This window comes from Telmatherina bonti (genome assembly GCF_933228915.1).
Source record: "Telmatherina bonti genome assembly, chromosome: 16".
Taxonomy (NCBI): domain Eukaryota; kingdom Metazoa; phylum Chordata; class Actinopteri; order Atheriniformes; family Telmatherinidae; genus Telmatherina; species Telmatherina bonti.
In genome coordinates, this window is record NC_136614.1 from 7965606 (window position 1) to 8037694 (window position 72089).

The window sequence follows — 72089 nt, forward strand, 5'->3', positions numbered from 1 at the left end:
ACCAACAAAAAGTGACAAGTTTCTCCTTCGAGATTTTCACGTCAACCACTCCAACCTCTAATATCTGGCCAATCACACAATATTTCTCAGAACCCCGCGAGAATAAAGTTGTACTGATGCATCAAGACACAAGATGTCCCCAACCACGTCCACATTGACAAACTGACGCCATTTTGTTCCATAACAGGAAAGAAGTTCTCGCTTCTGGCAGAGTATGGAACAGACTTTAGGTTGATCATTTTTCTGTCAGAACTTTTACAGAATTCTTCCACATCTGACACTCTTCGTCCCACAGGCAGCATGTTTTTGGTTGTGTTTACCCACGATGCTGTACGCTGAACCAACAACGCACTTTGTTCTGTCGACCGCTTCCGGTATCTGGTCCGCTTGAAACAGACTGAGGCCGGTGAATCATTCACTAATACCCTAACGAAGTGGACTTTAGCTCGGAAAGTCCGCTTCATTAGGGTATTTCAAGCGGACCAATCACAGGAACCTAGCTGAAACAGAAACTGGTCCAGCTTGGTTCTTTTTGACTCCCGTTTGGACGTGTTGCGGCTTTGTTCCAGGGTGGGATGTGCTGCTCTGGCAAAGTGACTGGTTTACTTTCATTTCTACACAGTACTCTGTTTATTGCTGAAGTACTTCACTGCCCAGAGAAGTGCTGATTCTTCCATTTAGCTGTTTTCTGTCCTGAAAGGCCGGAAGGGACTTCTGTTTTTTTCTTCACCTTCTCTTGCAGAAAAAAGGAAACTGAGAAACCTTGAGGTGAGACCTCAAAGCATCACCTCTTCTAGTCTGTAAATGTAATCTTCATTTTTTTCAATGTCTGGTCTTGTTACTACTGTACTACAAACCAGAGAAGAAGAGGAACAGGATGAAGAATAACCTATTTCCACTGGGTCCATGTTCACTGTGGTTGCATTCAGACCTTCGGCCCGTTCACACCTGAGTGTTCCCGACTCAGAGCCTGCAGTGCATCTGCTAGATCACGAAACCACACATGCTTTTACTAGGCAAAACCTGGTTGTTTACAGATGGCTCATCTGACTGAAAATGTCGTAGCATTAAAATAACGAGTTAGTAAGTACGTTAAACTTGCCATCAACTCCCAAAACTGCTGATAGCTCGAGCCAAACTGCAACCCTGCTGTTGAGAAAAGGATCTGTAGTAAAAAAAAAAAAAAAAAAAATGATAAAATAAAATCTTGTAGTTTGCCACCTTCATGATAAACGTCTTGTCATGCAAGATGAACAGTTAGACTCGCTGACTGACCTTTAGCCTGGTGTCACCGGACATTTCAGCCGTCGCACATGCACCGCTGTAGAGATGGCGGGAACTTTTTTTTTCTTTTACACCTCTAACTAGTGTCCAAAACTGATTAAAGAACGTTAAAGTGAACTCTGAACTCAGCGAGGTTCAGTAATGGATGAACCGACTTTATCACCATGGCAACTTTTAAAGATGCATGGTGGTATGAGGCCGGCGACGTGCCACATCCTCATTTGCGTATGTAGGGTAGCAGAACTGGGACTTTAGTCTGGTTGATGCCATCAGCAACAGCTAGTTTTTCTTCTTCTGTTGTCTCCAGGACTTTTTAAGTGACTCGTTTTCCATCTAGTGGTGGAAAGTGGTATTACAGTAAAACGTTTTGAGTTGTACAATTGTTGAGTTGTGTAACATCATTGCAAAATGTTCTAATAATGTCAATATGTTTCATTTTAATGCCTTAAACAGTTTTTTCTACAAAGCCAAGCTTAAAGATTTAACAGACTTTTTCTTTCCGACTCTAAGCGACGTGACACACCTCCTGTTTTCACCTCTTTCTTTTGTGATCAGATCACTTTTTGCATTTACATTTCAGGACACTGTGTTCATTTAAGAGTTTCATAAGGTCTGCTGGAGCCCTTTTGGGGAAACCCAAGCTAAAGGTTGTTGGTGGGAACGTGTGCACCGCAGTATCTGCCTCCCAGATGTTTGGATTGTCCTCGTTAATCTCCTTGTGATGGTTAACCGCAAAGGCCTCTCCCTGGTTAGACTGACAGAGTCAGTGAGACAGCTTCCCTGGGAAAAAAAAAGGTAAAAACAGGCAGAAACATGGAGCCACCTTTTGTGGTTCTGTCATATTCCTGTTGTACTTCGTTCCAAATGACCTCAGAAGAAACTGAAGGCAACTCCTCAGCACAACAGTCCAACACAAACATGCAGATATATTATCTGCCAGAGTCGGAGGGAAGCTGAAAACGGAGCGCTTGGGGCTGGAATGATGAATGGAGGACAGCAGCTTCAGGAACTTGCACTTCGCTTCAGCATCCTCTTTCTGCCGTTACAGTTGAATGAGCGAGCACATATTTCAAACATTTACACCTGGATGCACCTGGGGAAGAGTCCCAGGTTGACATTTGGTGAAAGTCCTGACCCTCGTTGCGTCAGCATCAGCTCATCCTTTTGCTACAGCACAACCACAACTTTCTGCCAACTTCCAGACTCTCTAGTGTCAGTGAGCACGTAGAAAGCCTCCTCTCTGTAAAAGCAACCTGGCAGCCTGGTTTGACATTGGCAAAGCTGCATGTGAACAAACAAGACTTCTGGAACAATGCTGGACAGACCAAAGTGGAGACGTTTGGTTAAAAAATCACCACAAACACCTCCATAGAAGCTGTCTGCAGACGGTGGAGGGACGATGATCTGGGCTACAGGACCTGGACACCTTGCAGAAATACTGACTCTGGAATCCTTCTGGATGCCAAAGTACTCCTATGCAGGGTTCTTACTCTTCGTTGTCCAAATCTGTCAGTACAAACTGGCCCCGGGGCCCATTCAAACATTCATACTGTATAGATTTAATTAGTCTCACTTGAGTTTTACAGTGTATTGATTTATACAAGACATTCATGTATCTTGTGCATGTTCAACTGAACACAGAAAAACAACAAATAGACAGTTCATGTATTCAACTGAGGCCACTAAAAGAAGACATTTAAAATAAGACTTATTAACTCAAAAACTAATTATTAATCTAATTATTATTTACATTATACGACAGCAAAAAGAAAGAACTTAAAAACCTGTTTACATCAATAAAAGGATGTTGTTGGACATTACAGATGTTTTCTGCATCTGCAGAGACGCTGTTGGGGGATCGGACATTTAATTGTTGCAGGTATCGGTGCTGGATCGTGCTAGCTAACATGTCAGCCTAAACCATAGACTGTATGTAGAGATGGGCGGAGCCTCTGTGAAGTCACCAATAGGTTTCTGAGGAGGTGAATTGAAGCTTGGTGGGCGGTTCCTACCATCACCAGGGTCGTGTGTCGTCTCTACTGATACATAAATATAAATACCAATATGGGCAAAGAGGTGGAGCTGAGAGGGGGGCTGTGAGCGTCATGGTGGATGATTGACATCGAGCGAAATCTGACCTGCCTGTAGCTAAGAGCTAACCGAGCTAACCCGGAGATAACAGGAGATAACCAGCTAACGGAGGTAAGCGGGCTAAAGCTTAAGTAAGAAGTACATTCTTCATACTTGAAGCGGGAGATCGGGTACCTGTCAATCAAAAGGACACGCCCCTAAATATGCCGAACTTCGAGATTAAATTACTTTTAAACGGGTGAGTTAGAAAAAAATTCACTCTCCCCCACAGTTGTCATGAACGTAAAACTAAACCTATTAAACTTAAAATGGATTTTTGAACATGTTTATTTCTGCTGTGAAGTTGGTCTTTTTAACATGGGAGTCTATGGGGGTTTGCTCTGTTTTGCAGCCCCAAGTGGAGGAGACGGGAACTGCAGGTTTTGGCTTCACTTTTAACTGGCGGAGGTTGCTACTTGGCCTGAACTCTCCGCTCTGCCTCATTATCTTTGTTCAGAAAACCCTACACAACAAATTTTGTCTTATTTAGCGGTTAGAAACACTTTCATCTTAAATTTTCCATTTGAAATGGCGTCGGCTACACGTTAGCTTTTTCTTCTGCCAGGAGTTTGTTTAACTGACTGACGCGTCACTGCCTCCTAGTGGTGGGAAGCCATATTGCAAATTAATAAGTCATTTTTCTCATGTGTTTAACTTATAAATGATGTGTTGCCGTGCGCCTCGCAGCCGACCTCTAGGTGGCATTTGAGGCCCTATAATTAGGAATCAGGGGTGTCCAAAGTGGGTCTGTGAAGGCTGAAGTCCTGTCGGATTTTAATGTAGCCCTGCTTTGAGCCAGGCGTGTTGTGGCAGGGATGTGTGGAAGACCTGCAGGATTGTAGCTCTCGAGGACCAAAACTGGACAAGCCTCCTATAGACAAATGCGTCCGTCTGTCCAGCAGCTAATGCTTGCCTATGCAACAGGAACGTGTCCCTGAACACAGCATCAGAATGACCGAGTCATCATCCGGTCAGCGTCCAGACCTCAAGCGGACTGAAATGCAGCAGGGGACCTTCAGAAAGCTGCAAACCTTTGCTGGACCTGAACACGGAACTATATAGAAGCTGTTCCTTTTCTTCCCCTTCTTCATTTTCTCTTTGTTTACTTTATTACACATTAAAAGTACTTGGTAGCAGTTTGGGAAACATCATGTTCAGATGCAAAACTCCACAGAAAAATCCTTTTTATTTCCGGAAGGGTCTGTATTCCCGTGGTGAAGCCTCTCGCTGCTGCCGTGCTGCCCTCCACGCCGCTTAGAAAACTTTAAAAAAAGGTGTAAATGCCGGATTATTCTGTCTGAAGCAGGACGCAGCTGATGTCAAGGAGACGCTAACCTTCCATGTGTCGCCTTCCATCGGCGTGTTTATGTCAGGCTGAGTGTTCTGGACTGCAGCAGCAGGATAATCATATCCATACATCCAGCTCCAGTGTGTGCATTGAAAACAAACACATGCATGGAGCTGTCAGTGGGGGGGGGGGGGGGGCGTCAGGCTCCAGGTTACACAAACAACCCAGCAAACAAAGAGCAGACCACAGTGGGAGAGGCAGCAGGCGGGAGAGAAGGGTGCAGGTGGAGGAGGCTGCCGTTGGAACTGTGAAGGTGTGTCAGCCAGAGCCTCCTCCTCCTCCTCCTCCTCCTCCTCCTCCTCCTCCTCCTCCTCCTCCTCCTCCTCTGCAGTTTGACTCTCCAGCTGTTATGACAGAGCTGAGAGCAGCTGTGCTCCAGCCAGTCATTATCCCGCCTGCATCTGGAGAGAGCAGAAGCCCCTCAGGATACAGCTCAGCAGCCTGAACCGCCGCTGCTCACCTGTCGGACCGACTGGACATATTCGCCCCAGCTCAGGTGTTGGGGGGACACTTTTACCCCCCAGAAGCCTCGTCTCTGCAGCTTCATCTGGACAGAAGAGGAGTTTTTCTTTCCCTTCACACCTGAAGGCTGAGCATGGACTACACTTACGTTTGGCTGCTCGCCACCACGCTGATGCTGGTCCAGCAGCACCAAGGTAACAGCGCCATGTGTAGCTGGGAGATGGAAGGAGGAGGGTGGGGGGGAGGTTCTGATTCTGGCTCTGTTTGCAGTTTGCATCACTGCATGAATGGTTCCTGAGAAGGTTGTTTAGTCCGGTGAAATGACGTGTGGGTCATGTGGGACGTAGCAGGAGAACGTGCTTTCATGGAGCTCCACCACAGCAGGAATGTGAGGCCCTGAACCTGATAAGGACTCACAGTTAATCACTTCAGACACAAGAATCTGAGCATGTCTGGCTCAGGAAAGATTCAAACGGACCTAAAACAAAGTAAAAGTCACAATAAAGTTGGTCTGTTTGCGACATTCCAGCCAAATATCCGGATGAGGTGGAGGTCAGGCTTTAGTTCCTTCTGCAAACATGTCCGCTCCGGTGTGGCTGGTCCACCACACCCTGCTGCCAACCTCTGGCTTCATTTCTCCTCCACGGCTTCTGCGTTTGGCAGGAAGTGTTCAGAGTGTCTGTGTGTCGTCACCGTGGCAACAGCTTCATCCCTCCACGTCTTTCTGTCTGTCCACAAGTTGGAACCTGAAACCTGCGCTGGTTTCAGGCCTTCCCAGTGAAACCTTCAGGCTAGGAGATGTTTCTGAGGAGGCTCTCTTACAGCTCTGCTCAGGAATGCATCATGGGAGCGTTGCAGGGAAATGTGGAATGCATTTGACCCGCTGCCATGGCTTTTACCTGCAGATTCCTGCCGCCAACCTGCGGGATGAAAAGCAGGAATTCCAGGATTACAGGGAGATCCTCAGATCAAAGCTGCAGAGGGGAAATGTTTTCTTTCCCCACAAAGTGGACTTCTTCCGTGCCTTCACACCTTCCTTCAGGTCAGACGGCACCAACGTGCTGAGCAGGAAGGTTGAGGCTCCTCATTTCAGACGGATCCAGCTGCCCAACTGGCCGACGGGTTATGAAACGCTGGTTGGAATGAAAGCTGGGGAATCTGGACCTCATGGCTTCTGGCTGCCACTCCCTGGTTTAGGTGTTCCTCAGACTGGAACCGCGGGCAATCTGCAGCTTTTAGGGGATCCAGGATCAAATATTCATGAGCTGTGATGGCTCAGTGTTTGCAGAGGAGAGCCTGATTTTATCCCAAAGCTTCTCCCGGTTTTCCAGCTTCTCCCATTCGACCCCTCTGAGTGTCTGAAAGGGATTTAATGCTGAAAAACTTGACGTTAAATCTCCTTTTAGAACAAGAAGTCTGGTTCTGAAATGAAAGTTGTCTTTTTATTTTCCACATTCCTTCCAAAGCCGAAGCTGTCATTCATTACACGCCTGTTAGGAGCCGAGACACCGCCGGATTAACGCCTAATGAGGCCTGGGGGCTAAAGAAAGCACCCCCCCACCCCCCGATGGATCACCGTTTTATTTGCTTTAAAGTGGAACCTGATCTGTGCATGCTTCAGTGATTCATATGCAATAGACTCATAACAAAAAAACCTTCAAAAATTACAAAAAATGCGGAATTTAGAGCTCCTGGTGACTTTTTATCTGAGCCATGAAAAACTGGTCCGAAAAGTCCAGTTTTCTAAGTATTTTAGAGCGCAAATTTACTGAGAAATTAAATGTTATAAAGAGATAAAATAAACAAGAATGATTATCATTAATAATAAAATAATAGTAATAAAATAATAATAATAATAAAATGACAATATAACAATAATAGTATTAATATTAATAATATAATGATAATAAATAAAATAATAATAACAACAGCATTAATAATAATATAATAATAAAAACAATAACAACAACAATAATCATAATAACAATAATAATATTAATAGTAATAATAATATACCTCTCCCTGAGCCGTCACCTTATCGTGGTGGAGGGGTTTGTGCGTCCCGAAGATCCTAGCAGCTATGTTGTCGGGGGCTTTATGCCCCTGGTAGGGTCACCCATGGCAAACAGGTGTCTAGGGGAGGGACCAGACCAAGCACGGCTCATAGACCCCTATGACGACGACAAACCTGGGCATAAATGTTCCCTTGCCCGGACGCGGGTTACCGGGACCCCCCTCTGGAGCCAGGCCTGGAGGTGGGGTACGTGAGCGAGCGTCTGGTGGCCGGGCCTTCGCCCATGGGGCCCGGTCGGGCTCAGCCCGAAAGGGTTACATGGGCCCCACCTCCCGTGGGCTCACCATCTGCGGGAGGAGCCGTAGGGGTCGGGTGCAATGTGAGCTGGGCGGCAGCAAGGGGCGGGGACCCTGGCGGTCCGACCCCCGGCTGCAGAAGCTGGCTCTAGGGACGTGGAACGTCACCTCTCTGGTGGGGAAGGAGCCTGAGCTTGTGCGCGAGGTTGAGCGGTTCCGACTAGATATAGTTGGACTCACCTCGACGCATGGCTTGGGCTCTGGAACCAGTACCCTCGAGAGGGGCTGGACCTTCTTCCACTCTGGAGTTGCTCATGGTGAGAGGCGCCGAGCAGGTGTGGGCATTCTCATCAGCCCCCAGCTTGGTGCCTGCACGTTGGGGTTTACCCCGGTGGATGAAAGGGTAGTTTCCCTCCGCCTCCGGGTGGGGGGACGGGTCCTGACTGTTGTCTGTGCTTATGCGCCGAACAGCAGTTCAGAGTACCCACCCTTTCTGGGGTCCTTGGAGGGAGTGCTGGAGGGTGCTCCTTCTGGGGACTCCATTATTCTGCTGGGGGACTTCAATGCTCACGTGGGCAATGACAGTGAGACCTGGAGGGGAGTGATTGGGAGGCATGGTCCCCCCCCTCTGAACCCAAATGGTGTTTTGTTATTGGACTTCTGTGCTCGTCATGGATTGTCTATAACGAACACCATGTTCCAGCATAAGAGTGTCCATATGTACACCTGGCATCAGGATTCCCTGGGCCGCAGTTCAATGATCGACTTTGTAGTCGTATCGTCGGACCTGCGGCCACATGCCTTGGACACTCGGGTGAAGAGGGGGGCGGAGCTGTCAACTGATCACCACCTGGTGGTGAGTTGGCTCAGATGGTGGGGGAGGAAGCCGGTCAGAGCTGGCAGGCCCAAACGTGTTGTGAGGGTCTGCTGGGAACGTCTGGCTGAGTCCCCTGTCAGAGCGAGCTTCAACTCCCACCTTCAGCAGAGCTTCGAACATGTCCCGGGTGAGGCGGGGGACATTGAGTCCGAATGGGCTGTGTTCCGTGCCTCTATTGCTGAGGCGGCCAGCCGGAGCTGTGGCTGCAAGGTCGTTGGTGCCTGTCGTGGCGGTAATCCCAGGACTCGTTGGTGGACACCAGCAGTGAGGGATGCTGTCAAGCTGAAGAAGGAGTCCTATCGGGCCTTTTTGGCCTGTGGGACTCTGGAGGCAGCTGATGGGTACCGACGGGCTAAGCGGCATGCGGCTTCGGCCGTTGCCGAGGCAAAAACTCGGGCATGGGAGGAGTTCGGCGAGGCCATGGAGAAAGACTTCCGGACGGCTTCGAGGAGATTCTGGTCCACCATCCGGCGGCTCAGGGGGGGGAAGCAGTGCTCCATCAATACTGTGTACAGTGGAGATGGGGAGCTGCTGACCTCAACTCGGGACGTTGTGGGTCGGTGGAGGGAATACTTCGAAGACCTCCTCAATCCTACCAACACGGCTTCCCATGAGGGAGCAGAGCTGGTGGACTCAGGGGTGGACTCTCCTATCTCTGGGGCTGAAGTCGCTGAGGTGGTCAAAAAGCTCCTTGGCGGCAAGGCCCCGGGGGTGGATGAGATCCGCCCGGAGTTCCTTAAGGCTCTGGATGCTGTGGGGCTGTCCTGGCTGACACGCCTCTGCAGCATCGCGTGGACATCGGGGGCAGTACCGCTGGATTGGCAGACTGGGGTGGTGGTTCCCCTTTTTAAGAAGGGGGACCGGAGGGTGTGTTCCAATTACAGGGGAATCACACTCCTCAGCCTCCCTGGTAAGGTCTATTCAGGGGTCCTGGAGAGGAGGGTCCGCCGGATAGTCGAATCCCGGATTGAGGAGGAGCAGTGTGGTTTTCGTCCTGGTCGCGGAACAGTGGACCAGCTCTATGCCCTCTCTGGGGTCCTGGAGGGGGCATGGGAGTTTGCCCAACCAGTCTACATGTGCTTTGTGGACCTGGAGAAGGCATTCGACCGTGTCCCCCGGGGGCTCCTGTGGGGGGTACTCCGGGAGTATGGGGTACCGGACCCCCTTGTACGGGCTGTCCGGTCCCTGTACGACAGGTGTCAGAGCTTGGTCCGTATTGCCGGTAGTAAGTCGGATTCGTTTCCGGTGAGGGTTGGACTCCGCCAAGGCTGCCCTTTATCACCGATTCTGTTCATAACTTATATGGACAGAATTTCTAGGCGCAGCCGAGGGGTTGAGGGGATCCGACTTGGTGGCCTCAGGATTGGGTCCCTGCTTTTTGCGGATGACGTGGTCCTGTTGGCTTCGTCTGGTCGTGATCTCCAGCTCTCGCTTGAGCGATTCGCGGCCGAGTGTGAAGCGGCTGGGATGGGAATCAGCACCTCAAAATCTGAGACCATGGTCCTCAGCCGGAATAGGGTGGATTGCCCTCTCCGGGTCGGGAGTCAGGTCCTGCCTCAAGTGGAGGAGTTTAAATATCTCGGGGTCTTGTTCACGAGTGAGGGAAGGATGGAGCGTGAGATCGACAGACGGATCGGTGCGGCGTCTGCAGTAATGCGGGCTCTGCGCCGGTCCGTCGTGGTGAAGAAGGAGCTGAGCCAGAAGGCGAAGCTCTCGATTTATCAGTCGATCTACGTTCCTACCCTCACCTATGGTCATGAGCTGTGGGTCGTGACCGAAAGAACGAGATCTCGTATACAGGCGGCTGAAATGAGTTTCCTCCGCAGGGTGGCCGGGCTCTCCCTTAGAGATAGGGTGAGGAGCTCGGTCATCCGGGAGGGGCTCAGAGTAGAGCCGCTGCTCCTTCGCATCGAGAGGAACCAGTTGAGGTGGCTCGGGCATCTGGTCAGGATGCCTCCTGGACGCCTCCCTGGTGAGGTGTTCCAGGCACGTCTCTCGGGGAGGAGACCCCGGGGAAGACCCAGGACACGCTGGAGGGATTACATCTCTCGGCTGGCCTGGGAACGCCTCGGGATCCCCCCCCCCGCAGAGTTGGCAAATGTGGCTGGGGAGAGGGAAGTCTGGGCTTCCCTGCTTAGGCTGCTGCCCCCGCGACCCGACCCCGGATAAGCGGCAGAAGATGGATGGATGGATGGATAATAATATAATAATGATGATGATGATAATAATAAGAATAATAATAATAATTGATTATAATAGCTAATAGATAAATAATAAAATAAGAAACAAATTAATGTAAAATTCATTAAAAAGAATAAATAACTGGCAATAAATTTAGTTAAAAAAGGTTTTTGAGTCGAGTTTTAAAAATGAAAAAAGTTTAATGATTATGGTCAAAAACTTATCAAGAATATTTTACCAACAAGCAAACTACTAATAAAAATGAAACTACTGAATGAGACTGATACAGGAAACAAAGAAGCCATTTGGGAGCCAAACGAGTTAAAACAACTGAATCTTTGAAAAGAGCTGAACTTCCCATCACAAGAAGAATCAGATTGTTTTCAACAGGATTTTAGCTAAGTTTAATTTTTATCATCAAGGGATGCAAAATGTTTCTGAAACTGTATATGTCATGTTAGGCCCTTTGAGGTTACTCAAAGAAAATTTTTATATATTTTTTATATATTTTTTATTTATATTTGTTAAAATGTAAAGAAAAAACTAAAAGATTTCTGCTTGTTTGGAGTTTTTATCCCAACCTGACGATCTGGAGTTTGTTCAACTCCTCCAGAGTTCTTTCAGAAGACATAAACTTCCTTTCCAGGATGTTTCCGAGAAGCAGGGAGACTTTATTCCATGAGCAGATTCTGTCCTTCTGCATGCTGGAACTTGAACGTAACGTCTTCATCGTGCATTTTGGTGGGAAACTCTCGGCTGCAGGGATGCAGGTTTCTCAACCTGCTCGGCGTTTTAGGCTCAGTTTCCACCTGTGGCTGAAAAACTGGTCAAAGCTCCCACAAACGCTGTAAATCCTGGCTTTGTAAATCATATGAACAAAGCTGGACGTCTTAGCGACCCCGGCAGGATTCTGATCTTCCATCTAAAACCTGCTAACCTTCGGCTGGAACGGGACTTCTGAGGCCGGTCGGCAGATTAAAGGACTACCTGACTACACTGCCGGGTTTTTATGCACACTGAGCTGATCTGCTGGAAACGGTTTCAGGGATTAACTTGAAGCCAGCAGGTATTTACTGCAGAAGAAATATACACTCTGCACCTAAATGTCTTCGCATGTTCAGCCCACGTTGAAGCATTTAGCTGCCTTTGATATGTAAATCAGCTGGACGGCAGCTGCTCTCGTTTAAAGCAGAAAAATGACCCAAACGTTGGGCGGATCATTAAAATCAGTCCAAAGTTTCAGTTTTCCATAAAAACAGACATTTTCTTTTATTAAAAGTTGCTCTGATGTGCAGGCAGGTGTGTGTTTTCAGTGTGTCGCAGCTGTGACGTGAAGCGCTGCTTCGGCCCGCCCATTCCTGCACCGCGGGGCAGACGCCACCTCCGTCAGCTCCAGTCAGTCGTTTGGTTGTAGCCTTCACCAGCTGGGGAACTCCAGAGGAGTCCTCCACCCTCCCAACCCCTTCCTCCACGTCTTTCTGGCTCCTTTGTCTCCGCTGCTTTGGTCTTCACCTGAGGTGTGTGTTGGCTGACGGTGTCACAGCCGGACATCTGAGCTTTATCAGGGATCTCTGCAGAAAACAGCAATTTGGACTCACAAGACGATGCCAGAGTGTCTTTCCAAGCGCTGGAACTGAAACCTAATGGAGTGTGTAACTGCCGGGATGGCCTGAGCCTGCTAACACGGACACACATCTTTGTGTTGGTGCCATCAGTGTTGAACACTTTAAATCCATCTGCTGGATGCAGCTGCAGGGCAAATGTCCTCTTCTCCTGACAAGACTTCAGGTATCAGACGATGGAGGAAGGACAATTCCTCAATAAGACACGAGCACTAGAAGAAGGTTTCTCTTCCCTTTGAGCTCCTTGGAGACACTCTAGAAGGTCGTTTCCACCATGCTGGGGTTAGCTGTGATGTCCTAGCCTTCCTACAGCCAACCGTGACCAGATGACGTCACGGCGTCACATTTAGTAACAATCAGAACTGCTCTGGTTTTTATTCATCAGTAATTCCATGTTTTATGTCACTAAATTTTCCAACAAACCAATAAATCCGTTTGGATAAAAAGTAAAAGACATCGATGAGCATCGTGAAGCTTTTCTTCTAAACAACAGGATTCAGTTACTTTCTTTATTTCCATGTTTGTCCTCCTGATTATAAGAACTAAAGTATTTCATTTAGCATTTTTGTGCAGCGTTATCTGTATTGTGTCCAGCAGGTAAACATGGTGTTGAGCCAGGATTAATGAGAAACACACAACTTGTTGCTTTTGTTTAGTTGCATCATTTCTAAAAACATCAGCAGCTTCAGGATTTCTTATTAAAGAGTTTTAAGTTTAAAAAATGGTTTTTCCATGATGTTCATCATGGGCTTTCAACTCTGAATATGTTCTGAACATATTCTTCTTCTAATGCTTGACATGTCCACCTCTTCCTGACAGCATGTTGTTGTTTCCAAGTAGAAACGTTTGCATTGATCAGGGCTGGAAAACAGCTGGAAAACTGCTGGAAAACAGCTGGAAAAGTGCTGGAAAACTGCTGGAAAACCGCTGGAAAACTGCTGGAAAACCGCTGGAAAACAGCTGGAAAACCGCTGGAAAACCGCTTGAAAACTGCTGGAAAACAGCTGGAAAAGTGCTGGAAAAGTGCTGGAAAACAGCTGGAAAACTGCTGGAAAACCGCTGGACAACAGCTGAAAAACCGCTGGATTACAGCTGGAAAAGTGCTGGAACACAGCTGGAAAAGTGCTGGAAAACCGCTTGAAAACCACTGGAAAAAAGCTGGAAAACCGCTTGAAAACCACTGGAAAACAGCTGGAAAACCACTGGAAAAAAGCTGAAAAACCACTGGAAAACCGCTGGAAAACAGCTTGAAAACTGCTGGAAAACAGCTGGAAAAGTGCTGGAAAACAGCTGGAAAACTGCTGGAAAACTGCTGGAAAACCGCTGGACAACAGCTGAAAAACCGCTGGATTACAGCTGGAAAAGTGCTGGAACACAGCTGGAAAAGTGCTGGAAAACCGCTTGAAAACCACTGGAAAACAGCTGGAAAACCGCTTGAAAACCACTGGGAAACAGCTGGAAAACCACTGGAAAAAAGCTGAAAAACCACTGGAAAACAGCTGGAAAACCGCTGGAAAACAGCTGAAAAACCACTGGAAAACAGCCGGAAAACCGCTTGAAAACAGCTGGAAAACAGCTGGAAAACCGCTGGACAACCGCTGGAAAACAGCTGGAAAAGTGCTGAAACACAGCTGGAAAAGTGCTGGAAAACAGCTGGAAAAGTGCTGGAAAACAGCTGGAAAATAGTTGGAAAATTGCTGGAAAACTGCTGGAAAACAGCTGGAAAACAGCTGGAAAACTGCTGGAAAAGTGCTGGAAAACAGCTGGAAAACTGCTGGAAAACTGCTGGAAAACCGCTGGACAACAGCTGAAAAACCGCTGGATTACAGCTGGAAAAGTGCTGGAAAACAGCTGGAAAAGTGCTGGAAAACAGCTGGAAAACTGCTGGAAAACTGCTGGAAAACCGCTGGACAACAGCTGAAAAACCGCTGGATTACAGCTGGAAAAGTGCTGGAACACAGCTGGAAAAGTGCTGGAAAACCGCTTGAAAACCACTGGAAAACAGCTGGAAAACCGCTTGAAAACCACTGGGAAACAGCTGGAAAACCACTGGAAAAAAGCTGAAAAACCACTGGAAAACAGCTGGAAAACCGCTGGAAAACAGCTGAAAAACCACTGGAAAACAGCCGGAAAACCGCTTGAAAACAGCTGGAAAACAGCTGGAAAACCGCTGGACAACCGCTGGAAAACAGCTGGAAAAGTGCTGAAACACAGCTGGAAAAGTGCTGGAAAACAGCTGGAAAAGTGCTGGAAAACAGCTGGAAAATAGTTGGAAAATTGCTGGAAAACTGCTGGAAAACAGCTGGAAAACAGCTGGAAAACTGCTGGAAAACCGCTGGAAAACCGCTGGACAACCGCTGGAAAACAGCTGGAAAAGTGCTGGAAAACAGCTGGAAAACAGCTGGAAAATTGCTGGAAACTGCTGGAAAACTGCTGGAAAACCGCTGGAAAACCACTGGAAAACCGCTGGACAACAGCTGGAAAACCGCTGGACAACAGCTGGAAAAGTGCTGGAACACAGCTGGAAAACAGCTGGAAAACTGCTGGAAAAAAGCTGGAAAACCGCTGGAAAACAGCTGGAAAACCGCTGGACAACCGCTGGAAAACAGCTGGAAAAGTGCTGAAACACAGCTGGAAAAGTGCTGGAAAACAGCTGGAAAAGTGCTGGAAAACAGCTGGAAAATAGTTGGAAAATTGCTGGAAAACTGCTGGAAAACAGCTGGAAAACCGCTGGAAAACCGCTGGACAACCGCTGGAAAACAGCTGGAAAAGTGCTGAAACACAGCTGGAAAAGTGCTGGAAAACAGCTGGAAAAGTGCTGGAAAACAGCTGGAAAATAGTTGGAAAATTGCTGGAAAACTGCTGGAAAACAGCTGGAAAACAGCTGGAAAACTGCTGGAAAACCGCTGGAAAACCGCTGGACAACCGCTGGAAAACAGCTGGAAAAGTGCTGGAAAACAGCTGGAAAACAGCTGGAAAATTGCTGGAAACTGCTGGAAAACTGCTGGAAAACCGCTGGACAACAGCTGGACAACAGCTGGAAAAGTGCTGGAACACAGCTGGACAACAGCTGGAAAACCGCTTGAAAACAGGTGGAAAACAGCTGGAAAAGTGCTGGAAAACAGCTGGAAAACCGCTTGAAAACAGCTGGAAAATTGCTGGAAAACAGCTGGAAAACCACTGGAAAACCGCTGGACAACAGCTGGAAAACCGCTGGACAACAGCTGGAAAAGTGCTGGAACACAGCTGGAAAACTGCTGGAAAACTGCTGGAAAAAAGCTGGAAAACCGCTGGAAAACAGCTGGAAAACCGCTTGAAAACTGCTGGAAAACAGCTGGAAAAGTGCTGGAAAAGTGCTGGAAAACAGCTGGAAAACTGCTGGAAAACCGCTGGACAACAGCTGAAAAACCGCTGGACAACAGCTGGAAAACTGCTGGAACACAGCTGGAAAAGTGCTGGAAAACCACTGGAAAACCACTGGAAAACAGCTGGAAAACCACTGGAAAAAAGCTGTAAAACCACCGGAAAACCGCTGGAAAACAGCTGGAACACAGCTGGAAAAAAGCTGAAAAACCACTGGAAAACCGCTGGAAAACAGCTGAAAAACCACTGGAAAACAGCTGGAAAACAGCTGGAAAAGTGCTGGAAAAGAGCTGGAAAACCGGTGGAACACAGCTGGAAAATTGCTGGAAAACAACTGGAAAACCGCTGGAAAACAGCTGGAAAACCGCTGGACAACAGCTGGAAAACTGCTGGACAACAGCTGGAAAAGTGCTGGAAAACCGCTGGAAAACCGCTGGAAAACTGCTGGACAACAGCTGGAAAACAGCTGGAAAAGTGCTGGAAAACAGCTGGAAAACTGCTGGAAAACAGCTGGAAAACCGCTGGAAAACCGCTGGACAACAGCTGAAAAACCGCTGGACAACAGCTGGAAAAGTGCTGGAACACAGCAGGAAAAGTGCTTGAAAACCGCTTGAAAACCACTGGAAAACAGCTTGAAAACCACTGGAAAAAAGCTGAAAAACCACTGGAAAACCGCTGGAAAACAGCTGGAAAACAGCTGGAAAACCGCTTGAAAACTGCTGGAAAACAGCTGGAACACAGCTGGAAAACCGCTGGAAAACCGCTGGAAAACAGCTGGAAAACAGCTGGAAAAGTGCTGGAAAACTGCTGGAAAACAGCTGGAAAACTGCTGGAAAACCGCTGGACAACAGCTGAAAAACCGCGGGACAACAGCTGGAAAAGTGCTGGAACACAGCTGGAAAAGTGCTGGAAAACCGCTTGAAAACCACTGGAAAACAGCTGGAAAACCACTGGAAAAAAGCTGAAAAACCACTGGAAAACCGCTGGAAAACAGCTGGAAAACCGCTGGAAAACAGCTGAAAAACCACTGGAAAACAGCCGGAAAACCGCTTGAAAACAGCTGGAAAACCACTGGAAAACTGCTGGACAACAGCTGGAAAAGTGCTGGAAAACCGCTGGAAAACCGCTTGAAAACTGCTGGAAAACAGCTGGAACACAGCTGGAACACAGCTGGAAAACCGCTGGACAACAGCTGGAAAACAGCTGGAAAAGTGCTGGAAAACTGCTGGAAAACTGCTGGAAAACAGCTGGAAAACTGCTGGAAAACCGCTGGACAACAGCTGAAAAACCGCGGGACAACAGCTGGAAAAGTGCTGGAACACAGCTGGAAAAGTGCTGGAAAACCGCTTGAAAACCACTGGAAAACAGCTGGAAAACCACTGGAAAAAAGCTGAAAAACCACTGGAAAACCGCTGGAAAACAGCTGGAAAACCGCTGGAAAACAGCTGAAAAACCACTGGAAAACAGCCGGAAAACCGCTTGAAAACAGCTGGAAAACCGCTGGAAAACTGCTGGAAAACCGCTGGAAAACCGCTTGAAAACTGCTGGAAAACAGCTGGAACACAGCTGGAAAACCGCTGGACAACAGCTGGAAAACAGCTGGAAAAGTGCTGGAAAACAGCTGGAAAACTGCTGGAAAACAGCTGGAAAACTGCTGGAAAACAGCTGGAAAACCGCTGGACAACAGCTGGAAAAGTGCTGGAACACAGCAGGAAAAGTGCTTGAAAACCGCTTGAAAACCACTGGAAAACTGCTGGAAAACCACTGGAAAAAAGCTGAAAAACCACTGGAAAACCGCTGGAAAACCGCTGGAAAACAGCTGGAAAACCGCTGGAAAACCGCTTGAAAACTGCTGGAAAACAGCTGGAAAACCGCTGGACAACAGCTGGAAAACAGCTGGAAAAGTGCTGGAAAACAGCTGGAAAACTGCTGGAAAACAGCTGGAAAACAGCTGGAACGCAGGTGGAAAACCGCTGCACTAACAGACCAAACCAAGTCTGTACGTAAAACGTTTCCTGATCCGAGCTGATGCTGTATGAAGAACACAGACTGTAGCAGTGTGCTGGGGAACCGCCCAGTTTAAACTGGTGAAAAGGTCCACATACGTGGACATACTGGTGTTGGAGTTACACATGTCTCACCTTGTGCTGTTTGTTTCCCTGAAAACTTGGCCTTAGTTTCAGCCTGTGTTTGCTTTGGCTGCAGTCTGCCTGCTTTGGGGTGAGAAAACATCCTGGCTGGCCTTTAAATACACCGTTTTGTCTGACCTGCTCTGTGACAAGTCCTGCATCGTTTGCAGACAGAAACACAAACCAGGTGTGGACGGGACCAACACTTCCACTGGGACACATCACTGTGGAAGTCCCAACATGCCCAGTTCAGGTTCATAGGGTAGACTGGTGAGCTGATGCTGCCCCTCACCGAGCAGATAGACGTCAGCCCCCCAAGCCCTACAAGCCCCCACCCCGCAGTGAGAAATGTACATAGAAAATGGATGGATGTTTTTTTTCATGTTCCATAAGTAATTAATTGGAATTAATTTTGATAAAACCTGGTTTTCTAAGCGACAATATCGACTCCAGAGTTCTGTCGGGAATATTTGTGTCATTAGAGGCGCCCTCCTGTGGCCAGAAGAGGAACTTCACCTCACTCCTGTTTTCTGCTTCTTTCACAATTGTTGCGAGATAAAAACTCCAACATATTGCATAAAAATGTGAATGAGACCAGTTTTTTTTACACACAAACTGAATATTTCACTGCTGAGGTTTTTCTGAATCAGTTGTTTGAATCATTTTGTCAACTTGTCGTTGGCGGGACAGGCTCCATTCTTGTAACATAATGTTTGTGGAAACGTCGAAAAATGAAAAGATTACTGAGTTGTGGAGGATGATAATATCATTAATCCTCATCTTGTTGGTTCCAGCAGTGTAAAGATCAATAAAATGTGCAAGAAATCTGAGGATAAAGTTGAGAAGCAGCCACATGCATACACCCGCATGGTATCAGACACGTGCACTTCTGTTCAGAATCCACAAATGTTTTCAGAATTACAAAAAGATGCAAATGTAAAAAAAATTTGGGCCGTCAAAATGAGTACGGTAATGCAAGGAGGAAAATCTGGGAAATGTTTATGTTTGCTTGTTTTAATACATAAATTGCTAATACATAGAGTTATTGCTAATTTCATACTAATCTAAATTTGCCGTTGGCTCAGTCAGAAGCTGGTTTTTACCATATGGTGAACAGAATCCAGCAAAAACCACTTTCCAAACCTTCTTTATGAAGGTCTTAACAGTTTTTTCCTTATATGTGGAGGATGTTGCATGATGGTCCATCTGGCATTTCACACATCCATCATTCTGGTCCACACTTGATTCCAGTAAACTGGGGATTTATTCTTTTTCTTTTTTAAATGTGCGATCAAGTATTAAAATGTAGGCGCTTCTACTTGGCTTGAAAAAAGGGGTATCCATGAAAAAAAAAGAAAGAAACAAAAACAATACAAAGCTGGCGTGCATGATAACAATTTCCAAATTTAGCCGGTGAAAAACGTTGGTAATGGCGACACCACCTCAGAGAAAAGGCCTTCTCAAAGATAAACCATTTGTTCAGTTACGTTGCAGAAACTAAAGAGTTACAGATGGAAAACCTGAACCATCAGAACAACTGTTGGTAAACAAACTATTTACACAACATTTATCAAACAACTCGATTGTAACAACGTTATTACTGATGGCTAGAACTCGACGTTATTTACCACCGAAATTAAACGGACACAAAATATATTAGAAAGAAGTGAAATAAAGACACACTGAGCTACAGGTGGTAGCAGGCGGAGACATCAGGACACCTGGAGGAAGTTACGAGTTTCCTGTTGGGAGAAACTTGGCTTGGAAGTTCCAGTCATTCGGATACGAGGTCACGTTAGCCTAAAGAGACAAAAAGTAAAATGGTTTCACCTCAACGTTTGCTGCTCACGCTGCCTGTCGACCCAAACCACCTGCATAATAAGCCCCGCCTCCTGAGCCTCTTTCCCCCTCTCACCTCGTCGTCTACCTGTAAACACACCGAGAAAAACAACCTCAGCAAGCAAGGAAGTAACTCATAAAGTTTACGTTCTTACTTACCTGTCCAGGACAAAGGTTAGCTCTGTTAGCGCTCCACTTTGGAAACACAAGACCGATGTTTGTCCAGGTTCGGTCTCCCGGCAACCTCCGTTGTTTCCTTCGAAATATCGTATTCTGGTCAACTTCAGGTCAATGCTCCGTTCTGCTCGGCAACATTTCTCTTCAAAAATATAAGCCACTGTCACTGGAAGGGAGGGAAGGAGGGCTGCAGGAGGAGGGGGGAGGTGGAGGTGCATGGGAACGTACATGGATGGCAGCCGAACCGGAGCTGGTCACACACCGTCTTTGTGGAGACATTTTTTAATACCTGCGATCTGGAAATAACGAATTTCTGCTTTTATTGACCCTTTAAAGCAGAATTTTACCAGGGAATTAAAGTCATGGGGCAAAAGGTGCATCTTCAGCGAACTGACTTTCAGGTTTTTACGTATTAAAACTGGATTGTAAGGCCAAGGAGAGGATCTGGGATTGGTATCAGTCTGACCTTTCAGGCATCCTGATTCTTTCCTGCTACTGAAGGCCTTAACGTCAGCAGTTTTCCAACTACAAGCTGTTCCCCTCGTTCACCAGTTGTAGCCGTGAGCGTGATGCTAGCTGGTGGGAGCAGCAGGATCCCCCTGGTAGGAAATGAGAAATCACCTCCCAAGTCGAGTAGCAGTAACATGGCTGATAAAGGGTCTTATCTGAGAAGCAATTTTGCATCATGATTCACGTTGATGTAAGAACAGACAGGACCAATGTTTCCGGGTTAATCGGGAGGAATTTTTCATTGAGCGTTCACCTAGCGTGTTATCTTTGTGTCAGCAATGGAGTTACTCCGACAGCCATCCATCATGAAGAGCTTTAATGAGTTTACGTTAGCTGATAGCCAACATTTTTACCACTTTTATCTCATCTCCACCCACATGGAGGGATAGGGAGGGTTTTACTCACCATTTATATTAATATATCTAGGCTGAATAAAAAAGGGTCCTGCTTTCAGACGTACAGTAAAGCAGATATTTGGATAGTTCGTGTGAAGCTGCTGCTGAAAGCCTTTCAAGAGTTTTATCAACATTGTCCTCGCTTTGCAGGCGGATCCTTGGGTCTCCAGGTTAGCGGCCGGGCACGCGGCTTCGGGCTTGTCGTTGGTTATCTCTCCAGCTCACTGGGGGTTGTTCTTGGAGTGCGTCTCACCCCCGCCAGCGCTGCTTTTCTGGGCATTCAAACTGGAGACGTCGAGGCTCCAGAAACGAAGCTCAGATCTGACAGGAGGAGTTTTCATTGGCTGTCGTGTTGGCTTCGGCATCTTTTATTACCTCCAAATAAACCTGAGTCAGGAAAACAGGAGAAGCTGGAAACGCTCCAGAGCATCTCCAAACTCCAAAGCTTACAGAAAACCGCTGCATACCAGCAATTCTTCCTGGTAAATATTCACCAGGGAGAGGCTTCAGCGCTCCTGAATGTTAGGAGAGGCTTTTTACCTGCAGATCGACTCCTGCCGGAGCGCGGATTAGCCGCTGATCCACCTGTTTATTATCAAATATTGTCAAACCCTGTGGAGCCAAGCTGACGTTCTCATAACAGGCTGCAAAATTACCTTTAGCTTGGCAGTCTCCAGACAGTCGGAGCCTGAACTGGGAGTCAGCCTCCTGGGGTTTCCCACATTTTGTTTTTCTTCTGGAGAGACACATACGTGCACAAACACAGATATTTGCATGAATTTTTTGCACAAAGTGGGCAAATTTATGGAGTCTGCACTAAATGAAATTACAGGAGAGGAAGTGTTGCTTGCAAGAGGCTCGTTGGGGATTGAACGGCTGCCAGAAGTGCAGACAGGAACACTGAAGTTGTAAAATGGGGAAAAGTTGTTTGCATCCATGATGTATGACTCATTGCCTCCAGCAAGGAAACAATAAAGGAGCAACTTTCAGCGTGGAGCCTGATGTCACAGAAAGCCGGCGGGTCCAGCTCAGTGTTCGGGTTGTTTCGCTGCAGACGTGGCACGAAGACATCGGAGCAAATTCCTTCACTTTGAGTCAGAATGTCGAAACTAAACAATTCATGACTTTCCACAGATTCCTCTCTGAACTTTTACAGCATGTTGGCTTAAAGGGGATATTCAATAACCTCAGTAAAATGATTATAGGTGGTTTCTCTCCCTCTGGTATCCATTACCAGACCAGGAACATCCAGCTAAGTGTTCGTGGTCTCCGAACATCTTTTCGTAGCTTCATCTTTGTTCTCCCAGCAGCTGGAAGCTTCTCTGAGCTCCTCTAGCAGCAGAAACCACACTGTCAGCGAAACCACTGATGGATTCACATGTTTACCAGCATTTCTGTTCATGTGCTCTCACAGCCCATCCTGTGGTCTGCTGGCGGCAGACGCTGGCCCTGCGGTGGACGCCACCTTCCAGCGGTAGCGGCACAGAAGTGAACTCTGTCTGGAGCCGGCCGTGTTGATGCTGCGTTTTCACAGCGAGCTTCTCCAAGGAGACAAATGTAAACCTGAAAATGAGCCATGAAGCCCCCATGTGTGGCCTTTCTGCTGCAGGATGTGACCCTTACCCAGCTCAGCCTGCAGCCTGAATTTCCTCATCGGTTCACTTCATCGAGTCTGACATCATGTTTGCGTTAGCCGTCGTCTGCTCAGGAGGAGGGGGGGGGGGGGGGGGTGCTGATGGTGAAACCAGACCCAGAAGCTGCTTCCAGCAGTTAGACATTTTCTCCCCGTAGAGGCCACACGCCAGACGGCTCACGTCTTTCTGCTTCTGTTTCACCACAAAGTCAAATCAACGAGAATAAAGTGAGATGTGGCGAGTGATTAATGAATCTGGAGGTCATCTGTGAGTCGCAGCATCACCAACGTCCACCTGCTGGGTGCAGGTGTCTTCGCTTTTCTCTGCATTACAGAGATGAAAGCAAACGGCTCTGATTGCTGCGAGACGTTTCAATCCAAAGCAAGATGGACAGAATAATAAGTTATCTTTCATGAGATGAAATAATGATGACAGGTGATGAGAAGATTGGTGCGGCGAGCCAGCTCACCTGCAGACCCTCCATCTTGTGTTGACCCTGCTTCTGACAGGAAGACTTTTGCTCTGCAGATTCTCTTCTTGAATTATTGCTGGGAACTTTGAAACAATCCATCTTTTCTTTTTAAGGCTTTTCTGATGTTTTATGACGATTTTTAGGTTTTTAGCCTACACAGAGTTATTATCATGATGTTTTTAGAGAGCTTGAACCCTTTGGTGCCCCATCTTGTTTCAGACCAGGTTGTTTTATCATCGCTGTCCTCAGCAGATCCGGTTCCAGGTCCTCTTCTTTGTTTTATGTAGTTTAGTTTTATGCCATTTTCACACAGGCTACATTTCAGACTTACAGACTTTTTGCCAATGCATCCTCTCTTTATCAACACCACGTTGTGTAAACATCCCCACAGCTTCATGACGTAAGAGACCGAACATCCTTTGACATCGTTTGGACTTTATCTTGTTTTTTTGGTGACAACTCTTCTGATGATTTCAGAAGCGTTTAACTTCTCGGTTAGTTCAGGTTCCTGGATGAGTCGTTCTCCTTTTAGGAACTGAGGACAACAACACACAAACTCACAACCAGCTCCATCATAAGCATGATATGTTACAGACTTGCTTGTGTACAACGCCCACCAGGGGGCGCAACAGAGAACTCAGACCAGATAAAGTTGCTGAATTTGTAAGATGTGAATAAAAGACTACAAACATGACGACAACAGCGCAAAAGAAAATCGTAGCAGTGGTATCGTAGACATAGCTGTCAAGTCTCCCGTTCTGGCCAGGAAACTACCGTATTTTCCCATTTCCCGACATCCTCCCGTATTTTTAATTTCCCATAAATCTCCCATAACAAACCCCCCACCCCTGTGAAGAATAAACACAGAGCAACCATTTAACTTAATTTCCCACAAGGAAAGAACTGCACGCCCCCCTAAAAGGATACAAAACTATGCAGACCCTGCCTGACCCTGTGACCTTACATCCAGGAGAAGAAGGACCAAATTATGTTGCTTTTGGGGAGAAATATTATTATGTGATTAATCAAGATTATTAAAGCCTGAAATTAATTATATTATTTTCACATTTTCTCACCACGTCGATCAACTGATCATTAAAACGGTTGGTTCAACCTGCATCAGCAAAAATGCGGAAGTTTCTGCTTCATGTTTTTCCACACTAACCACGCCCACCTCAACTGTCTGACCAATCACAACACTTCTCGGAACCCCACAAGTAGAAAATTCTGCTGATGCGTCGAAAGCTACATGTCCTCAACCACGTTTGTTCTCGTGGCTAATGAATGTAATGTTCTTGTGTCTCGTGGAGTGTGAAAGGCGCTTCAGCCAATCAGCAGATTTCTTGTGGAAGCGTGGATTCTTTCAGTTGGCTGAGGACGGATCAATATCAGAAGTCCTGCTATGATTTTAACAGGAAATACCAGCCAAGAGGCTCCAGATTGATTTCTTTAGAGAACATAAACCTTTTTTTTTTTTCTTTCCGTTTTTAAAATTTTCTTTCCACGCTGATTGGGCAAGAAAATGTGCCCTCTAGTGGCCATTAGAGTAACTGCATGTAAAGGGTCTCGTAAAGAGATGGTGTTGTTTACATAATGATTTTAAACCACGTCCTCAAACACAAGCCAACTGATTGCGACTGAAATCCAACTAGGAAGTGACCAAAATGTTTTGGTCTTATTGAAGTGTTGCATCCTATCATCATGTAGACATTGTATTTCCATCTGTCTGTCTGTCCTGCTGCTTGTTATTCAGGGATGCCGTCGTGGGTCATATTTAATTAAATGATTTGTAGAATTATGGACTTATAATATCAGATAGGTATGACTTCCAAGCTAAAGTCAGTAGAGGTGACCTTTGACTTGGTGTGATTTTTACATTACTCTCACAAATAAGAAGTATGGCGCCCAGACTGTTTTGTAGGCCAACACTCTCCAGACTCACACTACCACCCGCTTGTATTACCTTGCACATTTGTTTGAGCAGGATATTGCACAGGGGTGTGTTCTGTGTGTCTTTGGGTAAGTGATGACTGTTAATAAAAAGCATGACATTGGCGTGCAAAATGGATTCAAACCTGTCACACTGTTTCCAGCCTTTGGAAAATAAAAACCTGAAGGTGGACTCTGTTGAGTTTGGTTTGGAAAGTAATGGTCCGATCAATCTGGAAGACACTTTTGCTGCTTGGAGACTCGCTCAAGATAAAGAGGAAACCTGGGATTCAAAGTGTGTCCAATTTAATTTCTTCACTCAAACTGATGGAGTGTTTTTGAAATATCTGCGTTTATTGCATGAACTGTGAGGTTGTGGATAAAAAGTCAACATATATGAAATTTGGTTCAAATATGTAAGAGATTCAGTTTTTTGGCATTTCCGCTTGGACGTCTGACTGGAAATGAGTCCTGCAATGTTGAGTTCAGGGATCAAACTGAAAGCTGGTAATTATTCATGTTCTCAGGACCCTGTAAGGGGGTGGGGGGTTGTAGAAAGCAGGTTTGATGGTTTAAACTGGCCATGGTATCCTAAATTAAATGGTAATCTTGGGTTTTCTGTACAAAAAGGCTAATATAGGCAGGTTAATATGTAAACACGCTGTGATCCTAGCCCTATCAGGGATTTGTTTGGACTACACCGAACTTTACTCCACCATAACAGTATGAGGAACAATGTTAGTTAAAAGAAAGTGAAGAAGCAGCTCTGTTTTCCATGTTTTTTATTACAGTTATTGTCTGGAAACGTCCCCGCTGCATTCCTCATGGCCTGAAAAGAAAAACACTTCGTCATTCGCTGACAGGTTGTTCATTCGGGCCTGTTTCTCCGCCGACTTCTTACCTCTTTCTTCATATTGACTCACCTCTGCGGGTGATGATGGACACCGAAGAGGGGTCTCCTCTGTGAGGGTCATGGCTTCCTCATCATCCTGCATTATTACCATAAGTCAGGGTTTAAGGAAGGTAATTTCACACTGACTAAAGCTGACTTACGTCAGCCAGAGTGTCTGTGATGGGTGGCTCCATCAACAACAGCACTCCACCTTCAACTGAAACATTTATTTGTCATGAGAATGAATGACACAGGAGGGTTTTTCACACCACGAAGTAGGAATAAAAACTCATACTGACCACAAATCCTGCGGGTTTGGAAAGAAGTAATCAGCCTTTCAGGAAGAGTCCCAATGGAGAAGTTCAGGGGTCCCTCTGGGAGGAAGATGCCTTCTATCCTTGGGCAGTTATAGCAGATGAGGTGAGGGGTTATTGAGGTGTCTCAGAACCTGTCTTCTGCCGTCTTCTTATTGGCTGTGAAATATGTGAACCCTTCACTGGCGACCATACGGCAATTCCCATGAAAATTATGGGCTCCTGAAAGAAGATTATAAATTCTTCATACTTTTAAGCTCTGGACAGGTTACATCTAATAATATTATATTATATTATATTATATTATATTATATTATATTATATTATATTATATTATATTATATTATATACACGTGCACACCTAGCTTGACCAAAACAAGGTTCTGATAGTTAAGTCGGAGAAACTAGCAACCTGGAGCACACGTCCGATCACAGCATTTGTTAAACCTCCTTCCTGGAGTTTAAAGGCTCATTTCAGGAATGTTTTTATTATATTAATGTTGCAGTTTTATATTAACATTCAGTGTTTTGATTAAATCAGAACACCCTGAATTAAACACAATGGCTCCCTCGGTGAACTCGGGAATGTCGGCGTCCTCGGGCAAATTTCAGCTTTAGATTGAAAACAAACCAAGAGTGGACAGTGATGTTATCTGGATGTGGGTGAGCTGCAGGCCAGCCGTTTGAAGTCACAGCAGAACAACAGCTTCTTTATTTTCTCTGTTTATCGGCTGACAGTGATGCAGCTACCATGTGGCTGGCAGGCGCCATGACAACTGATGTCCAAGATCTGCAACTCACACAAACTGGTCCATACGGACACCTGACCTGCAGGAACAGGCACACCTGTACATCACATGACCTCAGCTTTCATTTGATCTGATTTGAAGGGAAGTTGTCATTCCGTACCACATGACCAGGTTAGAAGCACACTGTCAGCCTTTTTCTGCTGGTGGCAACTGGTTTTGGTTTCCGTGGTCCAGTTGGTGCAGAACTATGAGACTAAAAAGTCTGAAAGTGGGGTTCTGTGGTGGAAGAAGGGGTTTTGTCTTTGGTAGTGAACCCACTGACCCACAATGTGACCAATAGATGAATCTGGCTGGGAAATGTCAAACCAGAAGACTGAAGTGTGAAGAAGCAGTTTTTCAGTTTACTTCTAACAATCAAACAAGCAACAAACTGCCACGTTAATAAACTGGAGCTGTTAGAGAAGCAGGGTGATTGGTCACCTCATCGGGCTCATCATTGGCCTGATCAGTGGTTTCAGAGGAAAAATACCCTCCACCAGCCTGGAAACACCTCCGAATCCTTCAGGACGAGCTCTTTAGTTGGGAGCCATCTTTGCTGACTGCCTCCAGGACCTGATTCTTAAAATAAACAGGTGTCCAACATGTCTCAGGGTTCTTGTTCCATTTTGGACAAAATAACAGCTTCCTTAGAAACTTTACATGAATAACAACCTCAAATATTTGATTTTGTGGGGCACAGCCGCATTAAGAACAGACCTCCAGCGTTTACGGTGAGAAGAGGTGTTATTTTGTGCCCATTCAAGAGCCGTCTTAAACCCTCGTTAGACGCCCAAACATTCCCGTGTGCAGTGAAGGCAACATCAAAGGCTGTCTGTGGCCTCCGTCTGCTTTATGGGCCCTGTGCGCTGCTTTAATACGGCCATGTTTGAGTGTTGGTTGATATTCGGGTGCAGATACTGCAAGGCCAAGTGCTGCTCAGGCTGTTGCGGTTGTGCAGGGTAGTGTTGTGCTACTTTCCTTCCTCAAAAAATATCAGTTTCGTTGGCATTTAGACTAAAGCTGCACCTCATGCTAGGTGCATATAATCCACCAATTCTCCTTGTTTAGGATGGTTTTCTCCTTTCCAGTAAATTCTAATGTGATTTATTAGTCCGCATATCAGTACTTGGCATGGACAAGTACTCAAATGTAAATATTCAACTTTGTACTTGGTTTGGAAAACTGTGGTGTTGTTGGAACGGAGTTAAAACATCTTTTGTTGATAAACACAAAGGAAAATTTAAAAAGAAAAACAGAATAAGTTGATATAAAAGCAAAAGGTTGAAGCTCCCAAACACAGTTCCTAGCCTGGTTATGTTGCAGCTTCTTCTGCAGGGAAGGGCACTGGAAGCTGAGCTGAAGCACAGCAGAGAGGGACTAGCCTGCATACTCTCGTCATTCCCATGCACTGATGTGTAAATATTACAGTACTTTAGTCACATTACCCTGCCAAGGAAAACTATTTTAAAATGGTAAAAGCAAATGTACGACTTTGGGTCCTTTTACTTGGAGTTATTTCCTTTCCTGATTTCTTCCAAACTGACTAAAACCAACAAAAAAAGAAAAACTTTTTTATGAATCGGAAGATTTTTTTCGTATTTATTTTGTGTTCACTCACCTCTCCTGCACATGTGATGGAAACGTGGCGCACGGGACTGTTTGAATACACGCTGCCAGATTCATCGTAACCACATTCATGGGTGTGGACTGATCACCCAGTCCGGACTCAGACCCGGTTCTATTCAAACCACAGTGTTGGACTAAGCCCTTCTGCGCACGTGCTTTTCATCAGTCCTCAGTCCTTCTACTCGTTCAGTGAAACTTTGTGGATGTCAAACAGAAACAAGAGTCTTTTGTTTCTTTTATTTGGGGACCCAGGTACATGTTTATTACCTGTTTGTTTCACCATCATTGGACCTTTGGACCTGGCATCCCGCAGGCCAGAAACTGAACCTTTACCAACTTCCCTCCTCCCACATCATTTATTTATCATCCTAGCTGATGCAGCCGCCACATCCTACGAGTCTGCCAGCATCCAGCCGACTCAGACCTTCCTCAGCGCCTCACTGAGCAGCTCTGCAGACCAGTTCACTGTGGAAAATCTTTCTTTTATTAAACCAGTCACTAAAGCCATCTCAGAACTGTAGAAAGCTGTGGAGGTGTAACGTGTTTCCTTGCTGCATGCAAAACTTTCCAGAACACATGAAAGCAATCAGTCATGAAGAACCATAGATGTGTCATAAAAGCTCATTTTAAAGATTACTCAGAGATTACATGATTTAAAAACTTCCAATAATCCACAGGAAAGCTAACTTACTTTAACCTATGCTTCGCAGCCTCTGTTATGAGCCCTGTGGCGGAGGAGGGCCCCCTCGCGCAGCTCGCCCACACAGCCCACCGGCGGGAGAAACGCTGCTCCTGCGAAAACCAGAAAGACAAGGAGTGTATTTTCTTCTGTCACATTGGCATCGTCTGGGTCAACACCCCAAGGTGAGTGTGTGAGGGAACAATATTAAACAGTTGGAGAGTTTGTTTTTGCAGAACTGGAGCGCCAGCTCGGAGAGGTAGAATATGATATGTAAACAAAACACAGATAAGACACATTCAGCGGTAGCCGGGAGGTTTGTGAGGGAGGACGGGAGGCGTCCACGAACAGCCGCTCCAGTTCAAGATAAACTGTCTCTCTTTGCCAGGTCAGAGGTTTTACAGCGAAATGACAGATTTCACACACTCTTCATCAGAAACATCTCAAACATCGAGCTTTATGTTACAGGACCTACAGATGAGTTCATGTTGATTTACTTCTATCTGGAACATATAAACGAGTCCAGTTGGCTTCATGGAGAGCGTTTCCATCAGACATATATTACACAGAAACCACCTCAAGCTAAAACTTCAGAATACGTTCAGGAGCTGCAACTGGTGCACAGATATCGCCTCACGAAGTCAACCGGCCAGCCGCTGTCCCATGAACGTTATCCCAGAAGAGCATCGTTCAAATAAAATCATTTTAGCAAGAATTTCAGTAAGAATTTCCAAAAGTACTTTTTTATTAATTTACCAAAGCACAGCATCATAGCGCCTGCTGCTATGATACGTGTAACATGTACTGGTACATGTTAGTCACATGTGACTTGCATGATAGTAGAATGAACCCTCTTTAGTTACAAACACAGTGCAGCCCTTACAGCAGTAACGCCTCTTTTCCATCAGTATCAGCTCGTCTCAGCTTGGTCCGGTTTCTTTTCCATTACTGTTTAGTACCAGGTCTAAAAGGGGCGGGGTTTATGTGAAACCGCTGTGACGTCAGTGTTGTGCACGATAAGCTCTATAACAACACAGGACCTAGAGACAATCTGCTACTTGGTCTCCGGCTCGCTGGTCGCTGACCATAAATCGTCTCCATCTGTTGGAACCACTTCCAGTCTCGTCTTTTTGGTCCAGTCCGACAGTTGTGGTCCTTGACCCCTGAACAGTCACCCCCCACAATGTCAAAAATGCCTAAAAAAGACATACCCAAATTAAATTAGATGCTGTTCTTGAACCCTTTGGAGTACATTCAAAAGCATGGTCTCTTTATAAAGATAACACTCTAAAGTTTTACCCTGAGCTTTCAGATGTATTGTAACTGTAAGCAGCATAAAGTTATTGAAGTTGGAACACAAGGAAATTTCAGGTTTCTTCCCTCGTCTGAATTTATCTTCTATTTTGTCAACATGCTGCTCATGGAGAGATGGAGATAAGGACTGGAAAATCTGATGTAGCTGTAGCCTGAAGCCTTTCCTATGACCAGTTAAGATTTGGTGACAATAGCAGCCACAATTATTATTCTATGAGGGCTTTACTGTAAGTATAAAGTGGTATTGTAAGTGTAAGTGGCCATTTGGAGTCTCCAATAAAGCAGACAAAAAGATTCCTCTGCTTTTGCGCATGGACGCACACAAGTACGCAAGTTGTCGCAAATGTTTACGCACAGACTTTCTGAAGCCATTTTACATCCCACACACAGAAGCCGCACATCGCTGTGACCGGAATTTAACTGACTATACGGCAGTGGGGTCAGAACTGGCATCAGACCTGGTGGGCGAGGTCTGGAAGCCGAAACGTATGTGACTGTCAGGCCACTTGGGTTGACACTCAGTGGGTATTATTGGCTAAGGAAGGACCATGGATCAATCCAGTTGGTCAAAAATGGGGTCAATCGAAAGGCGAGAGCCTACCGGTGCGTCATGCGCAGTTTTATTGAAAAAGGAAACATCTAAGGCATTGTACAAGCATGATATGAAAAAAAAAAAAAAGTAAAACGGCCCGCGGGCCACCGGTTAAGGTGTTGACCTGCGGATAGTCACTTCTGAGCTTTTTCAGCTTCTCTCAACACTGCTGGAAACTCCTTTTACTACCCGTAGCCATCACATCGGATAGCTCTTGATAGACTTTTTCATTTCGTGTTGCCTCATCTGGTTCCCTCTGTATCCTTTCCTCAACAACCAAGCAAATAAATGTCTCCACCTCAGTGTCGGACCACAGAACAGACTTTCATTGCACCATTGCTTGTCATGTAATGTAAACAACTTGTTTGGAGTCGCTCTTCCAGTGATGTCACTCCCTGACCTCTGATTGGCCGCACCCCTGACCAATAGCGGCATGCAGTCTGGCGACGTCACACACAACCCGACTCAGCTCGCTTAGAACCTGGGCTGAGGAGGTACAGAAAAAGTCCGGGTACAAAACGGGTACAAAAGCCCAGTGGAAAACCCTCCAAACCGAGCCGAGGCGAGTTGAGTTGAGACGAGCTGGACCATTATGATACAACGACTGAACAAATTATCCTCCTGACATGGAAATTAAAGAAATTCCTCAGACCAGATCGGACCCTCTGGCGGGCCAATTGTGGCCCCCAGGCCTTATGTTTGATACTCCTGCTTCTGAACAACGCAGGTTAAATTTACAGAAACAGCCGAACCGAAGCGTCCAGTAAACGAGTGTTTTTTAACCTATTTTTACTTTGCTGGGTCTCAAATAGGGAGCAGGCTCCCCTCACACTCGCTAGCAATTAACTTCATTTTAGTTTAGTGTGCACAAGCAGTGAGTGAGCGGTCAGATGTGGTGGAGCTAATAAGAAAGCACACCTCTCCTAAAGGAGGGTAATTTCTTCCGGGTTTCCTCTGGCGGCTTCCAAATAACCTCTTTTAACCCTTTAACAGAAAGCCACCGAGGAGACCGCAGAGTCTGAAGTCAAGCAGTTAACCCCTCGCAGCCCACTCCCACTGAGTGGAAATCACCTTTTATTTCCACTCAGAATGAAAGTATGACGAGTGGAGAGTGTTTGGAAGGTTTTCCTTCACATGACTCTAAATGGGCTCCAATTTACCGTCGGCCACTTTCAGATGAATTAACTTGAGGGAGAGTAAACGAAACCAAAATAGGATCCAGAGCTGATCCAAAAACAGCTCCATCATCTCAGATTGTTAGTTCCGTCCAAACATAGCGGTGCGGTCGGGTCCAATCTTCCTGCCTTCACCATTACGAGGTTTTAATCAGCAGTGGCAGAGCCCACCATCACTAAGCCCTCCTCAACACATCCTGCGTAAAACACCATCTTCTTCCTCCACCAGGACGGCAGCTGAAGAAGAGTTTGTTGGCAAGGCAACGTTCAAAATGTAAATATTAATATCCTGCATTATTTCAGTGAATTTAATACATAAAATATTGTCCTTCAGGGTGAAATTAGTTCTTTTTTTCTGCCCAGGAACATGAAAATAACCTCATACAGGAACACAGATGTCGCTTGTTGAGGAACTTTATGAATTGGGTGCAGACTTGCACAAAATTGGTCAAATTCAACAAAAATTAAAGTCCAAAAAAATCATTTTGAATGTCTTCATTTACTGTCCAGCAACGTGTTTCCAGAAGATTCTCCAGCCTGCAGGTTAACTGACGCCAGGTGGGGTGTCAGGGTTTGGTATAAAAGGAGCATTTGCCAGAAGTTTGATCTTTTCAGGCAGAGATGGCTCACGGTTTACCTTCTTTGTTCGAGCTCATCATCAGTAAATTCAACAAATATTTCTCAGGAACTCAGGAAGTAATCTGTCAGATTAAAATCTGATCAAATTCCAGCTGATGTGTTTACATGAAGGAAATATTTGCAGTGATTGTACCGCTGACATGTGTAGTGCGTACGGAAGCTGTTCTTTACTCATTTACGGATTGGTAGCTTCCGGCTTCCGGCTTCCAGTTTTCAGTTTCCGGCTTCTGGCTTCTGGCTTCCACGTTCCCGTTTCCTGCTTCTTGACGTACTTGATACATTTTCATTTCCAACTGGCGTTCGGTTGGATAAAAGTTCTCCGTGTGAACATGGCTAATGGCAGAAGAGAATTTTGGTCCTTTAGCTTCTTCAGAGCAGATTGTTGGGGAAAGATTCAGATCGAGAACCTGAAACCGTAGGAAGACACATCTGGTCTCTGTGCAGAACAATGCAGAGTTCTCTGGGCACCAGCTCGTCTCCGAAGGACAGAAAGAGAGCGGACACGCATGCTGAGGACAGATGATTCAGTGGGGAAAAAAAGGACTTCTACACGCGGAAGAAGAGGAAAGATTCTCCAGGCTGGAATCTGAGAAAGATGTGATGGCATGGTCCCACATCTGTCTCCTGTTTGGAGCATCATGAGGAGCAGAATGACACAACGACGTCCACGAACTGCTGAACTGCAGAAATCCTGGATTCAGCAGTCCTCCAGAAAACTAAAACAATCAGAACCAGTTCATTAAACAGTCTCATGAAAAGAAACAAAACCACCCTGCTTTTACTGAGCGTGACCATTCTACATTTGTTTGGCATTTAGTCTGGATTATAACCCGATGAGTCCTGGCAAACACAAAGCCTGTACAATCTGGTCCATCAGCAAACCTTCCATTTTTATTTTTATACCAACCACATGCAGACGAAGACGGGCTAAAAAAGAATTACAGATTAAAAGCTGATATTTCAGATCCTTTTCATTAAAAACACACAAACACACTGAATTCATCCAAATTTGGAAAAATCCCACATTCTTCTGTTAATAAGCTGAAAAATGGACTTTCAATCAATTTTCAAACCACTTTTTAAATTTAAAACAGACTGATATCATCGCTGGAGTTCAGAGCCTCGGACTCTCAGACAAACTCACCTGCTGGTGGTTTTTTTTATTTTTATTGGATTGTTGAAATTAGAAATATCAAGTAACATTAACTTAACCTTTGGAGGGAGGTCCTGCTGCTACCTGCTGCTGGACATGTGAAGATAACAAAAACCAGAGTAATTTCTGAGTAAATGTTATTTTTAAGTCGGATTTTCACCCTCACAAGTGTTAAAATAAACAGAAATGAGTGAGGACTTTTGGTCTCCGATGAATGCCTTCGACCGTCCAAAACGGCTCAGATCCAACCCAAAGACAGGCGAATGGATAACAGCAAGCCTCCTCCAGGATAAAACTCAAACACCTTCTTTAACATCTGGACACAGCAGCTTTACAAAGAGACGACATAAAACACGGTTGTTTGGCAGATGTGGAGCTAAACGCGCCAGAAGTTAAATAATGGCTAAATACAATGACCCTGACTTTCCATGATCACACTGTTGTTTCTGCATATTTTTGGACATTAAAAAAGATTTAATCAGGGGCAGAGTGGCCATATTTTAAGGCGAAGCTGGAAGGGCTCTGAAAGTTTTCCAGAGATGAATAGATTCTCTGCAGTAACAGCTTCAAACCTCCAGAGGGCGCTGTCACAATAACACGTTTATCATGAATAATTCCTGGATCTACTTTCATATGTCCTGAAAGATTCCCCTCCAGGGGCAACGCTGTCAGTCTGTAGAGAGGTGGAAATAAATGTTTTGGTTGTTTTCTGGGAGTATTTATGTCTTGCAGCACCACACGAGTAGGAGGAAGCCAAAACAGGGAAGATTAGACGGTCTGGTTATTAAAGTCGCCATGCAGTGACGATGGAGCTCCAAGTCATGGAGCTGGTGTCAAAGAATATCCACAGGTCAGAAAGTACGGCTGGTATCCGGTGTGGACTTCAGAAAATTACTCAGATATACAGTTGTGCTTATATTTATTCATACCCTTTCATTAAAGAATGAAAAAAAACTGCTGCCTGTAAAATAAGCTGAAATTGACTAAAATAAAAATAAATAAAAATTTTATTATTATTTTATAACTCTGGTTCAATAGAATTTTTCTTTCTAAAAAAGCAAACAAATAAGATACTTTCTTACATATTATATCAGTAATATTTAGTTGAACAATCCTTTAATGTTTCCGCTCCAGTCAGGTGTTTTCTGTTCCTCTCAGTCAGACTTCTGCACCTGTTGGCAGGTATTTTGTCCCACTGTTCAACAGAAAAGTCTCTCATTTGTCCAGGACACATTTGTTTGTTTGTTTGTTTTTCTTTCTTCAACTTAATTAAATGAAAAAACAGTGTCTTTTATTATTAAATTATATTTTTGCAAATTTTTATTTATTGTTACTTTTTTAAGTCTCCAGTTATTTGAGTGACTGTTGTAAATTCAGCCTTTTCTGTAATGGAAGGGGATGAAGACATCTCAGCACAACTGTATATTTAAACTTCATTTATAGTGTTTTTTTTGTGGAGTTTAAACTTTTTTTTGTTACATCCAATGAAACAAGCAGAATATACCTTTCCAAATGAGGTAAGGAGCAGGTTTATCTTGAAGGTAATGTATAGGTAAAAACGTTCTGGTCCAGGATCTGTTGGCCTTCCAGAGGATAGGTGTGTCACAGCAACATGAAGAGGTGGACACACCCTGCACCCTACAGCAGGGTTCTCAGTCCTGCAGGCTTCCTCAACACACCTGACTTAAATAAATGGGTTTGATAGGCAGACTTGTGCAGAGCTTGAGTCAAGTGTGTTGCAGCAGAGAAACTTCTGAAGGGCCATTTCTCCTTTGTTCATCCGAAGGTATAAATTATAGTATATATTAAAGCTCGATATTAAAAGTAAGATTATGTGGGCTTCTCGTCGGTCCATCAGCCATGACGGTCGCACAGTAGAGAGCTCCCGACGGAACCCGAGAAATTTCGTCATAAAACCCATTTTAAGCTGAGGATACTCCCGCAATGACTTTATGAAAAGGGGGGAAGAGGACACCGCTAATTTTTTGCTCTAACCGCGAAGTTTAATACAGTTTTTCCTTAACGACGGTCAAGGCTAACTAGTAGCTGCTAACATTTAGCAAAGATGGCAGACGCTGAGATTTTGCTGGAACTGAGGCAGTTTCGACAAGAAAACAGGCAGCAATTTGAAGAACTAAAAGGTGAACTATCAGGAGTCACAAAAAGACTGGATGAGGCCGAAAGTCGTATCGAGTCGGTCGAGGAACGGATGCAAGCCACCAAAGAGGCAGCCTCTGAGATGCTAAAGCTATATGTGAGGCTAGACGAGAAGCTAACAGACATGGAGAGCCGCAGCAGACGTGAAAACCTAAGAATTTATGGAGTACCCGAAGAAGCCGAAAGAGACTCTGCTAATATGCTGTCTTTTGTTGATAAACTTCTCCGGGATGGTCTGCAACTCTCTGAGGACGTGCAAGATTTGCAAATCGAAAGGGCTCATCGCTCACTAGGCCTCCCAGCACCAGCGAGCGCAGCACCTCGCTCCATTGTAGTGAAGTTTTTGAGCTATAAAACAAAAGAGATGTTGCTACGCAAAGCTTGGCAAGCAAAGGGGTTTAAATGGAAAGACAGTTACATAAACCTCGACCACGACTATCCGCCAGCTGTTATTGCTAAACGGAGAGAGTATGCGGAGATTCGAAAAGTACTAAAGGAAAATCAAGTGAAGTTTCAAACTTTGCACCCAGCAAGACTACGTGTGATTCACAATGATGGCACTAAAGTATATGAAACTTCCGCCGAGGCAACCGAGGATCTTGCGAAAAGAGGCTACGTGATCAAGACAACACCGGCGCCAGCAGCGACATCACTCATGGAGCGAATAAAGTTGCTGTCCTGGACTCGAGTGGGCCGGCGTACTACGAGAGCAGCTCGCGACACCACCCAAGACCGCACCTACAAGGAGAAGCTGCGTACGTTCAGAAGAGAGACGTCAAGTACAAACACAGATTGAAAGTTAGACCTGGCCAAGTTAAGTGTCCTGAGTGATTAATGTCATTAGTGAATCAGTAAATTGTAAAACTTTGTAATTATGGGTTCTGTAAACAGAGCTTTCAGTTTCTGTGCTAACCAGTGAGGATCCCCTTCACTGAAGGGCTTTTGCCTTAGAGCGCCCTATTGCGCTAGTAAGGGTTTACTAGCTAGACCCCTGCATAGGAAGTCACTTTTTGTGTTTTTTTGTCTGGTTAATGCGTGTTTTGTTTTTGCTTTGCTTTGTTGTTCTTACTCTGCTGTTCTGTGCAGAGAAAGGAAGAGTACCATTTGTTATGTGTTATTAATCATTTGTACCATAATATGTCATTCAGACCTTTAAAATTTGTGTCACTTAACATAAATGGTGTGCTTAACCCACTTAAGAGAACAAGAATGCTATCGCAGTTGAAAAGAGATAAGGTCCAGATAGCATACATACAAGAATCCCATCTTAGTGACACTGAGCATGCCAAACTAAATAAAATGGGACTCACAAAAGTCTTTTTTTCTTCACACAGCTCAGGCAGGCGCAGAGGAGTGGCGATTTTGTTGTACAGTGCAGTCAATTTTGAAATCATATCAGAACATAAAGATAGAGAAGGAAGATACATTATGATAATAGGTAAAATTGATGGAACTTTAGTGACTTTGTTCAATGTTTATATCCCTCCAGGCAGTGACTGGTCATTCTACAAACATATACTCGAAACCATGACAACAAAAAGCCAAGGCATTTTAATATGTGGGGGAGATTTTAATATTCAATTAAATCCCAAAATAGATAGCTCCAACGGTAAACCTGATGTTAAAAAAATTAGTAAAAAAATGAACAATTTCATGAAAGAAGTGGGAATACTAGATGTATGGAGGGAGAATAACCCGACCGATCGTGAATATACTCATTATTCTGGGACACATAATGTCTACTCTAGAATAGACTTGTTCTTGATGTTCAAAAGTGATATATTTAGGTTAGTTCAGTGCAACATTGGTACTTGCACGTTCTCAGACCACAACCCTTTATATCTGTCATTGGACCTTAACAATAAAATTAAATCTACTCTTTGGAAATTGAATTCAAATATTTTAAATGACAATCACATCAAGGAGAAATTGAAGTTTGAAATTGATTCGTATCTAGAATATAATGATAATGGTGAAGTTTCGCCTGTTATATTATGGGATGCTTTAAAAGCTGTGCTTCGGGGGAAAATAATTGCGATTTCATCGAATTTAAAGAAACTTAAAAAACAGAAAATATTGATCTTGAAGCTAAACTAAAGGAACTACAAAAGGAGCATTCTACTTCTCTGCAAGAATCAGCCAAAGTAAAAATACTCAATGTAAAGAAGGAGAAAAACGATCTAAGCACAGATGAGATTCAGAAAAAACTACTTTTTACTAAGCAACAATACTACGACAGTGGGGGGAAGGCTTTAAAACTGTTATCATATAGATTAAGGAAGCAACAAACAGAAAGAACAATTTATAAAATCAAACACCCAATAACAAATCAAATAGAGACCAGTCTAGAAAAAATTAAACAATGTTTTGAAGAATATTATCGCAAATTATATTCTCAACCTCACTTAAGAAGTGCAAAAGAAATTGATTTATTTTTAGCTTCATTAAATTTACCTAAAGTTACAAACAACCAGAACAAGAAATTGACATCCGAAATAACCAAAGAAGAAATTCTGTCAGCAATTAAAAGATTAAAAAACGGAAAGGCCCCAGGGGCGGATGGTTTTAATTCAGAATGGTATAAGATTATGCAAGATCGGTTAACACCAACATTAGTAAAAACATTTAACTATGTACTCGAAAAGAAAATTATCCCTCCTTCTTGGAGAGAGGCGATTATTTCTGTAATACCCAAAGAGAATAAGGACAAACTGGACTGCGGAAATTACCGCCCTGTGAGCGTACTTAACATTGACTACAAATTATTTACTTCTATATTATGTAAGCACCTTGAAATAATATTACCAGAGCTCATTAACAAAGACCAGACAGGTTTTATTAGACAACGTCAGACGCAAGACAATATTAGAAAAGCATTGTTGATCATAAAACATGTCAGACAGCACAATTTAGAAACCCTTATACTGAGTTTAGACGCAGAAAAAGCGTTTGATTCAGTACGTTGGGAATTTTTATATAAAGTAATGGCCGCATTTGGTTTTCATGCAAACCTGATTGAAGTATTCTCTGCACTGTACAACAAACCTACGGCCAGGATTAAAATAAATGGGGATTTATCTGAATCAATTAATCTAGAAAGAGGAACTCGCCAGGGCTGTGGTGCTTCAGCCTTGTTGTTCAGTCTGTTCATTGAGCCTATAGCTCAGTGGATGAGACAGAACACAGAAATCAGCGGGGTTGCCTTAGAATCAGGCGAACAAAAATTGGCTCTATTTGCTGATGATTTATTGATATTTTTGACGGACCCTACCCAATCGCTTCCCAAATGAATGAAAATGCTAGATGAATATGGCTCTTATTCGGGCTATAAAATCAATATTTCCAAAACTCAAATACTAAAACTAAATTATAATCCACCCACAAGTATCAAAAAGGCATACAAATGGAAATGGGAAACAAAAGACATTAAATACTTAGGGGTTGTCTTAACAGAGGATCCATCTAAATTGTTTGAAGCCAATTATAATCCTTTGATTTCAAAGATAAAATCAGATTTACAAAGATGGAATGATATTCCCTTTTTGAATCTATATTCTCGGGTAGATTCAATTAGAATGAATATCCTTCCCCATTTCCTGTACCTCTTTCAATGTCTTCCCATTCATTTAACCCAAAAACACTTTGGGGATTGGGATAGAATGCTTGCAAAATTTATTTGGCAAAATAAAAAAGGCAGGATTAAGTATCAAACAATGCAATTAATGGACGCAAAGGGAGGAATGGGGCTCCCCTGCCTAAAGGAATATTATTATGCCGCCCAACTTAGGCCTTTAATCTGTTTATGTTCACCCATCTACTCTGCAGGATGGAAAGATGTGGAGGGGAGAGTTATAAGGGGTATACCCATTCTAGCCCTATTAGCTGACAAAAAACTGCAAAATAATGTTAACATTACAGAGGATTATATGTATGAGTCTCTACTAAAATCTTGGAATGGTATCATGCAAATTTGTAGGTTAGAAGAACTATCCAAAATCTTAAAATGGTGCGCTTATGATTCAGATTTCAATCCAAATACATTAGACAAAAGATTTAAAAGTTGGATCTCAAAAGGGCTCACTACCTATTACTCTTTCATCCAGAAGGGAGCATTCATGAGTTTTGAGTCTTTACAGAATAAACGTGGATTAGGTCAAGAAGATTTTTATAGATATTTACAAGTTATACATCATTTTGATATTAATATAAAGGCAACATTTGAGAAAAGTGAATTGGGTTTCTTACATACCTTCCTAACATTAATTAAATCAATTTCACAAAATAATTTAATATCCAAGATATATAAAGCCATCCAAAAATTTAAACAAACCAACACTGAATATATAAAGATGAGATGGGAAAGAGAAAGCAATGTCCAGATTTCAAATGAAAATTGGGAAAAAATTTGTAAATTACAATGGTGTTCTACTGAATCCAACACTTGGCGAGAATTCTGCTGGAAGAATATGATCAGGTTCTTTATCACACCTACTCAAAAAAGACACCAAGGTTGCGGAGATTCATGTTGGAGACTCTGTGGATGTTCAGGGGCCAACCACTACCATATTTTCTGGGACTGTACTGTTTTAAGACCATACTGGTCAAAGGTATGCGAACACATTAACAATGTATTTGGTTCTGAAATAGTTTGTAATTTTGAAAATGTATACTTGGCTAACGTAAATGTAACAGAGTGGAGAAATAAGGATAAGAAGCTGTTTTGGATTCTCCTTGCTGCAAGTAAGAAAGTCATAACCAGGAAATGGCTTAAACCGGACCCTCCAACTATTGAAGAATGGATCAACATTACACAAGAAATTTACATTATGGAAAAACTGTCATTCACCCTTAGATTCCAGAGAGACTCTTTTTACAACATCTGGTCAAAATGGACTGAATATGTGAAACCCATAAGGTCAGACTTTACATAGCAATTTATTGTATTGCAGAACACACTTTTTATATTTACTTTTCACTGGTGCTCTTCCTATTTTTCTTTTTTTTTTGTCTTCTTTAACAAAAAATGTTGAATAAAAATGAAAATTACAAAAAAAAAAAAAATTAAAAAAAAGTAAGATTATGTATATTAAACTTTCTCCCTTACATTCGTAAGGGAGAATGTTTAATACATCAGTTTCAAATGTTATTTGTCTCCGTCCACATTCTTCAATGCGTCTTTGCATTGCCGTTGTTGTTAAGTCAGTTCCTCCACTAGGGGGCAGTGTTGAGTTCAAAGGTCATGTCTACGTTTTCACACCGGGGTTAGTGGTAATCCGCTGCTATAAAGCTGTTTACAAGCGTCCAAAAACAGCAGAAAAAGAAGAAAACCACAACATTTTCCTTAACTTTTTCTGTGTCTTGTTCAGATGCTTTTTTCTTTTACTGTTTCTGTAGCTGCGTTTCCATGACAGTTTTTCACAAAATAAAAGCAACATTTGTAGGTTTCAGCAAACAACAATTGTGATTTGCAGGTGTTTCCATCGAACAGTGTTTAACGAACACGCCTCAGTCTCATAAACTCCCGCCTGGCTGACGAAATTTTCCAAGAATTGCAGCGTAGCATTATTTTGGGGTTTTCTGCTTGCTGCAGGGAATTTGCTTTCAAAGTTCTTATCCATCGTTTGCTTTTCTGATTCATTTATTAATTTCCTATCATTCGTTCCAAACCGTGGAATCTTCACTGGAAATGAATCTTCACATAAATGCGGAAAAGTGTTTCCATTACACTTTTACGGCATACTTCTATCTCGAAACGCCTAAAAAACACCTCATGAGAGCGTACAACATTTTTTAGTGATATTTGAGTTTTCTTTAGAAATGTGTTTCCATTAGCAATTTTTATTGAAATATTTAAGTTTTGCTCAATTCTAGGTGTCATGGAAACGCAGCTTGTGTTATTAGCTTGTGTTGTGTTCTTCCTGTTCCTTTTCTTCCTTTCTTTTCATATTGGGTAGTGTTGCTCTGTTTTTCGGCATCAAGCAATGGAAAGCTGAAAATATAAAAAGTGACAATCATAACCGAAATAGAAGATGTATGTAACTGTCCGTCCGTCTGTCTGCATCCAGTATAAATGGGCCTTAAAACCTCCAGGACGTCAGCCCTCGAGGGCCAGGATCAATGATCCCTGTCCGACAGATTTCTGATGATCCTGACTCAGATAATCAGCTTGGTTTACTTCTTCATTTAACTGCTTCAGTGAAAATGATGCTTTACACCCAGATATTATGTTTCCATTGAATCTGACTCTCAATGCCAGTTAAACTCCTTCCCGCTGAACTCAGCAGCAAATCTCTTCTAATTCAGAGGTCGGATTCATATCCACTCTTTATATTTATGATATTGCCAGAATTACAAGCACTGACCCACATTTTTGGTCTATAAACTGCACCAAACATTTGTCTCCTGCGGTTTAGACATTATTAAAGGCGTATTTGAACTTATTTGATTTCTGCCTGTAGAGGTAACCACAAACATATTTCTGTTGTTAGTGACTGATGAAATATGTGTTGCAGGATTTGGACATAGAAGTCTGGGTGATGGTGGATGGAAGGCTGAATTTTATTTCCATTAAATTGAACTCTGTTTGTATCTGATCCCCCAGCTAAGCTCACAGCTCAGTAGCTGCCAGGCGGGAATATAAAAGCAGGGAAAATGTTGGCACTGACTTGTTGGATTGTGTGACCTTATCTCGCTTTAGGACATCTCATGACTGATAACTCGGAATAAACACGGCTTTAAATGGAGTTTTTTTTTTTTTTTTTTTTTTTTTTTAAAGGTGAAGAGTCTATCGAGTTTTTTGGCGCTTTGGAGCCGTAACTCATCAAGCTCCAGTTCAATAGTTCAGGTCATTTAGATTTATTCATCCCTGTAACCAAAGAAAAGAGCTAACTAACCCTTTGACATTTCAGGAAAGTCAGAAAGGTGGAGGTGAAGCCAACAGACTAAGAAAAACAACACAGAGGTCAACAGGCAGTTGCGAGGTAAATGAATGATATGGCAGACGTGAGCAGACGGAGGAGGATCGCAAGATGAAAGGGTCACATTTTATCACCGGTTTTGTTGTGGAAATGAGACCCAGATGTGCTGCCATTTAGTTCAGATGAAAACACCAAGCCTCTCGGAGCGCTAATCACTGAATCTTCTAAATTTACTCCTTATATGTTTAATTATGAGATAAATGATGCATTTTACAGACAATAAAGCCTCAGTTTTATTTGAAGCTTTGTTGTTTTCTGACTCAAACTGCTGAGTCAGGCAGTTCCTGCTGCTAATCCAGATGTAATCTGGCAGTAATCCAGTTGTGATCAGTCTCTAACGCAGTGGTTCCCAAGAACACCGGGGGTTCCCGTGGCTTTGCACATTCAGAACCATGATTTATGTTCTCATTGTCCCTAATTCAATAAACAGTATGGCTGAATGTCTCATTTTACCTTTAGCTCTATGGTAGGACATGATTCAGCCAGAGGATATTATTTGTGCTGCAAATCCCACTTCTGAAAGCATCATTCCAGCATGCTTTCGGTACGAGGTGGGACAGGGAGTCCATGGCATGTTGGTGGATGCATGAAGGGTTACTCAAGGAGAAAGTGTAGGGACCCTCGGCTCTAACCTACCGTAGACGCGCTACCACCAGCTCCACATGCATCAGCAGCAGGATGAGTCACGCCGGACTTAAAGGAGAAAAGAAAAACAAAGTGACCCTGACTCGTGTTGTCGGGTCAGAAACCCTGTATGACTGCAGAATATTTGCAGGTTATCGGCAGATTGGTGGGAAATCCGTTCCAGACGTTGCAGTTTTATGAACGTTTGACTCTGTGTCCTGCAGCCATGTGGTGCCTTACGGCTTCGGATCGGTCCGACTCCGGAGGGACCTCCACCGCTGCCGCTGCACGGACTCCCAGGATGCCAAGTGTTTGAGCTTCTGCTCCGCCCACATGCCGCCACGGTGAGGACACACACACACATAGAGATGCATCTAAACACACACCCGGCTGAAAAGGCTGACATGTTCTCCGTTTCTCCCCAGAGACGAGGCCACTGTTGCAAAGAAGCAGCCTGACAAACTGAAGCGCTACAGAGCTGCATTCTGGGAAAAAAGGAGCAGACACGCCCTCAAACACCAGACCTGAGAGCAGGGAGGTGCACCAGTAACACCACTAACACCAGCTCTTCAGAACAGAGTCCTTATTGTATCAGAAATATCAAATATTGGACCTTTGTGATTGTGCCTGACGGTTGCTTGTGTGTTTATGTAAATGTGATGATGATGGCGGCGTGTTGGGAAGGAGCGCCAACCACTGACAAGCTTTCTAACGTTTTAATGTCTTCGTCCACAGCAGCACGAACCTTTGTGTGGATCTCAGCTGATTTGCAGCTCTGAGGGACAGAAACCTAAAGTTCCGACCCGAGCAGGAAAAAAAAAAACAGCGCCTCACATCTGCAAATCCACTGAAGTTCTGCCTGAAAAGCTTTCAGCGAGTTGACTTCAAACAAGAACATCTGTGTGTTCTCGTATGAACCAATCTGATCCGACAGACGAGAAGACATGAAACATCCCCTACGGTGCAACAAAAGGGTCAAAATTCACACTACTGAGGAACCAGTGAAGCTTATTTTTCTGTTGAAGTCAGTTTTCTGATCTGACCAAGAAGATGTTCAGCGGCCAAAATTTTGTCGCTTTTGCTGCACCGTAGAGAGAATCCCAGAAACAGGAAACAAAGCTAACATTTCAAAATAAAATACACAGGTGTTTGTGTCACTCGGGACAGATGAAAGATGGCGGCTGTCCACGTTTCCAACCCCATCTTCCGCTAGTTTGAAAATATACAACATTCATACAGCTTTATGTTGAGAAACTGACTTTTTCCTTTAAATTCTAGTTTATTTTTTGCAATATTTCTTACTTTTGTAAGATTACAGCTTTAATTTAAATATACTATAAAAACTTCCATATAAACAAACAGTAAACGGCTGATTGGTGGATTGTTTCTTTGTTGTAATTTCATAATTAATAATGGTTTTAAATGCCATGATTAAGCAAAAAGATCTTCAATATCATCACTTTCCTTAAAAGATATTGCCTGAATCAGCGCTGATTCAGGCAATATCAGGTGGGTCATCCTGCAACATCCTCTAAATGTGAGGACTGTAAACGACCACCACAAAAACACCAATAAGCCTAAAATCGCCAAGATGGTGCCGGATCTCACATTTTTTATGGTTCGAGTTATAACTTTAATTTTTATTTGTGATTATGAATAACAAATATTTTTCATGTTATTCATAAAATATTCAAACACAGACAGATTATTATATTTGTTGAGTACCTCTGGAAGTCCGTACAAAAACTTAAAGACCCACAAGGCGTGGTCATGTGATTTAACACATTTATAGTTCTGGGAAATTAATTACAACAGAATAATCGTGATAACTGTAAAATCATTATCATTTATCTGGCAGTAATTGTACGTGGTGACAGTAAACATGTACATTCCCAGAGAATGAAAAGAGATGTAGTTTATAGCCCTTTAACAAGTAGCATTTTCCTTTTTCATTGCTCTTTTGACTGGTTGCCCATCAGTCACAGAGCTCCACGCTGCCCCTCCATGGTTTCCTGTGGTACTACACCGTTATGGTCCAGAACAGGCCAGAATTTGGCACCTAAAGGATGAAGGAAAATTATGTAAGCTCTGTATGTGTTTATAGTATTAAACATAAATGTGTTTGCCTTTACTGTGTCAGGTGAATGGTTTTTTGTTATGCAAACCCTGCTGGTGCCCCAGGTGGAGGCAGTCATGTGACACCATTTAAGTAGGAAAAAACATCAGAATTAGTTCTGTCAACAAACATTATTATAATAAAGAAATAATCCAACAATCTTGACTTTTTCGGCAAAGTAATTTTGTGAATTAATTTGAATTGTGAGATTTCACTCTGTTTTGGGGCTTATTTACTGTAAAATGTGAATTTAGAGCTTTTTGTTGTTGTTTTGTTTTGACCGGCTGCTGTTTGGTGAACATATGTACTGCATACTAACTTTAGCTTAGCTTGTAATTTCTATACAGAATTGTATAATAATTTAACCGTTTATTGTTAAAGGAAACTGGAATCATTTCCACACAGTTCACACAATGATTACATTTTCTTTATCACGATGAGAAATTAGATTTTTTGCTTGAAGTTGTCAAGTGAATGTGAATTATTTTTATAAAAGGAAGTCTGCTGCTGCTTGTTTTGTGTGTTTTCCTATGAATGCATGCAACATCACCAGTTATCACGTCGCTGTTCATCTGTAGTTATACCTACTCGCACCTTCACCTCGTCGTCCAACATGTCTCTCTGACAAATGATGCACGCAAAACTACCAGATGAAGTATTTATTTCCTCTTTAATCCTCTGCTGCAGATTTGCAGTATAACCAAAGGAAATATTTAAGTAGATGAGCCAGTGTAACTCTCATTCTCATCACCTTCATCTTCTCAGAACGTGCAACGTCACTTTGTTAAAGTGGAATACCTCTCCAAACCAAAATAATAAAAGTTCAACATTTGGCAGAATGAGTTTGGTTTCTTTCACAGTGAAAAGTGAAAAAAGAACCCCGACCCGACCCCCATACCGTCACTGAATCCTGACCTGACCCCCATACCGTCACAGAACCCTGACCCGACACCCGTACCATCACCGAATCCTGACCCGACCCCCGTACCGTCACAGAACCCTGACCCGACACCCATACCATCACCGAATCCTGACCCGACCCCCGTACCGTCACAGAACCCCGACCCGACACCCATACCATCACCGAATCCTGACCCGACCCCTGTACCATCACCGAACCCTGACCCGACCCCCGTACCATCACCGAATCCTGACCCGACCCCCGTACCGTCACAGAACCCTGACCCGACACCCATACCATCACCGAATCCTGACCCGACCCCCGTACCGTCACAGAACCCTGACCCGACACCCATACCATCACCGAATCCTGACCCGACCCCCGTACCGTCACAGAACCCCGACCCGACACCCGTACCATCACAGAACCCTGACCCGACACCCGTACCATCACAGAACCCTGACCCGACACCCGTACCGTCACAGAACCCTGACCCGACCCCCGTACCGTCGCAGAACCCTGACCTGACCCCCGTACCGTCGCAGAACCCTGACCCGACCCCCGTACCGTCACAGAACCCTGACCCGACCCCTGTACCATCACAGAATCCTGACCCGACCCCGGTACCATCACAGAACCCTGATCCAACCCCTGTACCATCACAGAACCCTGACCCGACCCCGGTACCATCACAGAACCCTGATCCAACCCCTGTACCATCACAGAACCCTGACCTGACCCCCGTACCGTCACAGAACCCTGACCCGACCCCCGTACCATCACAGAACCCTGACCCGACCCCCGTACCATCACAGAACCCTGACCCGACCCCCGTACCGTCACAGAACCCTGACCTGACCCCCGTACCATCACAGAACCCTGACCTGACCCCCGTACCGTCACAGAACCCTGACCCGACCCCCGTACCATCACAGAACCCAGACCCGACCCCCGTACCGTCACAGAACCCTGACCTGACCCCCGTACCATCACAGAACCCTGACCCGATCCCTGTACCGTCACAGAACCCTGACCCAACACCCGTACCATCAGAGAACCTTGATCCGACCCCTGTACCATCACAGAACCCTGACCCGACCCCCGTACCGTCACAGAACCCTGACCCGACCCCCGTACCATCAGAGAACCTTGATCCGACCCCTGTACCATCACAGAACCCCGACCCGACCCCCGTACAGTCACAGAACCCTGACCTGACCCCCGTACCATCACAGAACCCTGACCTGACCCCCGTACCATCACAGAACCCCGACCCGACCCCCGTACAGTCACAGAACCCTGACCTGACCCCCGTACCGTCACAGAATCCTGACCCGACCCCTGTACCATCACAGAATCCTGACCTGACCCCCGTACCATCACAGAACCCTGACCTGACCCCCGTACCATCACAGAACCCTGACCTGACCCCCGTACCATCACAGAACCCTGATCCTACCCCCATACATCACAGAACCCTGACCCGATCCCCGTACCGTCACAGAACCCTGACCCGACCCCTGTACCATCACTTCACAGCGGTCTGGATTCTCCTTTTTTCTCTGTTTCCTCCAACACAGACCTTGAAACCTGACTGGTCAGGCCACAGTCCAGGTTTCCAGGGTGGGGCGGTCCATCCCAGATCCCAGTCCAGAGAAGTCCAGGTCGTCTCTGGAACTCGGAACCAGGTTAACATGCAGCTTCTCTCCTCAGTAAAGTCTGAAGCGACGTCTGGAATGTAATTCTAGACTGATGAAGGTTTCCATGGCAACCCTTGGTTGTGGTTTTATCAGCTGGTGATGATGATGGTGATGCTGGTTCTGGATGCAGGTCTGTCAGGGACCATGGAGTCCAGATCAGACTAGCTTCCGCCTCCCTTCCATGCTGAAACTCCTCCAGGTTGGTTGGAGGTTTGATGATTTTCTGACTGGAGGAGAAATGTGGAAATAGCTTCAGCTGCTCTTTGAACAACTTTGTTTTTAATGAATAAAAACATGAAATATTTTGGCTTCAGAATAAATTATTTTATGTTTATGTTGTAAAGATTCTAAAAGAAAAAAAAAAGAAAAACTGACCGTTGTAGAATTCTGCTTAAGAAGAATTATAAATGTTTTCTTAATAAATGTGATGAAATCAAAGAGAATCTGATGAGAAAATAATTTCCAACATCAGAACAGAGACGACTGTTCAGGAAATGAGCTTTAACACGGAAGAAACAGTGCTCTTTATTTATTTTCACTTATGTGTGAAATGTGTTTTTTCACACTTCAGATCAATAAAGAGCATCATTTAACTTCCCTCTCAGCAGTTCTCAGTCTGAACCTTTACTGAGAGCTCCATCCATCTCCAGGTCGCTGCAGGACATCAGGAATCCGACCTTAGCGGGGGGTGGGGGGGTACTGATGGATGGGTGCGTTGACACCACCGCGTTGCAGACCAGCCGCCATCTTGAACTCTTCATTAACACTGCAGACTGTCTGCGACCTCTGACCTGCAGCCAGCAGATGAAAACACCTCTGCGCTGAAACAACATGCTTTTATTTCCGCTCAGTTCTATTCTCATGCACCGTGTCGCGGTATATGTCGTGCACGCTTTAGAAACATGCACGTTCAGTTCAGCTAGCCCCCCTCCGGATGTGGAAACGAGGAGAAAAGTCTTTTTATTAAATGAAGATTTTACAGTTTTCTGTCTTTTTTTCTCTGTTTTAGTAAATTAGTTCATCAGTGAAAAAGGAAAATGATCAACCTGCAACCTTTTCTGCATTAATATGTTGTTTATTGGTTTAATGTCTCTTTTTTCAGACCTTATTCCTGAACTTTTTCAGAGTTTTCCACTTAGAAAGACAAACATCAGGTTTCATCCTGTCTCTGCTCTGAGCGCTCTCCAGCCAGTAAAAGTCAGTCTGATGTTGACTCTGGTCCTCTCAGGCTTGTGACATCCTCCACAAGAAGCAAGATCTTTGTTGTTGTTCTAGAAACAGTAAGAACAAGAAAAACGTTGGTTTTGGGCCGGTCCAATCGTCTGCGGCGTAACGGGGAGAACTCTGTGTGCATTTTTGTATTTTCTCACCACCTCGATCAGCTGTTCAGCCTGCATCAGATAAAATGCAGAAGAGTCCATTTTCCACTGTTTGGCATTAACCACACCCACCTGAAGTGTCTGACCAATCAGCAGTCGCTGCGTCTCATGAGAAGAAAGTTCTGCTGATGTGAACAAGCTGCAAGATGTCGCCGATCCTGTCAGGGAACAAAATTCAGTTCTTATGTCCTTGAGAAGAAGACAAAGTTCCGTCTTCTTGCTGAGGATGGAGCAGGTTTCACTTTGTCACTTCCTTTTCCTCTGATAATCCTCTTCTTTGCTGAATCGTCCGCGGTTCATGTGCTGTTTGTTCATGTGCCAGAAAGCTAACGGAGCTGCATTCTGATCCTCCAGGCGGGAAAAGAAACCTTGTGGGAAAGGGTTTGCCAGCTTGGAGAGGCTGCAGGGCAGAAACAGCTCCATGTAAGATGGAGCTGACTTTTAAGGCCTGAAACTGTTGACTGAAACTGATCAGAATTTTTCAGCTGATAAAACTGCAGAAAGAATTCTACATTTTATCATTTCTATTTAAGCCTCTGTTTTTATTTTCTGAAGAGAGTGAAACAGAAAAGTGTTGAATCAGGTGGAATCTTTTTAAAGTAAAATAAAAGAGACGTGAAGCCTGACTGATCAGCTGGGAGGTCAGAGGTCACACAGGAACACAAACATGGACACTGATGTCTCCTGATAGATGTGTGTTTGTTTAATCCTGCAGCTTCCCGACGCGGCGTTTCACCATGAAAAGAAGGAAAACTGAACGCGGCCTCCAGTGTTCCACGTTTCTGCAGCGTTGACCTGAAGCACTGCAACATCTTCATCCTCGCTAGTCATGTCCATACTCCCCATACCAGCTGTTCATGCTCTAGAATTCTACATGTGTGTTAAAATATCAATATTCACGTCATTTGGGGTAAATATGTACTTTATCACTACCTGGTGCGCTGCTGGGACCAGGTACACGCTTCATACTATCTGGTACTAGCAGGTACTAGCAGGTGTTCTCTGGTGCTATTCAGGTAATAACAGATACTATCTGGTATATATATATATATATATATATATATATATATATATATATATATATATATATATATATATATATATATATATATATATATATATATACATATATATATGTGTGTGTGTGTGTGTGCAGGTTGTTATCGGAGCTGTGCTGTCAGTAGTGGAAGAAAAACCCAGTTTCCTTGAACGTTTCAGCAGAAGTCTGGATAGACTGCTCGCTGTCATGCTTACACCATGAAACTGTTCAACAGTCACAAGTCTGAAGATTTCAGGTTTGATTTCTGATCAGAAATGTTCTTTTTGTGATGAAATCTGCTCTAAATAAAAATGTAATCAAACAAAAGTCCCAGTAGTTGGAATAAGTTCCTCTTCTTCCAGCTGAGACGTCTGTGGCGCGTTAATCAGGATTAATATGTCTTTTTAACCCCAAACTGCTCCTGGGTTGAATTTGTGAGTTTATTATATCTTGTATCATCATGTAGATAATTTGGATATAAAACTATCAGGTGATGAGAGCGACAGAGGAAGAAGGGCTCAGGACAGAACCTTGTGGAACACCAGTGCAACAGGTTGTGTGTCCACAACTACCAGCTTGTGTTTAATTATTTGTTTGTGGTTCCAAACATCTTTTTTTTATTTTAAAACGATGAAAATACTGAAAAATCATTACACTGTTTTATTCATTCATTCATTTTCCTAACCGCTTAATCCATTTCAGGGTCACGGGGAAGCTGGAGCCTGTCCCAGCAGTATTTGGGTACACCCTGGACAGCTCGCCAGACCTTCAGGTAGGATCAGAGCAGGAAAACGTGGATCTGCAGCAGAAAGATCAGATCAGATGAACGTAAAAAGGAGGATAAAAGGAGGATGATGTGATCACTAAGTTCTCCAGGTCAGCCTGAAATGTCCTGAAGTCCAACATCCTGCTTCTCAGCTGAGGATTCCTCTGCACCTGCAGGAAAAACATCTCCTTCTTCCAGACTTGGTTTCATATGAGCAGGATGAGCGATGGACTGTTAATCATGTGATTTGTAGGAGTAAAGTGCACGTTTGGCTGCAAGCTCGAGCTCAGCAGACTGAATAAACTGAAAAGGTAAAACAGTGCTGATGGAGATGTTTCCTGCATGCTGGATCTGGTGTGATGACGCCACCTGCTGGACAAACACTAAAAAACATTTTATTCACTGGAAAATTGTGTTTGTATTTGTCTTAGTATGTCTCATCTTGGGTTCTAGGTTCCTATTTTATTTTCTAGTTTTGTGTCTAGTTTCCTGATTTGCTTTCCTATTCATTTGTTTACCTGGGTTTGTTTAGTTCATTAACCCAAAAGGGAGTGAGACCTCCATATTCCCAAGAAAGCCTTCTTATGAGCATCTCAGATTCCCTCATCAAGCACCACAGTCTGCTCTGTTGAAATTTGAATAATGAGTTACTGTACACAAAAAATGACTAATTGACTAGTCTTATAACAAGTTAGCAGTATTTTAAACTTTTTTTTTTAACTCTGGGTTCTTGGCTGCAGACTGGAGAATGAGACGGGGCTGAATGTCTAAACTCCTCCCCTCTGGTCAGGACCTGACTCCCGACCCGGAGAGGACAATCCACCCTATTCCGGCTGAGGACCATGGTCTCAGATTTGGAGGTGCTGATTCTCATCCCGCGAATCGCTCAAGCGAGAGCTGGAGATCACGACCAGACGAAGCCAACAGGACCACGTCATCCGCAAAAAGCAGGGACCCAATCCTGAGGCCACCAAGCCGGATCCCCTCAACACCTCGGCTGCGCCTAGAAATTCTGTCCATATAAGTTATGAACAGAATCGGTGATAAAGGGCAGCCTTGGCGGAGTCCAACCCTCACCGGAAACCAATCCGACTTACTACCGGCAATGTGGACCAAGCTCTGACACCTGTCGTACAGGGACCGGACAGCTCGTACAAGGGGGTCCGGTACCCCAGACTCCCGGAGTACCTCCCACCCCAGACACCTTGAATGCCATGGATGACCCTACCAGGGGCATAAAGCCCCAACAACATAGCAGCTAAACACACAGACTGTCCAAACACAATTTCTGAAAACCGTTATCTTAGATCACAAGACGCTAACAGAGGGATCTTTGCTGTGGAGAAATCCTTCAGTGGCCACACAACACCAATACATGTTATCACAAACACAGAGGTTATGTTGGGAAGGTGATCAGTGCAGTGTTAATGCAGGCTTTGCATTCCGAAGTGGCATGCTACCATTTCAATGCCATCATATTCTGTCCTTCTGTCCTCCTGTCAATGAGCCGGGTGTAGTTTTGTCTGAAGAGGAACTGGATGTCATGATGCAAGATCACTGGTTTGGAGAAAAACACAAAGAACTTTTGAAGAAACGGGAAAATGCAAAAGCTGAAAATGCACCCATGTCAGTTATTCTTAACATAGACAAAGTTACATGTCTCAATTTATGAACCATCAGTGTCATATTACTAATATGGATAATTACTAATAAAAATTCATTTGGAATTTGGTGACTTGCAAGGTATGCTCTGACTCCCAGCTGATCACCAATAGAGCAAGGATTTCAACGTACTCAGGAATAGTTCAAGGTCAGTAATGCTGCATGCAAGCAATAGTCCACTTCAGTGCCTTCCTGAGCAAAATATTTGTATTTAATGATTGCTGTAATGCTAGAACATAATGCAGTTTCTCATAATGTTTAACAATTGCATTTAGGCATCTCAACAAACAAAAAGACATGCCTGAGTTGCTGCATGATGTACCGCTATCAGGAGTGGGAAGATGGAATCCACAGTTTTGATCACCATATCCTGCTTTCTCTACATTTGTGCTTGACTTTAAGAAATGTGTTACAGGTATGTTTTGAAGTTGTATGTATACAGTACATAATCAAATAAGATGAATACGATTCATCGAACTCACACCATTGTGTTCCTGTTTCTCTTTATTAATGTGAATGGCCATTGGACTATCACCTCTCAGGCCAGCTAGAAAACAAATTGGCACAGAAAACAACATGAAGACAAGTTCCAAAGTTCAAATAACATCCTACCTTGTTTTGTTTAGAATGAAGAGCCACAAAGTGAAGGAAAAACAGTCAGAGAAATGATTTCCCCCAACTTGGAAAAGACTGAGTGTGTAGGGAATAGATTATTTTTTAAATACTTCTGTTATGTAACTTATTTAAGCAGGAGCAGGTCATGTACATTACAGTAACATGAAATTTCTTTTAATTTTGAAGGAGAAGCATCCATTTATTAAAGATGCTGAAGTGGTTTCTCAGTGGTGCCTTCAAGGAAAGGTCATCATGGCCGAAATTCTCCCCATGGACCCACTGGAGAGAGCAGAGGCTTTACAACAAACAAGAGAAGCTGACTGGAACATGGAGATGTGTGGTTGAAAATTTCTGCACGTTTTGACTGATCTAAACACAAAGGAGACTAAAAAAAATCCATCAAAAAGCCTTTGTTTCATTTTTATTTATTTTACTTGCATACAAGTTCTACTAAACTATATACTTATATATTATTTTTTTATTTAATTACTGATCACTTCATTTTTTTTACTTAGAGACCAAATCCACTGTAGTTTCTCCATTTCCCCACAAGGTGGTGGTGTTTGGTATCTATGGACGTCTAAATAAGCACACGCATTGTCCGTCTGACCACGCCCATTTGACGTCCACTATCCAGCCCCGCCCATTCTCCAGGTTGCCCAGGTGTCATTGGAATGGTTTCCTATTTCTTTGGAATTCACCTGGCAACAAGAAATACTGCTTTCTGATTGGCTGTTGACTGAGACTTACACTCTCATTGGTTAGCAGCACCTCCGTGTTTTTGTTTTTTGGGCTTTTTTTCTTCAAGAAAGGGAAAATCGAAGGCAATCAACTTTCACATGACAGAATGTCACAAGGGACATTGGCCCAACTTTTGAAGTGAAAAAATGTCCTTTGGGTGACGTGAGCTGAGTTCAACAGGTAAGAACCTTCCACAGAGATCTGTAAGTACAAATTATTTGGTTCCAAACCCGTGTGTGTGGGATTTGCTGTGATACCTTCAACTCAGCATAGATATAAGAGAGACAATACTTGTTACGACTTAGAGCAGTCTTTTGGCATGCTTGGTCTGATATTTTTAAAATGACTATTGTCCTTGTTCTAAAATGTTTAGAGCCTGTTAACAGAAAAGTAACTTGGATTTTCTCTTCTATTTTAATTAGCTGGAGGTATGATTAAAAACAGCTTGTGTTGCATCAGAGAGAAATCATTTCCTCAATATTACCTGCAACAAACTCCTTTTTAATCATAAAAAACAGCACAAGTTGTGCTTTAATGGTGTGGGAGTGATGTTTAGTTTTGAGAGGTTTATTATCAGTGGTGTCATTGCACAAGGAAAGATCATAACAGAGAAACTGACGGCTCATGGTGTTTCTCACATCAACCAATCAAAACAGAAACTACTTTTAAAGTCTTCCTATAATGTTTGCCAAGTTTTTATTCTATGACAAATAATACAACTAAGATATTGAGTGTGAGCTATATGAATATAAAACCAAGCTTCCAAACATTAAAAGTATATTTTAGCAAGTTTAGCAAGTTGCCAGTGGAGGAGAGCAGATATGGGATTAGAACAGTAACAGCTCATATGACACATTAATTTAGCTGAGCAATGACTCGGGGAGAAGTGATGAAGAGCAGAGATTTTGCCGCTTAAATGAAGAGGAAAGTGTTTGTCATGGGAAGAGTTATTACCAGGACAAAGTATGCACGTCTTTCACAGCCACTGTAGACTGCAACAGTATAGGTTTTTTCACAAATAAAGAGAACAAATATATAAATTGCATTGGAACATAACTTTGCTGCTTTGAGCAGCTGAACAGAACAATAATGTCAGCAGAGGTTGTTTCGGGAATCATGTTCATGCACATCTACCTATCACTCAAATGGAGGCTATATATCAACTTCAGACAATTTATCAAGATGGATTTTTTTAGCTTAACTACAAACCCAAAATGATTTGTTTGTTACCCAGATCTGAAGAGCAGATGGAGCCCTCAAACCCCTGGGGTTCCAAGAGGGAGTCAGTCCCCATAGAAAATGTCTACAGCATGGTAGAAAAAACTTTAGGTTTAATAGGTCAAGTTTATCATAATGACAACCGTGGAAAAAGTGTTTTTTGTTTTTTTTTAAAATATATATATAACTCCTTGCTTTAGAAGTATTTCAGTCTAGAAATTCAGCAAATTAAGGGCTACTTGATTGACACATCTCTGATATGCAGCTGCAAGAAGGCAGCGTGGAGCACAACTGGTTTTTAGCTGGTCAACAGCGTGACTTAGCTTTTGCCCGCTTACTTCCGTTTCTTGGTTAGCTCGGTTAGCTCTTAGCTACAGTCAGGGTTGAGTTCTCTAGATGTCAACCATCCACCATGACGCTCACAGCCCCCCTCTCAGCTCCACCTCTTTGCCCATTGTTGTGTTTTCTGGGAGAGACTGCCAAGATGGCGACGGTGGGAACCACCCAATGAGCTTCAATTTAGCTCAGAAATTTGCAGGTGATTGTCTATGGTTGAAACTGACATCACTGAAAGAAAACTGCCATCATAAAGAAAACAGCAAACGAATAAATGACACAAATGATATAAAGCTGTCCACATGTAAAAACACTGTCAGCCAAACATTTTAAATTTATTTTCTTAATGTCTAAATTTTTATATTTCAGTGCAACTTCTCAATCACAATTTTTAATATTCATGATTCTATAATGTGTTGTGGAAAAAAGTCTGTCAGTGATGAGAAGTCTGCTTCTGAAGTGAAAAAGATTACAAAGTTTATTGAACAGAAAATAAAGTCCAGAATAATCCAAACTGCAATGTGGAGAGACAGTGCAGAGGTCCGACGGGGCAGAAGTCTGGAATGTTCTACCTGAGTCCGGGCTGAACCGTCCTTTTACCCTCACATAGGGGCGTCAATTGTCTGCCGTTAATAAACAAGAAATATCTGTTGTTAGCTGTAACCCTCTGCAAGGAAGAGAGTGTTCTAACTAATCAGATCCCAGATGTCTGAATGCAGACATGTCAGATCTACACATTGCTATGTCTATAAATAAGCAGACACTGTGGAACTAAGCTTAAGTTCTCATGTTCATCATGACCTTTTCAGAAAGCCCACAAAGCCAGAATCAGAAATTAATATATGCTAGGACTATTAAATATATGAAAATCTAAGTCAGAACATAAAATTTCCTGCAGATGTTTCTGTTATTAGTGTTTAAGTTTTATTATTGAAGGTCAGACCCTAATTTAGGCATAAATATGAGCTGTCATTGGAGTTAGCTAAAATGCTCTCACTCACCAATAAACATATTCAAGTTAAAAACCATGGACATATTTTTAATTATTACATTTTCTCCCCTTTTTTTTGACAAAGTCTCATAACAGGATGGAGAATATAGTGTACAGTCATTTTCAGATCTGTTTGGATATACTTTACGGTTTGTTTGACAGGGACAGTGTGCAGTTACGTAGCTGGACCAGAGTTAGCTGAGTGTCGTTTTGCACCTGCAGCCTCTGGGCAGGTAAACAGGCAACAGTAAATACCAAATGGAGACAAAACATCACATAAAATATGACAAAAAATAAAACAAGATGTAAATACAAAAAGAAAATGCAGAATAGAACTAAATAAATACAATAGTAACTATACAGTCTGATACAGGATAAAAAATGGAATCTGTGTCAAGTATAGACATAAGTAGTATTAAAAGACCCATTGTAATGGTAGCAATGGTCGAGCGCTGAACATGATTTAGGCATGAATTATGGTTTTAGTCTTGTGCTAACTGAAGCTTGCAGGGTTCAGGTGCAGACTATACCTGCATCTCAGGTGACTTTCAGCCACTCCTGCTTCCCCGCAGGGTTTTGCTGAATGTTTTTCTGCTGAAATGAAAGTGTTTGCCACATCCTGAGATTCTGATCAGTCAAAATAAGGTTTTCACTCAGGATTATGCAATATTATTCTACATTTCTCATCCTCTGTTCTTCTGAGGCACTTTCCAGTCCAGTAAGTTCCAGTTTCACAAATCCAGTATTGCTACAGAAAAACACCACAGTGGTTCTGGCAACCCTTTGTTTGAAACTAAGGCTGGTTAAGGTGATGAGTAAAATATAGTTTCCTTTACTCTCGCCTTTACCTACACAGTTGGGAATTATGGCCAAATTGTTGAAACTATTTTTTATCTGATCATAAGATTTGTTTCTGAAGATCTAATAGTTGTTCATGTGATTTCTGACTCTCAGCATACCATAAAATGAAGACCACATTGGCACAAAAGCCTCCGTTATTGGTTTGGTATTGAGGGTTGGCCTGCAATTTTTGCATTTCTGGAGCTTTCCGGAGGTTTTCTTATTCACATTGACCCCACGCTTATGGTTCTCTGTTTATCTAAAAACCCTCAATTCTCTCACTTTTAAGGTTTTAGAAATGTTAATATTGCTGGTTACAATTGACTGACTTTATGGAAGTATTGGGTCAAAAGTTTAACTATAACAGATTTATGAAACCAAATAATGAAGTCAGATGAATGTAATATTGTTCAGTAATCAAAACATGCCTTGAACTGAGTGTTTGTCTGTGTGTGTGAAGGTGTGCATTTTGCTATGGATCAGTGCAAGGACAGAGCCATGGATATGCTTCAGTCCACTCCGCTTGGAGGGTATGAAAGCAAAGATCAGAGGTAAGCTGAGGATTGTTAACTGTCCGTGACTTATTTGTGTCCAGTTTTAGCACTCAATCACTGCATATGATTATTGACCACCCACTGTGTTTCTATGTTGAAGAAACCTGCTGCAGCCTGAATGGGACTCTGCTGGACCTGAATCTAAACCGGAGCTCAGCTGTGTTTCCATGAAAAGTGACCAATCCATGATGCACCCCATACTATTTAAAGAAACTCTTCAATCAGGAATGAAGTATGTTTTCTTCCATTTCTTTTTCTACATTATCACCAAATGACTTAGTCAGAATTCAAATACTATTTGATAGCATTTTCTACATGTTACAAATTAAATCCAATCACATTTTATCTGTTATACAGCAACTCATGAATTGCATTTTCTACGATTACAAACCACTGAACAAATATCGAGATGGAACCACACAAAAAGTAATGAATTAACCTCAGCTTTAATCCTGTTCCTGTTGATGAATGAATCGTTTCAGAAGTAGCCTGTAATGACTTTTGGCTATGAGTTGTCCTTGGATAACTGCTCAGTTTTTGCCCAGATATTCAGCAGAGGTGGATGTGTCTGAAAAGCCCAACTTGTGTTATCAAACCGGTTGGCTAACAAATATAACTTATAAAATTTCCATGATCAAAACTGATGCTAAAATATTGTGATAGAATGAATTATTCTATTATTATGCTATTGCTATGATTATGCAAATATTTATATAAAGATCATCAGGTAACTAAGGTAGTCAGTGGATCCCGTGTCAAATGTTTAGGAATTTATTAAATGATATTTTCATGCGTAATTCCTTACTATGAGACAAATTTTCATCAATTCCTATCGGTGGCCATCCATTCATGGTGTTGCTGTTGCACTCTGATTGGATTTCTGTGTCCGCCCACCCTCCCCTCGCAGACAGGCCCTCCTTATGACACCCACCCCCCCACCTACCAGTTCATTTATTTTTTATCTGGTTTTCCATACAGCGCCACAACGGAGTGTATTTAAAGTCTAGTTTGTTTGTGTGTTTGTTTTTTTGTTGGTTTTAAAGAAGACGGCCAGCACCGCAGACAGAGCGTGCATTGGGAAAAATCATCTAAACCTGATCATTAGAATCAGATGTCCATGTTTAAACTCTACCAGGAGGTGTAACACTCGCTCTCCATCAAGGAGTAATCAGAGTATTTTTTCCTTCTGCAGTGTTAATTTGAGAACGCTGTGCACGCCATGGGAATGCACACAGCTGAACCGACTGAGTTTACTGACATGTATGAATTGTTAAGTGTCTTCATGGCTTAAAATTGAGTTTCCATTCTCTATGCGGTTTGTTAATGTCAACACGTCAGCTGAGATTCAGAAGATGTGCTGCGACTGAATAAAGGACGTTTATAAAGTCACCTTTTCCTGTTCTGTTTTTTTTGTTTGTTTTTTTTACCACATTTCAGTCAATATGAAAAAAGTCCTCAGACATGAAGTTTAGAATTGCAACATGACTTTACAGCAAGCAGTCATGTGGTTAAATGATTTCGTCATCACAACTTGGGTCATTAACTCTGTAATGCTGTAACGCATAGGTTACCTGTTAGTCTGCTATTTAACTTTATTTTAACTTTACATTGTGACAACTTACATGATAATCAGTGTTTTCTTTGAATTGCAGTTGTTTGGATAATATAACAGTGCAAATTACTGCATCATGATTTATGTAAATTGTTTACAAGACAGGTCTTCAGTTACAGTTGAAAAGTTATAAAACATGCTTTCATTAATTTAAAAAGTACCTAAGCTATGTGCAACAGTCCCACTGCTTCCCAGGATGCTATTTGGCAACAACAACAGGAAACCACAGAAGTTATGTTTTGCCAACAACTAGCCTTAGCTAACTGCTAGAGACTGTTTTTTCTCCACTGGGGTTCAGAAAAAATATTCTGTTTTATTCTGAAGTGACACCAGTGTTGTGGCAAAACGAGTGGATTGAGACTCTTCCGCATTAAGCCCCGCCTCCCGCCACTGCACTACATCGGGAGCGCGCACCGCACCTGCTTTCACCGTCATTGTAACATCTCATAAACAGAAGGATTAGGCTCATATGAACTCAATAAAAAAACAAACTACAATGTCAACACATAGCATCCAGCCCTACATGTTGGAACCTGAATCAGAGCCTGAAAACGAAGTGGAAAACAGCAACCCACAGCAACGAATGCAGCAGGATGTCTCTCTTTGGTAAACTCACCAGCCATCGTTGGAAATAACTTTATCCCACGTTTTCCACCCGCCTGATGTATTTGTACATGCCCTTGTTAACCAGTAGAAGGTAACCAATCACCCAACCTTATCCCCCGGGACGTCACAAGGATTTCCACGTAGAAAAAACTCTCTAAAACGACGCGTTTTTCGTTGCCATGGAAACCGAACGGAGAGCGTGCTGGAACTCAAACTCAAACTCAAACATGCGTTTAGGTGATAAAAAACAGTGTCGTTCACATGTCTGATGAGGGTTCAACACTGTAACACTGTAGAAAGCTCAGAAAACTCCAAATACCATCATAGGAACCCTTTAAATACATTCTTTTTGAAAAAGTTTTTCACATTGAACAAAGTCTTACACATCTTGACTGGAATTGAGTTGAACCTTGCACATGTTTTTGCAATCCCACTAATTACACCCTGCTGGAAGTGGAAAAAAAAACCTTCCCATACTGGAAAAAAATTCAACGTGTTTTTCCCAGATGCAAGCGTGAATCCTAGTGGTGTACTGAGTGAAGTCAGTGTGCTTCAAAACAGGAGGTTATGAGTTCAAATCCTGATGTGAGCCGATTAGAAAAATGTCAGTTAAGTGGTTTTTTTCAATTTCTTATACTTATGCAATTTCATTTCAATCATTCAGCATAGTTCAATAAATGGCCATTCACTTGCTATTATTTCAATAATAGTTGGTTCTAGTTTATTTATTGTTCTCTTCCCTCCCTGCAATAGTCACTTTGTTAAAATACAAGAAACAATTAATCCCACCGCAGTGTCTTGCGTGCAGCTTTTTCAGTGCTGAATTGTCACAAAGAACTTGATAACTCTCCCCAACTCAATCAGACGAATAGAAGAGTTCAACTAAGTGAAATGCTCCTTGAAAAGCTGAGTTTTTAACTTGCTTTTATTAGTCTGAATGATTTTAAACATGTTAAAAGTCCGTGTTAAAATCAATCATCACAATCCAAAAGTAAAGAGGATGGTTTTCATTTTTATGCCTACTCCCAGCAAAAACTGGTCAAAAATTCATTTTGAATTTGCAATCCAAAGCAGTACAGGAGAGTTTCACCAGTGGCTGCACTGACATGACCAGGGCGACGTTGAACTCCAAACGATGGCTGCTACTGCTTACAAATAGATAAAGGTTACAACTGCTTGGAAAATTCTACTTTCAGAATGATTTCTAAAACATGCTACCATCTTCAGAATGTCGGCAGCCACATTAAATGTAGTCATTTGATTGGGGCAGCACAGTATCAGTTGGCCCACCAATCTACCAGTCACACCACTGAAGAAAGTAGCATAAAACTGGTCCAGATCAATGTGATTCAGTTTACTATCACTTAGCAAGCCTATTCCAGACTTGTGACACAATTAATATAAATGATAAACATATCACAAAACTAATTAGAAATTATGGTGACGGTTGTGTTGTGGTTCAGCTGCAGGGGGGTGGACTGATTGTTTTAGGGAGCAGTAAAGACAAGGCACAGCTGCGCCTGATGAGTTATCAGCTACCTTTATCAGCACAGCCAAGACTGCATAAATGTATTAATTACGGCAATATTTTTCATCATTTGATTATCAAAGTGATTCATTCCTTAACATTCAGGTGAGTTACAACTAGACAGGAAACAACACAGAAGCCATCTGCAAAAGAAGACGGTCTACTCAGACTCTGCTTCTTAATTAAATGTGTATCTGAATCATGATGCTTCATATCTTCCATCAGTCTGTGGACAGTTCCATTTTCTTTTAACCATCCGCTGGTAATTTACACACCCTTAACAAAGACTTTAGGAGAATTATAACTTTAGTTTGATGAGTGCTATAACAATGATATTGTCACAATGGAAGATTTGAATTCCTCGCTCTTTAACAAATGAAAATGTTTGATATGGTATGTGAACACTAGCCTGGCATGCCAGACTGGAGTGCTCTTCTAAATACAGAGCGACTACACTGTTAGAGCGAGAGTCTGGCTTGCCAGGCTGTGTAGACACAAGGTAGATATGGCTGATAACTACATTCAGGCATGTTGTGACCTCTAGTGGCCATTAATTTGAGGGCCCTGTCTCCACAAAATTCAGTTCATGAGGGAATAATTCATGAAATTAACTGATGTTTTAGGACTTGTTTGTTATTGATGAAATTGGATCAAAACAAACATCAGCCGTGTGTTTCATTTTAATGGCATTGCATGTGTGTTTACATAGACCTGCTGATTTCTCACTTGTACTGTTTTCAGTACAAGGTTCTTGTGTAACAAAAAGACTATTCAGACTATATTAATTATTATTTTAAATGTCCTTATCTATGTTAAATTAAGTAATTAATATGGTTTTCACTGAGATTTTCAAGCTTAAAATATTATGAAAATGACCACTAGTCCCTCATCAAATCAGTTACTGTTAGCTTTAAGCTTGTAGATATACATGGTACTGAGGTCAGAGCTCTTAAAGATGTTCCTCTTCATGTCAAACTCATTTTCAGTTAAAAATTCATCCAACACTAAATGTCAGGCTGTATCACCAGCTGAGGCAATGGGGAATGTCTGAAGCTTTCAAAGCAGGAAACACCCAGAAGGACTGTGGACACAAATCAGTGCTGGCCTGATGCACCAGGTGCTACTTAGCGCCATCTACGGGGCAGCTTTCTGAACTACACCTGAGCTTGTCCCACACCTGCTTTGACGTCACTCAGGTAGGTTTTTATTTGGACTGAAGTTATGAGGATGTGATGCATTCCTCATGAAGGCACACACGGACAGCAGGACTCGTGACAACAAGCCTCTTCTGACCACATTTTGTCTCTAGTTAAGCAGCAAACTTTACCTGAGGTGAGTTCACCAGGTGAGAAATCTGTAAATGAGCGACCAGCAGGGTCCGTCGGATCGTTTTGTTCTGCATCATGGACTGAAATGAAGGTTTTTCAACAGGAGTGCTTTCAGGATGATTTTCATGTATAATTGTTGGTGATTTGAAGTAAAGTGGACAATAAGTTAGTCTGGAAGCGTCAGTGGAAAACTCTAGAAAGGGATGGAACTGGTTGAAGGAATGAGGATGTGTTGAAATAATTGTTTACATCTTTGTGCTTTGTGACAAGTTTCTTCATGTCCAGTCCAGGCAAGTTAAAGTTTACGGTTTGACTCTACTAAGATGTCTGATTCTCTTTATAAAGCGGCTATAAATGAAGTTTTGCTTATGTACACTTTACAGATGACATTAACCTGCTTGTATCATTGAGGTTACGGCTCACTGAGAGGGAGTCTGTCTGTGATTGATGAGCCTTTTAAACACCCTGTTTTTACTGTGGATATGAGCGAGATAAGAGAATCCAGTGGATACTCCGGTTCTTCTACCTGTCAGCAACCTTCTAATGACTTTATATTTTACATGTGAAGAGGTTTTCTGTCTTTTCACCTGCAAGAAAATAAAAAATGCTGGCAAGTAAACAGATAAACATCTAATTTATGATGGCAAGTTTTCCACTGACGGCAAACTTCAGAGCAGATGGGAAGATGCTGATGTTTGAGCTTTGTGCTGCTCTGAACTCTCACATACAAAGATTTAAGAATTGTGTTGATTTACCAGGAAAACTGGGCAGCAGAGGCTGATTCTCAATGAGTATTCATCCATCCATCCATATATCCATCCAACCATCATCCATCCATCCATCCATCCATCCATCCATCCATCCATTCATACATCCATATATCCATCCATCCATTCATCCATCCATATATCCATCCATTCATCCATCCATATATCCATCCATCCAACCATCCATCCATCCATCCATCCATATATCCATCCAACCATCATCCATCCATCCATCCATCCATTCATACATCCATATATCCATCCATCCATTCATACATCCATATATCCATCCATCCATTCATCCATCCATATATCCATCCATTCATCCATCCATATATCCATCCAACCATCATCCATCCATCCATCCATCCATCTATCATCCATCCATCCATCCATCTTTCATCTATCCATCATCCATCCATCCATCCATCCATCCATCCATTCATACATCCATATATCCATCCATCATCCATCCATCCATATATCCATCCAACCATCATCCATCCATCCATCCATCCATCCATCCATTCATACATCCATATATCCATCCATCCATTCATCCGTCCATATATCCATCCATCCATCCATCCATATATCCATCCAACCATCATCCATCCATCCATTCATCCATCCATATATCCATCCATCCATTCATCCATCCATATATCCATCCATCCATTCATCCATCCATATATCCATCCATCCAACCATCCATCCATCCATCCATACATCCATCCATCCATCCATCCATCCATTCATACATCCATATATCCATCCATCCATTCATACATCCATATATCCATCCATCCAACCATCCATCCATCCATACATCCATCCAACCATCCATACATCCATCCATCCACACATCCATCCATACATCCATCCATCCACACATCCATCCAACCATCATCCATCCATCCATATATCCATCAACCATCCATCCATCCATACAACCATCCATCCATCCATATCCATCATCCATCCATATATCCATCCATACATCCATCAATCCATCCATCAACCATCCTTCCATCCATCTATCATCCATCTATCCATCCATATATCATCCATCCATCCATCCATCCATCTATCATCCATCTATCCATCCATCCACATATCATCCATCCATCTATCATCCATCCTTCCATCCATCTATCCATCCATATATCATCCATCCATCCATCTATCATCTATCCATCCATCCATCTATTATCCATCCTTCCATCCATCTATCATCCATCTATTATCCATCCATCCATATATCCATCCATCCATCATCCATCCATCCATCCATCTATCATCCATCTATCATCTATCCATCCATCCATCTATCATCCATCCATTCATCCATCTATCATCTATCCATCCATCCATCTATCATCCATCCATCCTTCCATCCATCCATCCATCTATCATCCATCCTTCCATCCATCTATCATCCATCTATCCATCCATATATCCATCCATTAATCTATCTATCCATCCATCCATCCATCCATCTATCCATATATCCATCCATCCATCTATCATCTATCCATCCTTCCATCCATCCATCCATCCATCCTTCCATCTATTCACTCTTCCATCCATCTATCATCCATATATCCATCCATCCATCTATCATTCATCCATCCATCCGTCCGTCTATCCATTCATCCATCCATCATCTATCCATATATCCATCCATCCATCCATCTATCATCCATATATCCATCCATCCATCTATCATTCATCCATCCATCCTTCCATCCATTCATCTGTCCGTCCGTCCGTCCGTCCGTCCATCTATCCATTCATCCATCCGTTTCTGTTCTTCTTCTTCTTCTTCTTGTTACTTTGAACAGAAAGTCACTCAGCTTGTTAGTAAACCAAAGAGAATTATTAAAGTAATCTAACTTAAGTTACTTGAATATTTTAGACTTGTCAGATGTTAAAAACTCAGATTTATGTTACTTTATAATATATAATATATGAGAATTTGTCATAAAACTGTTAAAAATAAGCGTAAAATGTTACGCTGACTGTCTTGTTAGTGTGAAGGTGTGTGTTCTGCGATGGATCAGTGTGAGGACGGAGTCCGTCCTTCTGAATCCACACTGCATGGGGAGCATGACAGCAAAGAACAGAGGTGAGATAATAACATCCAACTGACTCTTCTCCAACCATTAGTCCACTATCATTCACACCCAGATCTGTGTGTGTGTTGTGTTCAAGCCTGGTGCAGCAACACAGACCAGGTTCTGGTGGATCTGAACAGGAACCAGAACCAAACGCTGAATCCAGCTGTTTGCTGAAGCGTGTGAACTCCAAGAATCGCAAAATTAATTTTAAAGGCATAGAGTAAGTTTTTGTTTTTAATCATTTGTCACTTTTTGTTGTTTTGTTTGATTTTTGCTTGTTAAACACATGAGTGTGTGTGTGTGTGAGACAGAGATGAACAGTGTAAGTGTTGCAGCTTTGCTCCATCCCATGCAGCTGACTCTTTAGGCTGCAGTGCGGTGTTACATGACGGTGAAAGTTAACCTCCAGCCTTCGCTCTGGATCTTCCAGTGGACCGTAACTTTGTTCCCACTTCTGTCGTGTTACCTCATCGTGCTTTTTGTGGATGATAGCTGACTTTCGTTCCTGGTTTTCTCATTTATGTGACGAGATTCTTGATGGTTTGTCTCCACTGAGGATCAAATAACCTTCTTGGTGGAGTTTGTATGTTTTCCAGCTGAAGAAATGCATGTTGGTCTGACTGTTCACGCTAAGCTCTCCTTAGGAATGAGTTGTTTGTCTCATAGTGACCTGCCCTGCCTCTTACCTGCTAAATGTGTGATAGGCTTCAGCTTCCACCTGGTCCTGAATTTAAAAAAGTGTCAGTAGTTCCCAGCCTCTTTTCTCCATGCTGGTCCTAAAGAGCCAGGGACCCCCTTCCCTGCCCCGGTCCAGTACCATGCTGTCCACCACCATGTGTTCTGCTTTCACTGTTTACATTCCTCTCTGTGAGGGATCTCTTCTGGCTGTCCTGACATGTTCTGTTTTGTCCCAAAGCACCGTGTTTATGTCTTTGTAGATGACCTGTTTGGTGGTGAATCTGAGGAAGTTCCTGCTTTCACAGCGAGTCCTGGATGCTTTCCTACTTTGTTCTTTTCCTGTTTATGCAGGCAGCTTGTTGGGTTGTGGTAATCAGTTGTGTGCAGAACTTATCTTTCTTAGTCTACCTGTTACCTTCTTTTCAGGCCTTCAGTATCTTCATCACTGGCATGACTGAGAATCTGACCTGTGAACAGTTTAGGGTCTGATCGAACTGTTTGCACACCAGCGATTCTCTCCTTCTGGCTGCTTGTTGGTCGTTCCCAACAAGCCTCTACATGTTATCAGAGATATGAAAAGAGAAGGATGCTTTAATAGGCCGTGTTATTCGGCTCAACTCGCTGTTTGCCAGATTTGTTTTGCCTTCCTCTTGCTATGTGTCATCTCTAGCTGTGGAAGAGGGATGTGGCCCAGGACCAACCCAACCGGTTGGTCTGTTCTGGCATGCTGCACACCTGAGCTCTTTATCTTTTCCTAGTGCATCAGATTTAAACTAAATCTACAGTTGGTGAAAAAAAATGTTTATCCAGGAAGTGAAAATAAATATTTTAATAATCTCTGACTGTCAGGTTAATTCTGACCTGTAACAGTGAGACACAAGAAGTCAACATGTCGCGTCAGGAAGAGACTCTCAGGGTCTCAGCCGTCGTCACCGCCGTCCTCCGGTGTCAGCTGGTCCACGTCCTCCGCTGGCCACCAGATGGTTGCAGGAAGCTGTGGGGAGTAAAACAGGAGCCATGAACCTTCAGCATCACAGCGATGGCCAACCTTGCTACTCAGCTGACATCTGTCCCTTCAGGGAAGACTTAGCAGGTTGATCTCTCCAATCTCTGGGTTGCCTGTCACACCCCCGCCGGTCCCCGTCCATCAACCATCGAAGAAGTAAAAGCAAGTTGAGACAATGATTCCATTTATGGTAAAGCAATGCAACTAAAATAGACAAACATTAATAATGTACTCTGCTGTTGGGAACTCAGAGTGGCGCCAGCAGAGATCAGAATGAGTTTTCGACATATAGAGAAACTGCAGAGGGTAAAGAACAGAGATGATCAGAATAAATGAGTACTAATAAAAGATTGAGTCTATAACATCCATAATAACATGTTTATTATCCTAAAGCTGACAATTTTTCTCCCCAGTCTCGGGTGAAACCTTTATTCCAGCATGGCTCGTTCCTCCCATCATGTAAAGGTTTTAAACTGAAACAAGTCCAGGAAATGTCCCTGTGACATGATGTCACAGAGTTCAGGTGTCAGACGGCGTTTTTAACGTTGTGTGGACATGCCTCGCTTCTGGGACGGATCAGTCTGTCATCTTTAGGTCCAGATAAGCTGCTGAGGCTTTGTCACATGGGTTTGGTGGGATCTTTGCTCTGATATCATGCATTCCATGGTTGCTATTAGACTCATTAATGGACTCAAAGTTTGATAAATGTAGTTTAAACCAAAACTGTTTATTTAAAAAAGCCTAAATTAATGACATAAAGTCCATCTTGTCAAAGTGTCTTGAATGGAAATCAGAGAAAGACAAGAAAAAAAGGCATTTTATGATCTTTCACCTGCCAGTCTGGATGAACACATACCTGCTTTTTAGACCAATCAGGTGAAATCGAACCATTTCTCAGAGCACGGTGGTTTAAAACCACTGATGGAAAAATCAGTTACGGTGTGCTGCAGACTGAACAAACATTCCCAACCTCCACGTGTGTCATGGATGAAGCTGAGAGGACCCAACAGCAGATGGAAGCTGCAAGATCAAAAGATTTATTGACAATATGAACGTGTTGTTCTGGTGTCCGGACAGTTTGGCAGGCAGGGAACTTCTGAGGCGGGTTTTAATAAGGTCAGTTTCACACAAAAACAGGGAAGAATCAGTTTGAGAGTTTCAGGAGCAAACCACGTTACCACACCGCCAAAACGACGATCCTGCTGAGGTGTGTGATCCTGCAGAGGTGTGTGATCCTGCAGGTGTGTGATCCTGCAGAGGTGTGTGATCTGCAGGTGTGTGATCCTGCAGAGGTGTGTGATCCTGCAGAGGTGTGTGATCCTGCAGAGGTGTGTGATCTGCAGGTGTGTGATCCTGCAGAGGTGTGTGATCTGCAGGTGTGTGATCCTGCAGAGGTGTGTGATCCTGCAGAGGTGTGTGATCTGCAGGTGTGTGATCTGCAGGTGTGTGATCCTGCAGGTGTGTGATCCTGCAGGTGTGTGATCCTGCAGAGGTGTGTGATCTGCAGGTGTGTGATCTGCAGGTGTGTGATCCTGCAGGTGTGTGATCCTGCAGAGGTGTGTGATCCTGCAGAGGTGTGTGATCCTGCAGAGGTGTGTGATCCTGCAGAGGTGTGATCCTGCAGGTGTGTGATCCTGCAGAGGTGTGTGATCCTGCAGGTGTGTGATCCTGCAGAGGTGTGTGATCCTGCAGAGGTGTGTGATCCTGCAGAGGTGTGTGATCCTGCAGAGGTGTGTGATCCTGCAGGTGTGTGATACTGCAGAGGTGTGTGATCTGCAGGTGTGTCTGCCGGCAAAGGCCCGTCCAGGCACACACCCCACTGCTGCCAGAAGCAGAAAACATGACAACGTGGCCTTCTGGTATGGTGTTTCCATCTTCTAGTGCATGCATGGACTTTCTCCTCATCACACAGCCTAAAGACACAATATAAGCTTCATTGTTTGTTTTCATGTTCCTGAGCAGTGAGTGTGAGGGAAAGTGGTTGTTTGGCTTTGTGTTGGCCGGCGATGTGATCGACTGGCAACCATCCAAAGAATGCTCTCATTCCAGTTCCAGACATACAGAGAACATGTTGATCTGAAAGAGTGTTTTAAGGTGGGAGAAGCTGAATGTTTTATGTTTAGTGTCGTGGTTGGGGATGTTCAGATCTCCTGGTGAAAGGTGAGCAGGTTGGGGAGTGAGTTGGATAAAGAAGGAGGACCTGAGAGTACAGCTGGGTGTGAAGGAGCTGCGTGACATACAGAGGGTTGTCACCTTGGAGGTGGGAAGCAGGTTTCATACATGATGTGTAATTTAAAAGGAAGCCACTGGAGATGCTGCAGGGCAGGTGGATGGAAGATGGGAGTAAGCTGAGAAAATGATGAGCTCTGTGGAGAGTAGCAGCCAGATTCTCTACCTGGGAATACTTTAGCAGGAACGGTACATGTGGTAAAACCTCTTGTGCTTGCAGCATTGGTCAGCAGGTCTCCAGCGCTCTCAGTGACACCTCTGTTCCTCAGCCTCCATCAGATCTGGACGCCATATTTAAGGTGAGAACACCTTTACATGCGATACTGACACATTAACACAACACAGAGATTGGTTAACTGTTAGATTAAAGCTGCCATAAAAACCAATCCAGTCAGCAGAAAGGTTGTCCTGCTGTCCCGCTGGAACACTAGAACTCTGTTCTCTTCCAAATCTGAATTTGTCTTGCAAGTAAACTTTGATTTTCTTCCAGCTTCTGGAGGAAAACATTGTCAGTTTTGTGAAGAACGAGCTGAAGAACATCCAGAAAGTTCTGACTCAAGAAAGCCCAGAATTCTTTGAGAATCAGAGGGAGGATGAGGAGCTGGATGGGGAGAAGGCATACCTGTGGAGCGGCAACAGAAACTCACTTCTGAAGATCACAATGAACTTCCTGTGAAGAATGAAGCAGGAGAAGCTGGCTGACAACCTCCAGACCAGTAAGAGGACTTTAAAAGCTTTAATGGGGAAGTAAATGGGATGAGTTTTCATTTCCAAACTCTGCAGAATCTCTTGTATGAATACCTCTGACTGAAAACAGTGGCCGTTGCTCTGCAGCGACTTCCGTCTGAATATCTCCTGAGGCAGTGATGAGTAACTTCATATTTTTCCTTTTTTCATTAAGAAACTATTGGGACTGAATGCCGACAACAAATCAAGTCAAGCCTGAAGAAAAAGTTCCAGAGTATGTTGGAGGTGATTGCTGAAGAGGGAGAGCCAACCCTTCTGGGCCCAATCTACATCACAGAGGGAGGAACTGCAGAGGTCAATGATGAACATGAGGTCAGACAGATTGAAGCAGCTTCCAGGAAAGCAGACAGACCAGAAACAACCATCAGACATGAAGACATCTTTAAACTCCCACCTGGAAGAGAGGAACCAATCAGAACAGTGATGACAAAGGGAGTGGCTGGCATCGGGAAAACTGTCTTAACACAGAAGTTCACTCTGGACTGGGCTGAAGACAAAGCCAACCAGGACATCCAGTTCATGTTTCCATTCACTTTCAGAGAGCTGAATGTGCTGAAGGAGAAGAAGTTCAGCTTGGTGGGACTTGTCCATCACTTCTTTACTGAAACCAGAAAAATCAGCTGCTTTGAAGACTTCCAGGTCGTCTTCATGTTTGATGGTCTGGATGAGTGTCGGCTTCCTCTGGACTTCCACAACAATGAGATCCTGACTGATGTTACAGAGTCCACCTCAGTGGATGTGCTGCTGACAAACCTCATCAGGGGGAAACTGCTTCCTTCTGCTCACATCTGGATAACCACACGGCCTGCAGCAGCCAATCAGATCCCTCCTGACTGTGTTGGCATGGTGACAGAGGTCAGAGGGTTCACTGATGCTCAGAAGGAGGAGTACTTCAGGAAGAGGTTCAGAGGTAAGAAACAGGCCAGCAGGATCATCTCCCACATCAAGTCATCACGAAGCCTCCACATCATGTGCCACATCCCGGTCTTCTGCTGGATCGTTGCTACAGTTCTGGAGG

The 72089-nt window shown here is 43.4% G+C and overlaps 2 protein-coding genes across 2 annotated transcripts in view; both read left to right on the forward strand.

Moving 5' to 3' along the window:
* The first annotated feature begins 5324 nt into the window (after positions 1 to 5324).
* Positions 5325 to 46214, forward strand: LOC306767807 (endothelin-2). Its single transcript, XM_079255932.1, has 4 exons — positions 5325 to 5418; positions 28993 to 29146; positions 43817 to 43936; positions 44018 to 46214. The coding sequence occupies exons 1-4, from the start codon at positions 5358 to 5360 to the stop codon at positions 44118 to 44120; spliced, it is 438 nt and encodes a 145-aa protein (XP_079112058.1). The 5' UTR covers positions 5325 to 5357; the 3' UTR covers positions 44121 to 46214.
* Positions 46215 to 71003: 24789 nt separating this feature from the next.
* LOC306767608 (NLR family CARD domain-containing protein 3-like) overlaps positions 71004 to 72089 on the forward strand; it is a gene marked incomplete at both ends in the record, with an annotated part of 10256 nt that continues 9170 nt past the window's right edge. The window contains 2 exon segments of the mRNA XM_079255683.1: positions 71004 to 71040; positions 71226 to 72089. The exon segment at positions 71226 to 72089 is cut by the window's right edge and continues 952 nt beyond it. Of these exon segments, the coding sequence (XP_079111809.1) occupies positions 71004 to 71040; positions 71226 to 72089 (901 nt within the window).

Excerpts from the sequence above, each read along its gene's own strand:
- LOC306767807 (XM_079255932.1), top strand. The coding sequence starts at position 5,358 with ATGGACTACACTTACGTTTGGCTGCTCGCCACCACGCTGATGCTGGTC. Across the intron at positions 29,147-43,816 it reads GTCTGGGTCAACACCCCAAG|CCATGTGGTGCCTTACGGCT; the intron begins GTGAGTGTGTGA and ends TGTGTCCTGCAG. Across the intron at positions 43,937-44,017 it reads TCCGCCCACATGCCGCCACG|AGACGAGGCCACTGTTGCAA; the intron begins GTGAGGACACAC and ends GTTTCTCCCCAG.